This window comes from Cnephaeus nilssonii, assembly GCF_951640355.1.
Source record: "Cnephaeus nilssonii genome assembly, chromosome: 6".
Taxonomy (NCBI): Eukaryota; Metazoa; Chordata; class Mammalia; order Chiroptera; family Vespertilionidae; genus Cnephaeus; species Cnephaeus nilssonii.
In genome coordinates this window covers 50073148-50144490 of record NC_137077.1, presented here as the reverse complement: position 1 = coordinate 50144490, position 71343 = coordinate 50073148, and the positions used below count along the sequence as shown (strand labels likewise).

The following is a 71343-nucleotide window of genomic DNA, read 5'->3' as shown; positions in this document are numbered from 1 at the left end:
AGGCAGAGGCCAGAGCTCTGAGAGGCCTCTAGACCGAATTGGCTATATAAATTTGGGGGTTCAGTACAAAATGAAAATGCAGGGCCCTTGTTAAAATATTATTAAGAATTTAAAGATGGTGCCAGCAGAGCATTAAACCGAGTGTGAGCCCAGGGCCCCATGTAGCTGGTCTCGTCTCTGAGTGAGGAGGTTCCACATGAATGCTAGAGATCCTCATCTTTTTTATTTTTTAATTTCTGAAATGCCACTGTCTAAGTGTGTGCCTCTTTCCGTTTCAGGTATGAAGATGAGATCAATAAACGCACTGCGGCCGAGAATGAGTTTGTGGGACTCAAGAAGGTAAGTGAGTTGGGCCAGGCAGGTCGAGGCTCCCTTTCTGGGTACTGCCACCATGGGGAGAGCAGAGCCAGCTCTGGGCATGGCGACCCTACGCCGTGTGTGGGGCTTACATTTTTCCTTACATTTTTGGAAATGAGCTGATTAGTAATGCCAACCAATAATGAACATTTTTTTGGATAGAATTAATCAAGATTTTCAGCCCACAAATGTACTCGGATGTTATTAAAAGTAACAATCCATAAATACTTGTCGCTTATTTAAATCAGTCATCATACAGATGGAATAGTGAGAAGACTACCTTTATTTCAATTCAGGAGGGTGGTTTTTAGTGCTATATTACCAAAGTCAGATATTAGATAAATGTGCTTTTTCTACCCTTATCCCATGCCTGGCTGATGTGGTTTATAGTTTGTTACAGTATTGAGATTTGACTGGTCAAAGCAATTTAAAGGAAGAATACCACTTTTTCTTTTTTTTTTTTTTAAAGAGGGAGGGTGAGAATTCACAATTAGGAGGAGGGGTGGGTGAGGGAAAAGGGGAGAGATGAAGACTTAGGAGAGAGCTATGGGAGGTACGGGAGCAGAGGTCTTCTTTTGCTTTCTGATCACCCTTTCCTCTGCCTCAGGATGTGGATGGGGCCTACATGAACAAGGTGGAGCTGCAGGCCAAGGTCGACAGCCTGACAGATGAGCTCAACTTCTTGAGGACCCTCTATGAGATGGTGATTCCTTGGTTTTCCAAACTCCACAGCCTTCCTGCCTGCATCTTCCCAAACATGCTTCTCAAGTGTAACTTTAGGGAACAGTCAAGTGGCAGAACACACACAAAAGCAGTGTCAGGGCTCAGAACTCAGCTCCGCCCTACCCAGGAAATGCTAACTTAGCTCCCCAGCCTGCATAGACCTGGCCCAAAGGGCCAAGGTTCCTCTCTGTCAGCTTTAGTTTCCCATTTTGCTCTACATCTTCTCTCTGACTCCTATACGAGTATCACAGCTAGCTCCTTCAGAACACTCTTCCCTATTGCAGTCCCATAGAAACCCACACAGAATTCTGCTGACTGATACTTTCAGGCTGACCTAATTATATTTGTGTATTTCCTTTTCCTTTAGCATTGTTGTCTGGCATCCTTTCATCTATAACCAGGCCTAAAATGCAAGCTTAGTATTCTAACTGTCCCACTGCTGGCCCCATTGTTGGGATATCCCTGCTGATCAAAATTCTTGAACTTTTTCATTCCCAACATCCCCTGGGGCCAGGGGATAGTGAAGATGACCATCCATGTTCCCCACAGGAGCTGTCACAGATGCAGAGTCATGTGAGTGACACGTCTGTGGTCCTGTCCATGGACAACAACCGCTGCCTGGACCTGGACAGCATCATCGCTGAGGTCAAGGCCCAGTATGAGGAGATCGCCCAGAGGAGCAAGGCCGAGGCTGAGGCCCTGTACCAGACCAAGGTGGGAGCCTTCCTCCTATTTCCACACTCTAGTTTTAGGTCCTGCTGACCTTCATCAAGAATGCTTCCACACTTTGCAAAAACATGTTGATTGGTTTATCCTCTGTCAGCTTGGGGAGCTGCAGACCACTGCCGGCAGACACGGGGATGACCTGAAGAGCACCAAGAGTGAGATCATGGAGCTCAACAGAATGATCCAGAGGCTGCGGGCCGAGATTGAAAATGTCAAGAAACAGGTGGGTCTGGGATTACTGGAGATCCTGGAGATCTTCTGGGCCCTGAGGAGAAGGAGAGTCAACAGCTGTGCCTCTTCCACATGCTTTCTCTGTCCTTTCATGGTGTCACATGTGGAATAGCACCATCTCTGGGACATTCTGTTTCTCCAGATGTTCCTCCTAAAGGCTGGGCTTCCTGATGGTCGCTAAGAAGAGATGGTTGCCCATTCTGGTTTTTTAAATCTTGCAACTGTAGGGGTGGCCTTAAACACTCAGCTCTCAGTAGGATCTGCTCTCCATGACTATTTGTCACATAACCTTGATGGCTAATTTGTATCACTGAAATGAAATGATTAGGCAAGGGAGTTTTTAAACAGTCTTACCAAAAGAACCACCCACCAGACCACTACAACCTTTGCCAACAAATCAGTGTTCCTTTTCTTGATGAGACATGAGTCAATTTCAATGGGCCAGAGATGAATGAACCACTTGCAAAACTGACTTCTGTTTTCTGAGCATGCTCCATTGAATCTCTAAGAAAGGGAACAAAGGGATGCTGGATGGCAAAGAGACCTCCTCTCAGGAAAGTTCAGGTGTTTGTTTCCTGGTCACTATGCTAATTGATCTACTTTCCTCTGCCTCAGCATGCCAACCTTCAGGCAGCCATTGCTGAAGCTGAGCAGCGTGGGGAAATGGCCCTCAAAGACGCCAGTGCTAAGCTTGAAGGCTTAAAGGCTGCCTTACAGAAGGCCAAAGATGACATGGCCCGTCTGTTGCGTGAGTACCAGGAGTTGATGAATGTCAAGCTGGCCTTGGATGTGGAGATCGCCACCTACCGCAAGTTGCTGGAGGGCGAGGAGTGCAGGTGAGGGGTGGTGGGGTCAGCATTCTCCAGATATAATTTTAGAGTGATGTTTGATAATGAAGAAAGAAGGCAAGATGATAAGGAGAGGACAACCCAGACAAAGGGTAAGGAATCTCCTGAATGACAGCATTTAGCATTCAAGCACCATTATTTTTTTGTTAATCAACATCATCCAACTCTTCAACTTACCGTGGACATCAATATTGTATTACATCCTTTGTTGATCCTTACTATGTGCGATGTGTAAGAAAAAGTGCTTTGAGACTATAAAAAGTTATAGTGGCTGTCTGGTGGGACTTTCTGAGATGATCAAATGCTTTCTATCTGTGCTGTCCAGTACAATAGCTATTTGCCGTTTGAGCACTTGAAATGTGGCTAGTCCAACTGAGGAACTGATTTTCACATCTGATTTAATTTTAATAACTTTAAATATTTTTATGTGGCTAATGGTTAACATATGGACAGCTCAGTATAGACAGTTCTGCAACCACCAACTCCTGAACCTGAGTCCATATAAGGAGGTGGCTGATACATACATACTCTGGAAAACTAACTCAATATCAAGCAGCAGGTTAGGACTTAGTGAGTAGATATCAAATGCCAAAAGTGTGTTAAGAATTGAGAGATCTTTCTGCTGACTAGATGCTCTAGGCAGTCCATGTTCATAGCCTTTGTCCCTGGGCAGCTCCCAATCTGATGGAGTAAAGCAAAATGCAAGTGTGAGAAGAAAACATAAGGATTTCTTATGAGTCCCTATGGAGAGGAGTGTGAGTGAAGATGGAGCGCTGTGTACTGGGAGTTGTGCAATGAGGAGGGAGTGGTCGACACCAGTGGGGCCCACATTGGCAAGGTGTGCGGACATATTCCATGTCTACTCAGACATGTGGACATGCCTGCTCCACAAACAAGAACGAGGCACAGGGAAATGAGCAGTGTGCACAGGATATTTTCAAATTCATATGTTGTGTCAGCTCCTCTCACATTTTACCCATCTTGAACAACCATTATCATCACCACCACCAGCACCAACCCAGGAGGGCTCATTGGGGAAGTTCTCCTGGAAGAGGAAAGTCAGAAATAAGAGAGCCAGGGCTGGGTGGAGAAGGAGGGCAAGGTGGGGAGAAGGTCCAGCAGGGGAGGAGAGGTGAGAATGGGCTAATCAAGTGGGATTTGCCTGGAACAGATAATCTTGAGAACTAAGGGAAAGAAGATGAGATCTGGAGGGTAGCTGGTGGAGTTTCTGGACATCTCAACCCCTGAAGCAGCCCCATTTCCTGGGGAGATCTGGTCATAGACACAAGCTTGGAATAGCCTTTCTACCCCTGTGAACTTGACCCCTGGTTGGGCAAATGGGAGAACATGGCTCCCAAAGTTATGAACCCTCAGCAGTATGGCTAATGGCTCATTGCAGAAATAATCCACCTCTCCTTTCCTTTTTTTAGGATGTCTGGAGAGTGTCAGAGTGCTGTGAGCATTTGTAAGTAGCCCTTCAAAAACCTTCTCCTGGGTTGTAAAAAGAGGAATTAGAAACATCCTCCCTGACCTTCAGGCAGGAGAACCTGACCCATGAAAGGAGGCCAGACCACCAAATGGTACCTCGGGTCTCAGGCCATGGCCACACACACTTAACTTAGTGTAATCTGGCACACCTTTGAGGTCTTGGGGAGTTCCCCAGGTTGGAGAACCAGAAATTTCTGTGGATACTGCTGGCTTTTGTTTTTGGAAAAGGGCACTAAAGGGCCAGTCTCTCTCTCTCTCTCTCTCTCTCTCTCTCTCTCTCTCTCTCTCTCTCTCTTTCTCTCAACTAACTGAGGCCTCAGAGAAGTTGGGTATCTTTCTCTAAGTCACACAACCAAGTAGGGTGGAGCTGGGATATATGCCTAACCCATTACCCTGAATTGAGTGCCTGTTCTCCTATAGCGGTGGTCAGCAATGTCACCAGCACAAGCGGCAGCTCTGGTGGAAGCCATGGAGGCTTTGGAGGGGTCAGCGGCAGCAGCAGTGGTGGCTACAGAGGCAATAGCAGCAGCAGAGGCAGCAGTGGTGGCCACAGAGGAATAAGCGGTGGAAACAGCAGTGGCTATGGTGGCGTTAGCGGTGGCAGCACCGGGGGGTTCCAGAGCACTGGCACTGGGAGCTACCAGAGTGGCAGTGGCACCAGCACTGGAGGCTACCAGAGCGGCACCAGCACCAGAGGCTACCAGAGTGGCAGTGGCACCAGCACTGGAGGTTACCAGAGCGGCAGCGCTGGGAGCAGGCTCAGCGGTGGAGGCAGCAGCTCTGTGAGCCAGAGTGGAATTGGCTCCAGTTCTGGTGGCATCCAGACCACTGGAGGCAGTGGCTACAAGTCTGGCAGTGGAGGCAGCACCAATATCCGCTTTTCTCAGACCCCCAGCTCGAGCCAGCAGAGCTCCAAGTGATCCTCCAGGGCCAAATCTCCATGCACACCTGCTTCCCTCTCAGCCTGCAACAGCACTCCCACTCTCTGGTTAGCATCAACAGATGCCAACCTCAACCTTGCTTTCCCCCAAATTCCCTGGAGAAGGGGCTGAACTTCTTTCTGGCTCCTCCATCCTGAAGACATCTCCCAGGCCAGGGAAGGCCAGATGCTAGTCTGGGATGTTGATGTCCCTAGATGTGACCTTGTGATGGCCCCTGACTTTGGACAGCAACACTTGAGCTAAAACCAGTGTGGACCTTCCCAGCCTGGCCTATTCCCACTCTGGCCCATCTCCCTTTTTCCCTGGGGGTTATTGGTTTAACCCTGGCATGTGTCAGCCTTTCCTGAGGAGGGCTAATGCTAGAGGGTGGATGGTCAAGATCTCTGGACTGTTGGTTCACAGGGTACCTTCCCCACATCTGGGCATCATATCTTGACTTACCTCTGTCTCCTTAATTCCCTTAGCTGTGGGTCCTCTGGTGATGATTATGTCGCATTTTCTTTTCTCAATAAACTGCACTGTAGTTCACATTTTGGTGCTTGACTTTCATTCAAGGAGTCACAGAATAAACAAGAGTGGAGGGAAATCAGGTGTGGATGGTGGTCCTCCAGAAGTTCAGTAGTGTGTAAAAAGGACACTGAATTGTCTTGGCTTCTCCTTTACCCATTTGGTTGGGCTTCTTGTGATAGGTCTGCCCAAGAGTACTTATGTTGTATAAGTGGGGACACCCCCTCCCCACTCCCAAAGAGATCTTCTCATCCTTCTGCCTCTGGGAAGGCCCCTGTGATCCAGCCTTGGAAGAAGAGGGTTTTGCAGATCATTAAGAGAATAAATTCCACTGGGACTTTGGCTCCTTTGCTCCACTCCTATGCCAGCCAGACACAGAGCAAATTTTCTTTCTGCAAATACAGCTCCTGGGATCGGAAGGGGTCAATATATAACACCCTCTTTCCCTGACCAGGTTCTAAGCCAATTTAAAAAGACAAAGGAATGAGCAAATAGAGAGCCAATACTGCCTTTATTATCAACAAAGCAGGTATGATAGAATGTGGCTTATACTTTGGTGAAATCCATTTCCTATCACAGGACCTCAGGATTAGGCCAGATTTCCCCCTGGACAGAGGCAGCATAAAGCCATCATGATCTTTTCTATGGAGTCAGACCCCTCCCGATAGATAAGAGAGCAGAACATAAACTTGCTATGGACAGCCAGACCCTAAGAGATGGAGGGGCAGAGCAATGCATGCGCAGTTCTTTCTTCCAAACTCATTCATCAGGGAAGAGACAGTAGGAGTGCTACCCTAATAAAGCTCATTTTGTTAGCGGCAGAAACATTGCACCAGGTGTTAGACCTCAGTAGTGGGTAAAAAGCAATCTCAGTACTTGAGTTCTGAGTAGGAAAGAATTCAGAGCCAAGACTCAAACCATAAGAGAAAGTTTATTAGGAAGTCACAGAGGTAGAAGAAGTGAGCCATAGAAGAAATGGTCTCAGGAAGTGAGTTACAGAGGCAAAATAAGGGCCCTTGGAGCTTAGGAAAGAGAGAGAGATACTTGCTTTGAGATGAAAGCCAGAGGAAAGGCACGGTGTGCTCTGGAAAAGAGAGAGAAAGCACTCTGGGGAAAGAAGGTGTGTGTGTGTGGGGAAGTATGGGCATGCTCCACAGAGAGTTGTGCAGGGTCCTCAATCTTGAGGTCTTTTATCTGGAGGCCTTAGAGGAGAATATCAATAAATAGACCATTCATCAACTTTCAAGTGTGCCCCTTTGTGGTCTCCACTGATTGTCAGCACCAGGGGTCATTAGTCAATGCAGCTAGTCTTGATGTCAGCCATGGCATCACACCATCTGATTTTGCTGCTTCTCTGAGCCTGGAGCTGAAACACATCTGAAGCCTAGATGTCACCTTCCCAGAGTTAATGCTTAAAGGAGTGGTCATTCAAGGGCTTATAGTTTTGCCCATCGCTAGGCACCCGGAGCTCTACACCCTGGTGACCTTCTGTACCTGGCCTATTGTTCCTACTCTTCTCTTATCTGTCTAAATCCCAGATAGATGTAAAATTAGGAATGGGGAAGATGCATGCATGCCTAACCTTTCACTGGCATTTCCCAGCTCTTCTCAGAAAGCTGAAACCCTAGGGTAATGGAACAGCCACTGAGGGTTTGTAATTCATGGTAGATTATGCATCACTTCCCCCTCCCCAGATGTCATATCAGAGCTGGACTAATGACAGGGCATCTGTATTTGTCTGATGGTCCAAGGAGAGTGCCAGGACCTCACCTCTTGTTCTGGCACCTTATCTAATTTCCTAAACTCATCCAATCTGATCTCCAAAGTATAGCAGCCCTGGTCTTAACCTTTTGCACTCGGATGTCGAGTATGACTCGACACGGTTAGTATTAGAATAAAGGAATCGAGAAAAAAGCAAGTGAGTGCAAAGGGTTAAGACTTGGAGAAGAAGCCATTTTAAAATTCCTAGTCTTGAGAGTTCAATAAATGCTTGCCCATCTTTTCAAGGCCTACAGACAGGAGGTAGCCCTCTCCCCATTTATACTTGGCACAGCTCTGGGTACTTTGGGAGTAGGTCAGGCTGTTCTGGATTGTTGCCCTAACTGGCTTTTTATAGATGTTATAAGAAAAGCTACCAATCCCTAGGAAAATACCCCAGATGCTCCATGTTGAAAAGGAAGCCTAGAGCAGGACTGGGAAGAAGAGAGAGCCCGGGCAACATGGAGGAAGGGCCAGGTTACAGGTAGAGGTACAGACCAGATTGCAGGAGAATTCCAGGACTAGCATCAAGGTCCATATTCTTGACACAGGCTGGGACTAGATTATGTGTCAGTGGATCAGGGAAGCTTCCAGGATGAGGGCATCATGTCTAAGCCAGACTAGGGGCTAGGGAGGAATATTTCTAAGTCTGTGGGAGGCTGGCAATCCTGAGCCTTGAGGAATCCCTCAAATCCATCTTCCATTTGAAGACAGCTGGGGAAGTTCTTTGCCTTTGAAGGCAGCCAGAGTATATAGAATAGGTACTTACTATTAGGGTTTTTGGGCTGGTGACTTGGGCTGTGAAAGAATTCACAACTAAGAGAAGAGGTAGATACAGTGTGAGAGAAAGTTTACTTTCCCACAAGGGAAAGGGCTGGTGCATTGTTATCAATACAAGGGCAAGGAGCAAAAGCTGCCCTCCCACCCCTGCTTTTAAAGCCTTGGACAAGGAAGGGAGGGGGAGGTGATGCATGATCTACCATGATTTACAAACCCTAGGTGAAATTAAGCAGACCTCAGGGGGGTTGTCTTTGTTAGTTCTTCAGGAGACAATCTGGGCAGTTGTCCTGGGGAGTTGTCTGATCAGTATTTTTCTAAAGCCTGGAAGACATTCTTAGAGCAAAAGAGTTCAAAAGAGGCTGGTTAAAAGAGGAGGGGGAAGGGAACTTTCTACTAATTATCCCTGGGTTATAAACCAGCAGGAATGAAGGGTATGCAAGAATGTAGCCTTGAAAGTCACTTAACTTGTTCCACAGTTTGAACAGAGGGACTGTTTGTATCAGAGGAGCTAACAATCTTGGAGTTTGCTTCTCATAAATTGTGGAAGGCTACAGAAAAGAAAAGAAAGGCCTTTTTTCCATCCTAACGTTTATCTTTGTGAAATAGTCAGAGGGGTGACAGGAACCTCCCCAAATTGATACTTGATATCCTACCAGTTATGTCTTTAGAATTAAATAGTCCATCTTCCAGTGGTGACTGCTTCTTTATTCTCCATCCTTTATCTTTTATTCTTTGTCCTTCACTTCTCCCTCTCCCTCTAAATCTCTTCCCCAGATTATAAAAACAACACACACTACAACAAAACTGCATAACATTTAGCAAAGTTGAAGATCATCTATAATTTAACCACCCAGTGACATTTTTTTTCTGCAAACACACACACACACACACACACACACACACACACACACACACACACGTAGATATACTGTATTTCACAGAGTAGGGTCTTACATATTGCTTTGTAAATTGATTTTTTCACTTGATCTATTGTAGGATTTATCCATTTATTCATTCAACAACTAGATTGAGTGCCTACTATTTTCTAGACCATTGTCAGGCTCAGAAATAGAGTGGAGAAGCTATACAGTGTCTGCCCTCATAGATTTTAGTCTAGCTGGGAAGAAATTTATCAAATAATATTTGCTATAACAACAAATATAGATGGAAATAATAATTTTCCTTTTCAGTACAGATTCCTATTATTACTAAAAAAAATCAAAGACACACATTGGGATTTAAACTACTATTTCTTCCCCTTCTTTCTAGAGGTGTGATATACATGTTTTCTGGTCCGAAATGTTCTACCAAACATTTTATTAAACCAAAGCTGGACAGAGGACCATTATAGCTCTTCTCTACCCACTTGTACTCAGGTTGAGTTAGACAAATGGAACACCGTTTTGATAGGAAGATGAACAGAATTGGAAATGCAGAGCTTGTAGAGTTACATTTATATCAAACTCACACTCACCCCAACCACAACCAACCAACTGATTTATACAGAAAGGATTTTAAACAAACCAGCACAAATACACTTCATATGCTATAAAAAGGATATTTTTAGTCTATTTCCAGCATATTATGTATATTTATCGGTGTCCAGCAACATAGTAACCAATGAAGAAAGTATTTTTGCCTTCATAGCAGTAACAACTAAAAAGTGCAACTATTTAATACTTGGATCTTTAAATGGGTAATCATAGAAATCTTAAGACTAAATCTACTAGATTAGCCTGAATAGTCAGCTATAAAATTTATTTTTTCAAAAAATGATACTTAAAAAAAGAGGCTTGTTTCAAAACAGTGGGACTACACCAGGGCTGGAAGACAAATATAAAAGAACTGCAAACTCAAGACCAGGAGTTGATTTTCACATGTAGCTTTTGGGTAAAGGACATCTTTTTGTTTTTTAGTTTATTCCCATAGACAAGACTAGTTCTAATTTTCCCAAATGGTAAGCAGAATATAAGAGTTTCAGAAATCTGAAGACAGGGGCAGCTGTTTAACACCCTAGGTAGGCACTCCCAAATAGTAAAAAACTGCACACAGGTGACCCACTGGATTTGAAGCACTGAACTGTTACTCAAGCGCTGGGAGCACATGGACGATTCAGGCAGAGCCTGCTTGTGGTGTTTGGAGCAGGCAGGGCTTGTCATGGTGTTATTCCACTTTGCTGACACAGGAACCTGTGTGCTGGGGAAGGTCCTTCCAGGTGGAATGCTGCACATAGTTTTGCCCCAGGCAGTCTGACTTGCAAAAGCACCTGAGAGAGGTGTCTACTTTGGCAGAAGTACTAGGGGTAACTGAATACGAGAGGTGATTCAGGAAAAGCAGAAGTCCTGGGAGGGTCAGATCATTATCTTGTTGATCCACAGTACCTAACATTAATGAAGAGCTGCAGTCTTTCCAAGACGCACTCTCCTGCCATCAAGAGCAGGAGCCTCTCCCAGACTAATGAGTTCATTATGTCCAGAAGGTTCCCATAGCCTGGGGGCGGGAGCTAGTGTGGCAGACAGTTCTGGGAAGCCGGTTCAGAAGATGATTTGCACGAAGAAATCACCACTAAACCACTGCTTAAGTTCTCAGCCTTCTTTTTCTGCTCCATAGTCCAGAAACATCTCTTTAAATGCCAGAAAGTCCATAAATGTGAGCATGTCAAATATGTCATCAGCCACTTCAACTTTACAGTGCTTAAAGTTGTTGTGAAGGCTGCCATGTTGAATCCAGGAATCCTCTCCAGCAGCTGTTCCTCAATATATTTTTCTTCCAAAGAAAGGTAGTTATTAGCAATTGGCGTGTAGGTGAGTTTATTCTCTTCTGTGTCTTCAAACTCCTGGTAGTCCTTGTCCATGAAATTTCTTTGCAGGACTTGGAACTTGGCATCCATGATAGATCCAACCACAGTGTCAAATTCTGCTTCAGGGGTGGAAGAGGTGGACAGCACCAATCTTTCTTCTTCCAAGACTTCAGTCTCTTCTGCAGTATTTATTCCCCGAGGCCCAGAGACCCAGCTTCCAGTCTGGGGCACCCTGGAACCTCCCATCTGGTCCCCATTACTGACTTCCAGGAGCCACACCCTGCCTCTGGTCCCCATGGCTGAGCTCATCATTCTTAACGACTGTACAATATTCCATTATATGGATGAAGCACATTTTGATATGTGTTATTTCTACTTTTTTCAACTATAGTAAACATTGTTACAATGAACCCACACATCTCTGAACATTTGTCTATTCATTTCCTAGATGTCTAGAATGCTAAGCCATTTAAATTTTTTATTTATACTAGTATTGTTAAACTACTGTACAAAAAGATTGTACCAATGGATACCTTTATAAGTAACGTATAAGACTTTCTGTTTCTCCAGTCTTATGAACACTGAGGTATTCCTTTTAATTTTTGATCATTTTCTAGATTTGATTTTCATTTCTTTGATTGTTACTGAGGTTGAGTATTATAAATGTCTTGATTTGCTATTTAATTTTCATTTTCTGTGAATTGCCTCCTCATTCATTCAGTTCATTTTCTCTTTGGGTGGACATTTTGTTTTTCTCATTAATCTGCTTATCTGAGTCAAGGACTTCAACAGCACCTGAGCCACTCAGAAGTACAAAATCCCTGCAACATTGATAATTGGGCCAGAATTAGTGCCTGTGGGGATGCTGAGAATAGTTGATGTGAAGTAAGGAACATAGAACCTAGCTCAGGGAGAGGGAGGCCAGAGGGGCTAACAGGACTCTAGGGAAGTGGAGCCAAGTTATGGGGAGGGGTCACCTCCAAGATCATGTCTCCAGTGGTAGAGGAGATGGTGGAGTGTGGTGAAGCTAAGAGAGAAATAAACAGGATAAGCCTTGTAAGATTTAGGGTCTGCTTCATTCACTCACTCTCAACATTGACCCTAATATTCCCAACACATTTCCTGCCCACAAATCTCCTTCTTAGAGCCTGTTTCTTGGGAATCTGACCTAAGACAGGGGCAAAGGGAGCAGCCAGCTGGCTGTTAAACTGGCATTTGGATGGGGACGGGGAAGGTGGGGAAGGGAATGCTTCTCTTCTAGTAAGAGCTAGTCCCCTGGGGAGAGTGGAGAAAATCTCCAGAACCCTGAAGACCCTGGAGTTGAAGGACCAGGGGTAGTGGGCAGCACTCCACATATACAAAGACTGTTAGAAAATTCTGCAGGGATTGGCAGTGGAGTGGGCATCTCTGGCTTGCTGCTATCTGATTTAGTGTAAACCTTTGCCCAGGGCATTCAGAAAAGCTGAGCTGTGGCTGGGCAGGGACTGATGTGCTAATTGGGTCTGTTTCCCCAGTCTCTCTTGCCTTCTCTATCCATTCTGGGCATTTTTTCTCCCACTGGTTGAGATCCTGAGGGCCTCACTCTGTCCAAGGTTACTGAAGAAATGACTCTCGTTAGTTATTCTCTGGCTGATAGAGATAAACTGTTTCTCTGTCTCTAGGGTGCTCAGGCTGACCACCCCAACCCACCCAACTGAGGAGAGCAGTTAGCAAAGGCATGCACTAGAGCTCCTTCTTCACTCCCACCTTAAGACTAGTCTCTGGGTTGTTTCAAGCCAGGTGGTCTGCCTTATTAAAGGCGGGGTTACTCACAGTCAAGGCCAGCACAGTTCACATTTGAATGCCCATACATTTACTTCATTCACTTTTTGCCCCGAGGAACTGGTGATTAAGATGCAGGGTCTTAGCTGGCCAACAATAACACTTTGTGATGGAAGTACAAAGAATACCGAGACTTGAGGCATTCCTAACAGGTTTTGTTTTTCCAGCTTTGGATAATTATTGCTGTTCCATTAAAACTAAGTACAATTTTTAATATAAGGGTGAATCAGTCTGTCTAGTTTTTCCATCCACACATGGTTGATGTTTGCCCTGAGTCTTCTGACAACACACACCTAGACACTCATGCACATGTGTATGTGCACACACACACTCACATCCACATGCCTGCCTTTTTGAAACAGAAAAGCACTAAACAGCAATGATGGCAACAACAACATCAACAACACACGAAATCTGGAGAATGAGGACACTGGTGATAAGAGGGTGTGACGTTTGGTTGATGTGCTGATACCACCTGCACAACTGTACATAGTGGCCCTGGTTTTCTGTCATTGTACATACGGATGACACTGTGAGCTAAGAGCTAATGTGTACTTAGTGCTTGTTATGCACCAGGACCTGTTCTAAAATAATAGAACCCTCACGGCAACCTATGAAGTAGATACTGTTGTTATCCTACTTTATTGAAGGAAACCAAGGCACACCAAGTTAAACAACTCACCAAAGGTCATGTAATTAGGAGGTGGGGAGCCATGATTTGAACTCAAACAGTTTTACTACAATATGACTCCACCAACACAAAGGCCAATGATATACAAGGGAAGGGAAGATTTTTTAGCAGTGGTTTCTCCTCACCCTGAGACTCACAATGTCCAGCTCTGGTTTTCTGAAGTCTCATTGGCTTCTCTGGTCTTTTGTGCATTGGAAATACGTGTTCACCCTGTGCATACACAGCTCTATAGGCACATGACTTGGCAAAGGACAACACTTTGTGTAAAGAAAAGGTGACTGTGCTCTGGATGAACACAGCCCATGCAGTGTTTTTCATTTTACTGCATAATATCTTTAAGAGCAACCATGATTTTCAGTTAAGTGCTTTTTCCCCCCACTCCTAATGTCTGGTGTACATTTATGTGATATTAAGAATTTCTGAATTGATTGCAATCCTATTCCCCCTTTTTATATGTATATGTTTGAGGTTTACAGATAATCTCTCCCTACTTGTTCCCTCACTTCCAGGTTGAGGACTTGCTGACCACAGTCAGCAGACATGGCAATAACCTGAGGAACACCAGGAATGAGATTGCACCACTCAACAGGATGGTCCAGAGGCTGGAGGCCAGGATTGAAAATGTCAAGAAATAGGCAGTTGTAGCTCCTCAAAGCCTGAGATTGTAACTCTGATGATAGTGGTGCCTTGGGATGCCAACAGGGCACTTGGACCTAGCAGGATGGGCAGCTTTTCAGGTCCTCATTGAAACCTCCAGTAATGTGGCATCCCAGGTGATATAATACAGAGCAAAGGCTTCATGTTACCTCTACCCCTATCCATCACCTTCAAGATAGAATTATCTTCTCTCATTTCAGTGAGTGAGGCTCTAAGACTACATAAAATAAGTGGGGCTGGATTTCTGAGGTCTCAGATCATGGATTATCCTTGTGACCATTATATCTGGGTAAGGATGACCACTGGAATTTCTCAGCTACATGGATATGAATGATATGGGAAAAATAAGTTGGCATGATCAGTTACACAGTACACAGGTTAGATATTTTTCATTAAGGAGACAGATAGAGGCCTGTGCTCACCTGCCATATGTGCAGATGGGTTTAGAGATTCAGTCCTCTTCTTCTCCCCTCTCCCACTTCAGAATGCCAACCTGCAGGTAGCAGTTGTTGCTTCTGAGCAGCATGGTGAACTGACCCCCAGAGATGGCCAGATCAATTTGGCAGAGCTCAGGGAGGCCCTGCAGCAGGCTGAGGAGGACTTGACCCATCTCTTGCAAGACTATTAGGAGCTGATGAACATCAAATTGGCCTTGGATGTGAAGATTGCCACCCATAGAAGATGCTGGATGGTGATAAGTGCAGGTGGATGAGGACTCTGGCCAAGGCAAGGACTCAACTTGAGAACCAAGTTTCATAGGACTGTATGGTCATTGGTTAGATGCAGTGGCAAAGAAGGGCCTCAACAAATCTTGATGAACTGCACTACACTACACTCTCCCTTTGGGCTCAGGGATACAAATTTTATATATTTGCTAGAGCAGAACACTTAGAGTTTCCTAACAGGCATACAGCACATTCCAAAGGCTAGTGTCAGCCAGTCTTGGTATGGTGGAGAACAGAAACTCTGCTTTGTCTACTATCAGCTCTCTATTTCCTTTTCTTTATAAAACTGTAATACATTATGGTACGATTGGCTTTATAAGTTTTTCAGATTAATAATGACCCAAGGTATTTTCTGAAACAGAGGACAACACACTGAAAATATGGCCTGCAGAATGTTATGTTAGCAGTGATGTGTGGAGTGAGTGAAAGATGAGAAGATAATGAGGGTGCTAAGGGAATCCTTGGGGTTAAGCCAACTGGGTCAGACTGTACAATCTTCACGACTGCCATGATATGCTTCACTTTTTCTGGACCCATCCCAGGGCAAGCCACACCCTGGGCTGGCATACTTCTCATACTGGCTTCGTGGCCTATGTCAAGAGCCCCAAATGGCTCAGGGACAGTTAACTTACTAACGGCAGTGCCCAGTCTGGGTCACCTCTGGGGCAGCCTTTCCTTATCTTCCCCCTTGGGATCTTTAGGTAAGGATGGTCTAAAGCATGTGATCAAAAGCTGCCCTATGTTTTCACTCCTTATGATTCAATGGCAGCCACCCTCTCCCTCAGCAACACTTTTCTACAGCACTCTGTCTTACTTCCCCTTCTATATCCTGAGATCTCAAGGTTCTAGAAAATCAATACAGGAAGAAAATTCTTGTTTACTAATTACCACCTGTCCAGACATTGTTCTGAGAATTTCACATGTAACTCATTTAATTTTCAGATGGACTCTATGGGGTAGGTATAATTATCCTTATTTTACAGATGAGGAAAAGATGAAGAACATAAAGGTTACACTGTGCCAAAGATCATAGCAAGTGGTAGGGTTTGAGTCAGGGTTTGAACATTAGGTAGTTGGACCCCAGAATCCATGCTTGTAACCTCCATACCACAGCAATAACATGTGTAGTTTCCCCCCAAGTCCCCGGTAAATTTGCGGGGAGGGCCGTGGTGGAGTGTCCTTGGTCCCAGAGGCTCACTTTATTTAGAGCCTTGCTCTGTCCTTGGTGCTGAAATCGGGTCCAGATGCCTGAGGGAATTTTCTATTTCTGGAGGCTGATACTGCTCCTGAGCCATGCTCTCTCCCAACAAGACTTCTTCCAGCCCTAGCTGGTTTGGCTCTGTGGGTAGAGCGTTGGCCTGTGAACTGAAAGGTCCCAGGTTCGATTCCGGTCAAGGGCACATGCCTAGGTTGTAGGCTCAATCCCCAGTGGGGGACATGCGAGGGGCAGCCGATCCATGATTCTCTCTCATCATGGATGTTTCTATCTCTCGCTCCCTCTTCCTTCCTCTCTGAAATCAATAAAAATATATTAAAAAAAGACTTCTTCCAGTCCCTACTTTAGCTCTAATTATTTGCATTTTCTCACAGATTTTCTGCTTTAAGATCAAGTAAACATTTGGTCTAAAGCTCAACTTTAAAATAGACTTCGTTCATTTTGTTGTGTTCCCTTTAAAACCAAGACCAAAATATATTTCTTTTTTATTTCTCTGACAAAATCTTATGGATAATAGAACTGAACTACATTTGTATGTTTCTATTTTTACCCCAGATGCTGGGGAGTATTTGTCATTGGGTGATTAGAATACTTTCTTCCTCTTTATTATTTTTAATTTAACTCCTATATTGGAATGAGAGGGATATAAAAATAAAGAAAATAAAAAGCTAGTATTTTTTTTTATTGAAACTAAGCTCATGCTGGGCAGCATTGGAAACTGGGCACTGACAAAGAAAGAGAGTGATTTAAAATATTAGCTGTTAGTATTTATTAACATGGTAACAAAATAATATCTGGATGTTTCAAGGAATACATAAAATAATATACTATGTAAAAAGCCCCCCCCCCCAGACCAGTCTCACTTCTCTTACCCCTCCAGATTATATTGAAGCAAATCCCAGATATCATGGCATTTTATTTATAAATATTTTTTGTAAGTTTTTCTAAAAGATAAGGACTCTTTCAATAATAAAAACATTATCATCCTTAACAGGCCAAACATTAATTCTTTAATATGATCAGATATCCAATCCCAGTTCACCTTTCCCATAATGTCTCATGAATGTTTTCATTAAAATCACTTGTTTGGATCAGGGTCTCCCCTGCAAGACTGTGACTCCTTGAGAGCAGGCATTGATTCTTTGTCTTTGTGATCCCAGCACCTGGCAGTTCTGGGCCCAGAGCAGATACTAAATCAATATAGAATGAGTGAGGGCTGAGGACAGAGCAGTCCTTCAGGGGTCACTGTCCAGCTCAGAGCATGGGATTCAGCCAGACACAGGTGTGTCTAAAGGTGCTCTGCTCCTTCCAGATATTTCTCCATCTCCTTCATGAGCAACCCAGTTGGCATCTTGCTGGGACCCTGTTTCCCTACATCTATAGTATCCTCTGACGTACCAGGCAAGCTGCCCCCAATAATAACGAGATAGTTAGTCTGTCATAATGTGCCCTTAGTAAAGCCTTGCTGGCCCCTGAGGTCTCATGGTGAGTGGGTGTGGAGGAAGATCTCTCCAAAGTTATCTTGAACGCATGCCCTGAAGCTCCTGTCTCTCTATGATTTTCAATGTCCTGGGTGTGCCTCCCACTGTCCTCCTCAGATTGGGAGTTCTCTGTGAACAAGGAATCTTCTCCATGTTCTCACCTCATCCCTCCATTCAATACTGTATAGGTAATTGGGAAGGATGTGGATTGGAAATCTCTATTTGGTCACAATGCAATATGCTCATCCCTAGGAAATGCGACACTATTACTGAGTAGTGTCTGCACACAAAGTCAATGCCAAATCCCGGTGGCTGGTGCAGAGTGAGAAGGCAGAGTCTATCTGGTTATGATAAATTCCTGATGACGACAAATCAGGCCACTTCTCCAGTATTCTTACTAATTCCCACCAGAGCCGAACATTCGTTTGGTGATCTGGGTGGTTTTGGCTCTGTTAAATCATGCAGGGAGCTGGCTGGGGGGTAAAGCCCCATGGACCAGGGTAGAGAATCCTGCCATTGTGGCAGTGTGCTCACTGTCCAGAGATAAGGAGGGTTTGATTCAGCAGATGGCTCCAGGGTCTCCTTTCCTGAAACTCTTCACTTCCTCTGGGGAGGAGCAAGAAGATGCCAAGTTTTCCCAGCACATCTCCTTCACCTTGTGCTCTCCCACTAGGATCTCGCTCTGCCCACCCACTGACTCTGTACCCTAAGGTCTCCAGGGACTGCATCAAGCTCCACACTGTTTTTTTTATTTTTTATTTTCTTAACCATTTGAAGCTCTGCCACTGTTGTTCACCCCTTTCCTTCTTGTGCCTCTCTTGCCTTGCCTGCTCAGGTACTTCTGTGGTCTTCTCTTCCTCTGTCTACCATTAAACGTTCGAGTTATGCAACATTGAAAAAAATGTCCAAAAAACTCATTGTTTTTGGACTATAATATACTAGTACATACAGAAAAGAGCACAGACCTCATGTGTTCAGCTTGATAACTCTTCACAAACTGAACCCACCCATGTAACCAGCACCCTGAGCAAGAAGCAAATATTCTCATGACCCAGGCTCCCCCCCGCTGTCCCCTGGCTCCCTTCCAACCACTCCCCAAACCCATCTCACCCCAGGAAACTGCCATTCCAACAGCAGAGGTAAGTTTTAAATGGTTTTGTACTTTATATACTCAAGATCATACAGTTTGTATTTGTACTATTTTTTCTTAATACAATATAGCAAGCTTCATCCAAAACCAGTTGTGCAGGTGTACACCATTCATTCTCATTAGTCTGCTATCGTGTGACTAAGCCCCAGTTTATTTACATATTCTATTACTGATGGACAGACATGGTTGATTGCTGTTTTCAGCTATTATGAACAATGCTGCATTGAATAATCTAGCACATGGCTGGTGAACACGGGCATGCACTCATTGCTTTGTGTCTACCTAGGAGTGGGATTGCTGGGTCCATAGCCTTTGGGTATGTTCAGCTATAGTAGATGTTCCAAGGCAGTCATCCTACAGTGTAGGAATGTTCTGATTGCTCCACATTCTTGTCAACACTTGGTATTTTCTTTTTTTGCATTTTAGCCTTTTTGGAGTGGGTACTATTATATATCTTTGTGGTTTTAATTTGCATGTTCCATAGTGGCTAATGATGTTGAGCTCCTTTCATATATTTATTGACCATTTAAATATCCTCTTTGGTGCCTGTCTTATGCCCATATTTTTTAATTGGGTGGGTTTTATATCTTTTTCTTGCTATTTTACAGATTTTAAAAAATATTTTTATTGATTTCAGAGAGGAAGGGAGAGGGAGAGAGATATAGAAGAACATCAATGATGAGAAAGAATCATAGATCTGCTGCCTCCCACATGCACCCCCCCTCCCCCCAGCCCCACTGGGGATCGAGCCTGCAAACCAGGCGTGTGTCCTTGACCAGAATAGAACCTGGGACCCTTCAGTCCCCAGGCCAACACTCTACTCACTGAGCCAAACCAGCCAGGGGTTTTTGTGTGTTTTATAGATATGAGTTCTTTGTCGATATATGAATATTTTCTCACACTCTGTGGGTTACCTTTTCACTCTTTTTGTTGTTGTTTGTTAATCCTCACTCAAGGATATTTTTTCCACTGATTTTTAGAGAGGGTGGAAAGGAGGGGGAGAGACACACAGAGAGAAACATCGATGGGAGAGAATCAAATCGATTGGTTGCCTCCCACACACGCCCCGACCAGGTTTGAGCCTGCAACCAAGGTAGGCGCCCTTGACCAGAATCGAACCTGAGACCCTTCAGTCTGTGAGCTAATGCTCTATCCATTGAGTCAAACTGGCTAGGGTGCTTTTTTACTCTCTAGTGGAGCTTTTTGATAAATAGAGTTACTTAATTTTACTTAGTCCAATTAATCAGTTCTTTTTCTTTTGTTTGGTACTTTTTGTGTCCTGTACTCTGCTCTATACCCTAAGGTTATGAAGACATTCTCTGATGTCTGCTAAAGGGTTTACTGTTTATCTTTCACATTTAGATCTGCAGTTGACTTATGTATATGGTGTTTTCCCATATGGATCTCAAATTGGGGGTTCTATAACACTGTGATTATTAAAGGAGAGATGGCCAGCTGGTTTCTTAATCTTGGTTGTGAGCACATAGGTGTTTGTTATATTATTTTCTCTATGGATGAAATATTCTATAATGAAAAATAACATAAAAACTATTTAAGCACTGATGTTCCCTTGGGTTCCTTCTTTGACCTATTGTTCTTTTCATGCTACGTGTTCTTCCTTGGTGAGTTTGCCTACTTCCATTCTATTCATCCATTTATTTAAATTTCATTTAGTACCAATTCAGTCCATGTACCATTAGCCTGCTGACTACAGAGATGGCTGTCCCCTTAAGGGACTTATGGTCTGGTATATATAGGAACAAATAAATATAGCAAAGTTCCTAGGAATAGCTATTCCAAAGAACAGCTTAGAGCTTGTATTATCTTCAATGTGAATATTCTGTCCTTGCTGTCTCCTCTTCCTGTTCTCTTCCTTTTTTGCTTTCTTTTTTTCTGTCCCTTTAAAAAAATCAACCTAATTGAGGTATAATTTGCATACAATACCAATGCACCCATTTTCAGAGTACATTTCAATGAATTCTGACAAATGTATGCATTTTATAATTGCAACCACTTTCAAATTACAGGCTATCTTTCAGAATGCTCTCCCACACTCCTTTGCAGTCAATCACCTACCAGCCCTGAGGCCTTGCTTCCTGTCACTTTCACCTTTTGTAGAATTTCATATAGATGGAATTTCACACAGAATACGTTCTTTTTGTGTCAAGCTTCTTTCACTCATCATGCTGTTTCTGAGATCCACCAGTTATATGCATTGCAAATACTTTGCCTCTGGGACTAGATAAAACTCTATATCTGGTTTGAAGACAGGACTGGTGACTGTCTTATTGTTCCCCCCAGCCTTTCACAAAAATGTGGAATTTTACTCTTTAAATTAAGTTACTTACATTATAGGAATTAGTTTGTCTGAATTAAAGCAAAATATAGCTTTAAAAAAATACACATACCTGGGCTACATTCCCTAACATTCTGATTCACAAGGTCAGGAGTGGGGCTTGAGGATATGAAGTTTCCTCAAAAAATTAAAAATGAATTTCCTTTAAAAAAACAAAAACAACAACAAAAAAATGAACTGCCTTTTGACACAGTGATCCCTCTTCTGGGAATATATCCTAAGAATCCCAACGTATCAATCAGAAAGAATATATGTACCCCTATGTTCATACTGGCGTTGTTTACAATAACCAAGATCTGGAAACAGCCCAAGTGCCCATTGGTAGATGAGTAGATAAAAAAAGCTGTGGTACATTTACACAATGGAATACTACATGGCTGTAAAAAAGAAAGAACTCCTACCTTTTGCAACAGCATGGATGGACCTGGAGATTATTATGCTAAGCAAAATAAGCCAGTCAGAGAAAGACAAATACCATGTTATCTCACTTTTATGTGAAATCTAATGAATAAAATAAAATGAACAAAATAGAACCAGAGGCATGGATACATGAAACAGAGGTCAGAAGGGAGGGGGATGGGGGACTGGATGAAAGAAGGTGAATAGATTAGCCAAAAAATATATATGCATAACTCATGGACACGGATAACAGTGTGGTGAAGGCCAGAAGGAGAGGAGCAGGGCCTGGGTGGCGGTGGATAAAGGGAAGGGGAATGGGGGATGTCTGCAAGTGTAAACAATAAAAAAAGAAAATACTACAATAATTAACAAATAGTAATACAAGAATTAAAAATAGCTGCCCAGTGGTCCTGATGTGCAGCTAGCATAGAGTCCCAATTCTGCAGTATAGCACAGAGAGAACATCATAATCACTTTCAACCTACACCTTCAGTTCCTTTCCCATCACCTGTTCTCCTCTCCCTTGCCCTCTCGGCTGCAAGCATGTGGGATCTCTCACAAACACTCCCCCGTCATCCATATTTGAAGTGTCTTCCTCTCCACCCAGTGGGCCCACTCCAACTCATCTCTCAATACCCCACTCAAAATTACTTCATTTATGATGCTTTCCATAGCTGTTCTTCCTCTTATGACCATAGTACTTTGACCTGCTATCAAAAACACTGACTTGAATGTGATGTAAGAAGTTGTTTACATGACTGACTCCTCCCAACAACTGTGAGCTTCTCCAGACCATGGACTCTGTCCTGCGTATCATTGTGTTTCTATTGGGTAGCCTGGTGCCTGAGACAAGTTAGTGCTTACCAAATGATTGCATGGATGTTTGGAGAGATGACTGAATAAATTGTGGTCCATGCTGTGTCCCTTGGAGGGAATGAAGTCATAGAAGAAACAAGGGCTGGACACTCCTACCTGAGTTCTCTGAACATTGTGCTTGACCCTCACTCCCTACTCTAGTTTTCATGCCTCTTGGCAAAAAGCAGAGTCATTGGGTAGGCTGGGACAGCATCTACCTTCTGGCTGCATTAGATCTTAAACCCAGTTCATGCGTAATGCTTTTGTCATTTTCATTTGAGGTCACAGGCTGTGTGAAGTATTTTGTCTATGAGTCACAAGAGGGTGTGTGTCTGTGTGTGGAGTGTTTCCCCATTTGTCTGTTGGCTTAGATAATTGAAAGGGTTTTAAAAAGTTGACACTCCACTAATGTCAGATATGATTAAATGTCAGCACCTATGCTTGTGAGGCTGTGGCTTTTTTGAGGAACCAAGAATTTCCCAAGTTTACATGGCAGGTTGGGTGCTGGTGCATGGGGGGCTGTCCCATGCCTGAGGCCTGCCCTCCAAGGGCTTCCACACTGGTTGAAGGGAAGAAAGACATTCCCATTTGACTAATGAACATGGTAGGGGCAATGGGTGTCCCAGAAGTTGTAGGACAGGAGAGCTCAAAGGACCAGGATGGTCACATAAGCATCATGGTAGGGGTGGGCTACTTGCTGGTTTCTAAATGATGGGTTGGTTTGGGGTGTAAGGGAAAGGGGGAGAAGGGTTTTAAGTCAGAGGACTCTTCCTTATTGTTAGGACAGAGGGAGAGCCAGTCAGAGAGGTCAGTGCAATGCCCAGCACAAAGAGGTGCTCAGGAAGCAGTGGCTGGGGGATGGGGGAGGGGGAGGAAGGAGTAGCTTCGCAGTAGCGTCTCATTTATAGGCTGGGAGGAGGCAAAGGTCACGAGCAATGAACTGCTAGTGTCATGGTTGTTCGTGGCTCTGTGGTTCCTCGGCTTGCAAAATCAGACCCACGACCCTGACAGGAAAGGAGTGAGATGGTGCAGCACAAATTCTCCTGTCTGCTCTAGAAATAGTACAAAGTACCCTCCTGGGGACCATGCTTGGACAGGTTGGGGTCCTATTTGTGCCTCTTTCTCCTATTCAGCATTCTGTTTTCAACTGCCATTTCCCAAACATGATTCAATTGGAATCAATTGTTCCGAGTCAGGGCCTGTTCCGTGAGCTGAGCTCTGGGCAGGAACAAGCATGGGATGCTCTGTGGGGCCACACAGGTGGCCCTTTCCAGAGGCCCGAGTCTTTGCATATCTGCTCCACAAGCGTGTACTCTTGATTGGGGCAGAACTGAGTCAGAGGACCCGGCTCAGCTGCTACACGAGTACTAGGAGCTGATGAATGTCAAGCTGGCCCTGGGCATTGAGCTTGCCACCTACCAAAACCTACTAGAGGATGAGGAGTGCAAGTTAGTGGGAGACCCTCTGGTTCCCAGGAGGCCCAGATGCCTGATGGCTTTCCTGCCTGAGCCTGCTGCCAGGCACTGTGTGCGTGCTTGTGAGTGCCGCTGGAGGTGGTGGTAGCCCTTGGCAGGCCCAGCTCCTCACTTTAAGGGCTTCAAGATGCTGCTAGACATCCAGGAAAGTTGTTTTCTGTGCAATAGTGACCCCTTCAGAGTCTTATCTATATATAGACTTCCCTACCCTTCATGCCTTATGTTTTAGCTATAAAACATATGTCTATAAAGAGAAGTCATAGGCATAAATATTATTCCCAGGCCACTTCTTTATTATTGGTTTGATTGTAAGGTTCTGAAGAGTGGGTTCCTGTAGGCTGGCACTTGGGTACAGGCTCTGGCACATGTGGGTTTTAGTAATATTTGTTGAATGAAGAGGATCCTGATGAGTGGGGAGAGGTTGGGTTGACCCAGAAATAATCTTCTGGGAGAGTGTTAAGGGAAAAATATAATCATGTAAGTCCAACCTTATCCAATAGAAAGAGGGATATGTGTCATGATTGTTTGAACACCTATCTAGTGTTTTTCTTTTTAAAAATTATTATTATTATTTTGTTAGCCCTCACCTGAGGATATGTTTTTATTGACTTTTATCGATGTGATAAACATCCATTCATTGCCTCCCCTACATGCCCTGATGTGGGATGGAACCTGCAACCTAGGTATGTTCCCTGACCGGAATTGAACCTGCAGCCTTTTGGTGTAGGCGGAAGCTCCAACCAACTGAGTCACCTGTCTAGGGCCCAGGTAAAGTAGGAAAGAGTTGGGGGACCAAGGCTTTCACTGCTGTTGACCTAATCAAGGTGATTTAGGGGAAGGGAGGACCTGGTGCAGATTGCTAACACTGAGGTCTGGTTTTCCACCAGGATGTCTGGGAATGCCAGAGTTCTGTGAGTATCCGTGAGTACCGGGTTCTTTCTCTGGGAAGGAATTGCTCGTCTTGGAATAATGTGGGTCACTGCTGGTGTTAGATTATACACCTGCAAGCTGGGAGGAGCTGTTGAGTAGTGTCCAGAGTGTAACTCAGTGGCTCTAGGTCCAAAGGGACCAACCTCCCTCCCCCTCTACCCACCTTCTGTGGAATCTCAGTGGGCAATGCCCAGGGATGGCAGGGAGCAGAAAAAGGAGGCTCCCTGGAAGTGGGTGGGGATGGGGCCTGCTGGGCAGACCTCCCACGGGTTCCCTGACCTCAAATACTTTTGGCATCCCTTCTTCTCTGTAAAATCAATAAAATATATTAAAAAACAAAACAAAACTCTTTGCAGAGGTGGTACGCAACACCAAGGCAGCGGAGGCAGCCGCACTCTGCGAGGAGGAGCTGAGGGCCGAGGAGGCCTGGGCAGCAGGGTCACAGTGGCTGGGTCAGCTGCAGGGGCCTGGGCTCGGGTGGAAGCTCCGTGGGGCACGGTGGCTCCTCCAGTTCCAGGGGCTCGTGCACTGTCAGCAGGGATGGCAGCAGCAGCAACTAGGTCAGGGTCTGGTCAGGGTCTCACAAAACTCCTCCCAGGTCAGGGTCTCACAAAACTCCTCCCAGAGTGATCCCACACAAATTCTGAATGTGGCACCCACGGTGTCTCTAGGCCTCCAGTCCCCTTCCCCGCCTGCACACCCAGTTCTGTGCGCTTTTCCACAGACCCGAGGGACCCTTTCCCAACCCTTCTGACCCGGGACCTGAACCCTACCTTCAAAGAAGGCTCGGCACAGCCCAAAGGCTGAAATCCACTTACCCCCACACAGTCAGGAGCTTGGCCCTGTCACCACCCCAACCACATGCCCCACTGATTTATGAGAAAACCCCATTCCCCACCTTTGTATGCAGGGTCACCCACAGGTCTCCCTGGCTCCCACCTTCTGCTGGTGCTTTGATTTCCCACCAGCACTACTTGCCCCTTCTTGGCTTCAAGAGAAGAATTCTCTGTTCTATATCTTCAATAAATGGCATTGTGTTTTAGACACAGTGATAGAATTTTCATTCTGGATCTCAAGGTCATTGGGCCTGACTCCACCACCAGTCCCTGTCACACACAGCTCTGGCCTGGGGCTGGATGGCACCTGAGGAAGGAGGTTATGAGTTCCCAGGTAGGAGGGGCAGGGCCTTTTCATTCCCTGGACATTGTGGATGGCGTAGCTCAACTTCCTTAAGAGGTAAGATTTTCAATTCATAAACATTTCATTATAGTTGAAAAAAGTTGGAGGTTAGTTATTTTGCTTTTCAGTAATTCTAAATATTTCTGAAATTGTCCATTAATTGCAGCTAATCATAATAAAATGAGTTGCTGCTAGGCAAATATTTTGAAAAGAAATGATAAAAATTCAAATGTTTTATAGCAAAAATGATTTTTGCCGAGGGTACATTTGAACATGTTTGATATGATGTGAGATAGTGCCTTCAAATACGAAGAGTTATGAGAGATGACAAGGAACTTAGAATGGCCCATGACAGGTCACTGCCACCCCTACCTGGGACACAGCACAGAATCAAGGCAGAGCCAGGAGGACTGGATAGAGCATGGGTTCAGAGCAGGGCCAGGAGGCCCCTCTCAAACAAGGGACACACAGGTTGGGGAAGCAAAATAAAAGGTGGAGGGACATATGAGTACGTGCATGAGTACCTTATTTACCTAGCATGGCCCTCATTAGCATCAAAGACTGACAAAAGATGTCAGATAAACAGAGAGGACACACCTGGTGATCACATAAACACATAGCTGCGAGATAGCCAAATGCTCACCCCCTAGAAAAACATGACATATAATTGCAGCTTCCACAGAGAATGTTCTAGTTCTAGAGCAGGGGTGGGGAAACTTTGTGGCTTTTTGTGTACTTACAACATCATTCTCGGGCCATACAAAATTATCATCTTGAAAATTTGCCTGCTATATTTGGTCAAACATTTAATTAACTCACCCCTAATGCCTTGTGGGCCCAGACCAAGTGATTCCTTGGGCCTTATATGGCCCGTGTGCTGGATGTTCCCCACCCCTGCTCTAGAGTGAAAAGCTTACCTGGAATAGTCTAATTCAGAGAGAGGGGAGCCTGGGGCTGTACACTGTAGCCTGTACTGCAAGGGGCTACAGCTTCACCTCTCAGAAGCAAACCCACTGTTGTCCACACATCCCCCTTGGGCAGTGGAGGGTGCCTTTAGTCTAGTGAGATGCTTTTGATTTGTTTCAAACTTATCAAGATACTAGAGGCCCAGTGCATGATTGAATCATGCACGTGTAGGGTCCCCTACATGCTTTCGCTTTCGATCGCGGTGGAGCTGGGTGCCTGTCCACTGGTGCACCAGGCCTTTCAGAAGCCTCTTGCTTGGTGGAGGCTTCCGAAAGGCCCGGTGATGGAGCGGACAGGCACCCAGCTCCCCCGCTTTTGATGGTCTGGGGCGAGACGTGAGCTCGCTGCCCCAGAGGCCCCTTCTGTTCTGCAGCACAGCCATGGCGCAGACGCTGAGCTCGCGCCACCACTGGCAATGCGAGCTCAGCATCCTGCTGGCCCAATCGGCTACCCTGGCCACCCCAAGTCCCACCCCCTGAGCCTCCCTCTGGCCCAATCATGGGCGTAGCGGAGTGATGGTAATTTACATATTACCATTTTATTAGGTAGGATTGCTGTGTTCCTTTGAGTAGAAGATTATGGAAAAGCTTTTCTGCATCTTTTGTGTGACTTACAGTATCGTACAGGGCCATGCTTTCCTGCTCACAATGACTTACTGATTTGTTAAGGGAAGTTGGATGGAAAATACAGTTTGGTTAATGGAAACTGGCATATATTATGCAGCAATATAATAGTCACTAAAACTGATGCTCTCTTGTGATTTGCCTGGCACTGTGCTAGCAGCTTTTTATTCATCAGCTCTTTTAATCTTAACATAGGTAGGCAGTGTTGTGACCTCCGCTTTACAAATGAGGTACAGAGAGATCCATGACCTTTAGGGTCACACGACTAGTGAGTGGTAGAGCCAGGATTCAAACTCCAGCAGCCTAACTCCAAAGCCTCCCTAAACTGCCTCAGAAAGCAGAAAGTGACACAGTATACAAATGGCTTTGGAGCTAGGCTGCCTGGGTATGATCCGGGCCTGCCACTTACAAGCTGTGCAACTGTCAGCAAACTGCTCGACAGCCCCACCTGTCTTACCTCCCCACTCCCCAAATCTCATCAGTAAAATGAGCTTGTGTGAGTTGAATGATGTCAGCTGTTTAACTTCTGGCACATTGTAAGAGCTCAGTAAGGGTCATTACTATTTATAGCCAACATTTCAGGAAACCACCTATTCTTTAATGGAGGGTATTTACACTAATAAAAGAGAAACATGCAAATTGACCATCCCTCCGCTACACCCACCAGCCAATCAGGAGCAAGTATGCAAATTAACCAGCAAAGATGTTGGTTAATTTGCATACACAGGCACAGAGCGAAGAAGCAAAGACTGAAGACAGCAAGAAGCGAAGACTGAAGACAGTGTAGAAGGAAGCCAAGCGCTGCAGAAGGGAGCGAAGCAGTGGAGAAGGGAGGGAGCGAGGCAGCAGAGATGGGAGTGAAGCCTGCACTCCCTTCTCTGCTTCACTCCAGCTGGCCACAGGAAGCCCTATTCTTGCAGGAATAGGCCCAAGGAAGCCCTATTCTTGCAGAAATATTCCTGCAATGGGCCTCTAGTAATAATAAATTGTTAATGCCTCATTTGAAAGTGGAGGTATAGCATTTGAATATCTCCCACCATGGGCAAGGTGAGACTTGATCTGAAAATTTTTCACAGGTCTTATTCTTCCTGCACACCACCCCCTCCCCCCCATTAATTTCCAATTCTGGTCCCCACCCCACCACATATAGCCTTGTAACCTTGAGTCTGTCCTGTCTCCCTTTTTGATCCAACATAAAAGATGACCCCTGTCTCCTGCTGGGGCCTTGCATTTTCTCTTGGAATTCAATCCAAGTCTTCCTTTGGACCCTTACCTGCACAGCTGCTCCCCTTGCCTCAGAGACAAGAGCGAGCTATAAGTTTTGTAAGTGGTTGTATAAATAGTCATGACTTCCAGTATGCTGGATGGAAGAGCTTAATATTCCTGGAACAATATTATTCCTGGACCTTGGCCATGAGAACATGCAGGGCTGCTCTGACACCTTGCGAGGCCTTCTGGCCCAAGAGCACCTATTAGATTTAATGTCTGATCCTTAGTTTCCAGATGGATACTAGGATTCTAGTCAAAAGGATATCCGAGGTTGGGGTCTGGCTGGTTTGGGGCCTGAGGAGGAGCTCAAAGGCTTAGTTGTTGCATCAAAAACCCACCCTACCCCAGAAATGAGAAGGATTTCCCAGGGGTGTTCCTGTGTGCCCAGCACCTTCCTACCCTGCAGGCAGGACATGTTAGAAATTGGAGGGAGTGCTCCCCTTACACTGTCTCTCCCAAGCTGCAGGAGCACAGAGGCTGTGCATTGTGAGGGCTCAATAAGGGCCATTACTATTTATGGCCAACATTTCATAGGCCCCACTCTGTTTTGGATTAGGAGGGAGGATAACTAACTAGTCCTAGCTGCTCCACCAAGTTTTTCTATAACCTTGGCCAAGTCCTTTCCTCTCTTTTATTTATTGCATTTTCATAAATTGAAGGTGCCAGGCAGATGGTCTCTGTCATTTGTCCAGGTCTGACACTCTTCTGTGGGGAGAACAGTGGTCTAAAGGTGTGGGAAACAGGGCTAGGAGCTTCCATTCAATTCCAGGAGGCTGCTCTCCCTGATCCCTGTCACATTACTGCCTTCCTCTGATGCCCAGGGGTCCACAAGCTCCCATTTCAAGGAGATTAAAGCCCCCATACCTACACCAGGGCTGCAGGTCTTCCCTCCTCCCCAGGCAGGGGCTGGTGAGTGAAATTCTCCCTCCCTCTTGTTCTCTGCCCGAGGGGCCCTGCCTCAGTCCCACACCCCTGCCACACACTGATATCCTCCTCCAGACCTGGGTGATGTAGGGTGAGATGGGGAGCAGGGGCTGACCCTGCCAGTCACACCAGCAACTCCTCCAACCCTGCCTCCCACCACTGTGATCTGGTGGCTGATAAATGCCCTGGGCCTCACCCTCTTGGCAGCTCTGGTTTCAGGAGCTGGGAGACAAGCAGGGCAAGCTGGAGCCCTCAACTGACCTCCCCTTTTCTTTTAAAGGAGAGCAAGCGGGGAGAGATGTGGAGAGGAGAAAAGGGGCACCTCTCTCTCCATAGACCCACCTCTTCTGTAATACACGTGGGTTCTGGAGGAGGGGAGCCTTGGCTCAGATCTCATTCCACCACTTTCATCTGTGTGTTCTTTTTTTTTTTTTTTTTAAATAATATATTTTTATTGATTTCAGAGAGGAAGGGAGAGGGATGAGAGAGATCATTGATTAGCTGCCTCCTGCACGCCCCCCACTGGGGATTGCCCCACAACTCGGACATGTGACCTGACTGGGAATCGAACCGTGACCTCTTGGTTCATAGGTCGATGATCAACCACTGAGCCATGCCGGCCGGGCATCTGTGTGTTCTTGAGCAAATTACTTTATTTTTCCAAGTCTCTTTTCCATCATCTGTAAGATGAGGATAATAACAAGATTACCTTCCTTATAATTCTCTTTTTTAGATTGAATGAGACTGTTTGCGTAGACCTAGCACGGTGCACAGCCCACTGAAAGCACTCAGAAGAGGCTAGCTTTTATTATTATGATAATTATTATTCTTTTGTCCTCAGACCCAATAGAATCTTAAGAGGCCATTTCATTCATCCTTCTACTTCCTCCAGGCCACTAGTGTTCAAACTTGTCTGCCCATTAAAACCACCTGCGACCTTTCAAAAATCCCACAGCTCAGACTATGCCCCAGACCTGTGGTCGGCAAACTGCGGCTCGCAAGCCACATGTGGCTCTTTGGCCTCTTGAGTGTGGCTCTTTCACAAAATACCATGGCCTGGGTGAGTCTATTTTGAAGAAGTGGCGTTAGAAGAAGTTTAAGTTAAAAAAAATTGGCTCTCAAAAGAAATTTCAATTGTTGTACTGTTGATATTTGGCTCTGTTGACTAATGAGTTTGCCGACCACTGCCCCAGACCAGTGAAACCCAGTCTCTAGGGGTAGGCCTTGCAGCTGTGGTTTTGAAGCTCGCTAGGTGATTCCAACGAGTTGCAAGTTAGAAACCATTGCTCTGAGCAATCCAATCAGTGGAAGGGTTTCCTTTAGGGATAGAAATTTGTCCTAGAAACCTCATCTGCCATCTAATATTGACCTGGGTTAAGTATCTCTTTTGGGGACAAGTAAAATCTCTCATGCTTCACTTTAAACCAATTTCCTCTTGTTATGAGGGAATAGAGAATAGTTATCACCCTATACCAAAGGCTCAGTTAGTAGGATTTGCTTGGCACCCCTCAACCCTTAAGGGAGTGACAGCAGCCCCCCTCTCCCCCCCACCCAGGGGCCACCCAGATGACAGGAGTGTTGGCATTGGATGGTGGCAGCTGATCACAGCCAGAGACCAAAGAGATTTTCTAAATTCTGCTGCCTGGGGCTTCTTCTTTTATTTTATCACAATTTAATAATTCCCCACATTTAGCCTGAGGGTAAATAGAAAACTGGGTGAGCTTCCTATCTATTTAGTTGGCGGTAGAGACATATGTGAAGGGGTTGATTATTTGTATTCTTCATGACAGGGGCTGAGAGTGAGTGATACAAAAAGTGTTGCAGCAGATGGGAGGGAGGTGGGCTCACATGGTCTAGAGTCATCAGGGAGAGCTGCGGGAGGTGGACAGGGAAGGAACCTCACTTGTCTGACCCTTTGGATGTGCTCTTTCATATTTGATCTCAGCTACTCATTCTAGTCACCATGTGAAGCTGGTATTATTATCCTTATTTTATAGGCCAGGCAACTCAGGCTCAGGGAGTTAAGCATCTGTCTAAGCCAATGGGTCAGGAAGGGGCAGAGCCAGGATTCAAACCAGGTTTCCAAAGCTGAACCAAGGATCTTTCACCACCCTGTTTTCTCTGCCTCTTCTATCAACTCTGCCTGACTCAGAATCCTTGACTTTAGGCAACTCTCTTACACGGGCCCATCCCAATCCCCAGCTCTACTTCCCTTCCCTTCCTCTCTTTTTACTGGTTTTCTCCTATTGTCTCCTGTACTGGGAGTTTCCCTCTCCTACTAGAAGCTCCCTGAAGAGGTTAGGGTCAGGACCAGGGATGTGCAGACCTGAGGTGCCAGGACTGGGTAGCAACTGTCTTGACTTTCCTGGCTTACGTACTGAAAGTTCAGGCAAAGTGAGACAGTTGGTCATCCTACCAGGATCTGAAAGTAGCTGTATTTATGGTTGTTTAGTGTTCTGTGCTTTTTCACATGCTTTACAGCATTAACTCCTTGAGAAATAGATGCTCTAGTTTCTTTAACTATCTGAGGCTCTGGAGTAGGCGACTTGCCCAAGATCACATGTGGGTAGAAGTAGGGCTGGGAGCTGAAACCAGCTCTCGTGACAGTAAATTTCAGGTTCACTCTCCTGGAGATGGTCCACTAAACAGTTACTGAGCAGATAGGAAGGCGCGGAGGCTTGAGGCTGCCCACAGAGCCCCTCCCAGCCCTCGGATGCCTTCTCCTCACCGCTGCTCCCCCACACCTCTCTTGTTCTTTCTCCCCACCCATCTTTTCCCACCTCTACAGTTGTTGGCAGCTGTGATTTCAGCCCCAACTTTTGCAAAAATATTTAGTCATTGCTCAAATATAAAGGCAAAGGACATTTAAAATATTAGGAAAAAATCTTTCTATAATCTTTAATAAATCAATTTACTTTCTTTTCTACTTTTGAAGCCTGGCTTCCCTGCATTATTAATTTTTATGAGTTCATTGTATATTTAGTTTTATTTAACATTGTATCACAAGCATTTCCAATGCTGCTACATGGTTTCCATGGTGATAATTTTATTTTATTTACATATTTACTTTTCAATATACTTTATTTTTTTATTTTTTAGTGAATTTATTTGGGTGACATTGATTAACAAAATTATATAGGTTTCACGTGTACAATTTATATTGTGTGTTCACCATCCCAAGTTCCAGGATGATAATTTAAAATAACTGTATCCAAGTGAGAAAGCCATCATTTTTCTGAGTGTGGACATTTAGGGCTTCCCCCCCCCTAGGTTATTTGTTATTTATCATCATCATGATTAAGTTTCTGATGATAGTTACCATCTGTTTGAGTTCAAAGGGCAAGCACACATTTTCACTGGCTGAAACTGATGGTTCTTGAATGAACTTCACTCTCTGCTTGATGTCTGGGTTAGTGCTTCCAAGAACATGGGACACACAACAGCACTGGTCCAGGGAACTTCGTTACTGGTTTGAGAGGAGATAGAGAATTTGAGAATAAGTATTTAGGAATTTAATATTTTTTCCTTTTTACAGTAGAATAACTTTATGTCTGTTGAATCTAAAATAAAAAATTGGGGCTTGTATTTTGTATACTTAAAAAAATCTCTTTTGAAAGATACTTTGCTTTTATTCTGTTTTACAAAAGCATTGGAAATGAAAAGAAAAAGAGATTTTGGGATAGTTTGTCTTTTGGTCTAGAAGACACTATTAGATCCTGGTAGATGTTTAGTAAATCTACAATCACAGGCCTTTAGTGCTACAGGACCTCATCTATTTGTATTCTGAGGTGTAGAGAGAAGTAGTAATGCATCCAGCACAATGTGGGCAGTCCTAGACAGGGTCCCCTGGCTTTTACTTGCACTTAGTGACCACAATACCATGTTTTCATATAATTAAAATGTGAGGTGTGCATGGTGATGATAACAATGGGAGCAAAAGCAGGGGGTAGGGACAAAAATTTTGTCCCATCATAACTCCACCCTTGTCCCAGCTGTGGTTCCTAGGCAGCTAGATAACCCCTAGCTTTGCCCCAGATCTCTCTGGCACACCCCCCCAAACAAACATCTCAGTGGTGGAATTTCTTAGGAAGATATGAACCAATAATTTTGGGGAAACTTGTAGAGGAGTTTCCAGCAACTTGATCCTGAGAGATTACTGCAGTCCAATTTCAAATGGCAAGAGATGAATGATAAATGATCAAGTTGGGGAAGTTTGTCTACAGTGCAATTTCTGCAACTCATAGGTATGAGGTTTGAAACAGATGGTGCTGGCAGGCAAACTGAACATAAATACTCTCCTCCCAGGATTTGGAAAGTGCCCCACCCAGTCCATGCCTGTGTGTATATATAGAGACTGAGCCAGATCTCTTGCAAAGGAGTTACACTCCTTTCCACCCTGGTCTCTGCCTCCTTCCAGCTGGGCCTTTGCTCTTGTCTGCTTGCCTGGATGCTCCAGCAACCATGAGTCGCCAGTTTAGCTCTCAATCGGCGTTTAGCTCAAGGAGCAAGCGGGTTTACAGCCTTGGCTCTTCCGCAGGCTCTGGTGGTGGCAGGTTGGCCGTGGGCTCTGTGTGTCAGGCCCGAGGGAGGTGTGGCGGTGGTGGCGGGTATGGAAGCCATGCAAGGGGGTTTGGCTCTCAGAGCCTCTACAATCTGGGTGGCAGTAAAAGCATCTCAGTTAACCTAGTGGACAGAAGCTCCAGTAGTTTCCGCCAGGGTGGGGGAGTGGGAAGAGGATTTGGAGGGGCTAGGAGCTTTGGCGGTGGTGGCTCTGGAGGTGGTGGTTTGGGAAGTGGCGCTTTTGGTGGTTTTGGGGGTCGTGGCTCTGGAGGTGGTGGCTTTGGGGGTGGTGCCTTTGGGGGTGGTGGCTTTGGAGGTGGTGGCTATGGAGGTGGTTTTGGGGGTAGCAATTTTGGGCTTGGGGGCTTTGGTGCCGCTTGTCCTCTGGGGGGCATCCAACAGGTGAGCATTAACCAGAGCCTCCTACAGCCTCTTGACCTGGAGGTGGACCCTGAAATTCAGAGGGTCAAGACCCAGGAGCGGGAGCAGATCAAGGTTCTCAACAACAAGTTTGCCTCCTTCATTGACAAGGTGAGTGCCTCAGGGGCAGGCAGAGCCTCTGGGCCCTGGCCATATGACTGAGAGGGCCTTGTGCCCTGCTGTCCCTCACCACATTGTGCTGTCTTGGTTTGGTGGTGACAACTGCTTCCAGATGTGTATGTCCTGGGACCTTAAGAAAGCAGTTACCTCATTTAGGCCTCAGTTTGACTTAATGAGGGAATTTGTCTTGATCTTTCTTTTTGGCAGAAAAGCAGATAAGAGGTGCGAAAATTCCCAATAGACAAAATACATGGTATAGTAATCGCATTCTCATTCATGATTATTCACTTTCCATCCATCCATCTATCCATCCAACCATCCATCCATCTATTCATCCATCCTTCCATTCATCCATCCCATAAACATTTACTAAGCATCTATTATATCCCAGACAATGTGCCACAGGGTGACTCCTTGTCCTCAGGGAGCCATGACAGAGCCTAGGTGAATGCCCTGGCAGGTATCACTGGGGGCTGAAGTCAGCAGCATACTAAGTAGAATTCTGTCTGAGTTCCTCATTTTAGGTCATTAAGGGCCAAGAATGAGCCAGATGAAGCTTTTGAAGACCTCCCCTCCCCCCGTTTCCTGATTAAACTCATGGTGAACACCTTGCTCCAGCATTTCTTTTTGTCTAGAGGTGGAGGCACAGTGGCTACTATAGGATCCCCCAGAAGGTTTTTTGCCCTTGTGGATGTAGTGGAAAGCACCCTGGAGTACAAAAGATTCTGAATTCTCAGGGACTTTCCTTCAGTCCCCACAGGAGTTCTGTGTTGAGTCCAGAGCTTGACCTGTGATCTGACAGCAGAGGTCCAGCTGTCCATGGCCAACGTCCAGCTTTGGGTTGCATACCTGTCCTCTGATATCTGGGTAAATGCTGGGGGTGGGACAGAGTGTGTGAGCCAGGGGAGGTGGGGTAAGAGTGTTGAGGCCCAGAGATAGCCTCAACAGAGTGCTATCAAAGTGCTTCTGGCTACTTCTGATCACCTTGGATGGGAAATTTGGTTGAATATCAACACACCTCAGGCATAGGCAGGGACTGCGAGGACTTGACTGGAGCAAGGAGGTGACAAGTGAAGGAGACATTACTGGGAGGTCAAGGCTAGTCCAAGGGAGGGGCAGGAACAAGAGCAGGTTGGGGAAGAGGGTCGGTGAAATGACCATGGGCTGCTGGCAGCTGATTTCCTGAGACTCATTTAATTGTGGTTCCTGCCATTAATAGGACATCTGTTCAGTTTTGCAGTGTGGGGCTGTGCACAGAGGCCAAGATTCAGGAAAGTATGGCTTCTTGTCCTTCCCCAAGGGCATGGCCTATGATGACCATGAAGAGAGAGTTCTCATCCAGGAAGGCTCTGACCTGGCAGGAAGGGAGAAGGCTTCTACTGCAGTGACTTCGGACACTAGTTTCCTGCTTTCACCCTTAACCCTTCCCAGCTTATTCTTAAAAAAATACATTTTTATTGATTTCAGAGAGTAAGGGAGAGGGAGAAAGAGAGAGAGAGAGAAACATGAATGATGAGAGAGTATCATTGATTGGCTGCTTTCTGCACCCTGCCCACTGGGGATCGAGCCCTCAACTCAGGCATGTGCCCTGACAGAGAATTAAATGGTGACCTCCTGGTTCATGGGTTAACTCTCAACCACTGAGCCATGCTAGCTGGGCGATCCAGTCTATTCTTAGCACCACAGGAGAACTATTCTTAAAAATATCACATCACTCCTCCACTTAAACCCTCTATTGGCTTCTTGCCTCATTTAGAATAAAAGCCCAAAGCCTATAAGATCCTATATAATCTGGCCCTCCAACCCACAGCTTCTGCTAGCCTCTGGCTTACATTTGTGAGAATTAGGCAACTTTGCCACCACCAAATGGGATAGCTCTCAAGCTGCAAGGTTTAGTAACAGAGTGAGGCCTGGAATTTAGCTCCCCAGGGTACAAACTCACTGTCTGCAGTGGCCCTGCACTCCTTCCCTGCCTCTTCTCCAGCTCTCCTCTTGCTTACCAGCACACTATTGCATTCTCCAGTGTCCCAAGCATGGTCCTACCTCCGGGCCTTTGCACTTGCCATTTTCTCTGCTTGGAACTCTTTCCACCAAAGAGTGGGCTGGCCTCCCCCCTCACTTCCTTCAGGTTTTAGCTCAGATGCCACTGTTTCAGTGAGGCCTTCCCTGATCTCCCTATTTAAAGTAGCACCCTCATCCCAGCATCCCTATCCACCATCCCTGTACACCTTTTCTCCATAGTTCCTGTAGTCATTTGACACACTGTATGTTTTGCATTTCTTTACACTTGTCTCTCTGTATAGAATGTAAACTCCTGGAAAACAGGGTTTTTTTTTTGGTGTTGTTTATTATTGAATCTCCAGAATCCAGACTAGTGCCTGGTACATGGTAATTGCTCAATAAATCTGTGCTGAATGAAAAATTGAGTCATCCCTTCATGTGTCAGGCTTGACTATTAGAGAGTATGAATAGAGACAAATGTGTTTTTTTTTAAAAAAAAATTATTTATTTATTTATTTATTTATTTATTTATTTATTTATTTATAACCAATGACTGAAAGGGGCCTCAGGAAGAAAAGGGGGGCAGTCTAGTTCTCTTTGTTCAGCTGACCTTGAATCCTCTATGCGAGGCAGTTCCAAAGCCCTTAGCATTTCATTAGCCTGTGATGCTTATAAACCGTCTTCTCTGTGTTGGGCACTGTGTGTCCATGGTCTCAGCACCTGTGTCCACTGGAGAACAAAGCAAACCCGGGCCCACCTTCCTGGGACTCACGCCTAGCAGAGAGGGCCATGCTAACCCAACATCCAAAGACTGCAAATCATGATAGATGTCATGGGGGGGAGAAACAGGCTGATGAGGGAAAAGCAGAGAGAGACCACTTTAGTTGGGATCTAATGGGTGAATAGGAGTCAGCCAGGCAAAGAGTTGGGGAGATCTGGGCTGCTGAGGCACGAGGAGGTCTCTGTGTCTGGGGTGTATTGAACAGGAGGGAGAGGGGCACAAAAGGTCGAGTGGGATGTGCTTTTTCCAATAAGAAGGTTAGCTCAGCATGATGCTAAATTTTATCTGTGTTAGCTACGTTTTCCCTCGGTATTGCTGATGGGGGACACAGCCAGGAGTGTTTTGGGGAGCCTGGGAAAAAATTTACAATGGCTTTCATTGATTTTTCCAGTTAAATCCCATTAAAATTGGCTGGCACTTCCTGAAGTCAGCCTCTGCCTTTGCAGTTTGTGTGGCCTAACCAGAACCACAGTTTCTTTGACCCAGGGAGACTCAGGCTAATCCCAAAGCACTCAGAGTTGTCTGACTGCACCCTCATAGTTTGATGTGGAGATTCCCTGTGGGACCATGGGATTCTTTCTTTTGGTCCCCACAATACAACACGGGGCTATGAACAAGTGTTCAGTAGATTTCTCCACCCCCTGGGAGTGCCGCCCGACTGAACATAGAGCCGCCCAGGTGGCAGAAATTTCTCACGTGTTTCGAGCTGTGCTGACAAACCTGTGAGAGCTGGTTTGCCTTATCTCTTGCTTTCATAAGTCAAAAATAAACAAGCCACGAGAAACAGTGTTCTCTGTGCACATTTTCCGGCCTAGAGTCAGAACCCAATGGGAGTTAACAAGGGCTGGACCCTCCGATGGGCAGTCTCAGGGCGGGGGATGCTGGGCACCCTCCTTAGTGCACTATTGTTGTAGGGGGGTGTCTTCAGGGTTCTGACAGCACAAGCAATGGGACCCGGGAGAGTGTGTGTGTGTGCTCACTGAGCAAAGCATAGTGGCATCCATGGTCTTTACCTAAGACATGGGAGAGTAGGCTCCATTGTGGGCAGCAGGCAGCGGTAAGGTGAAGGTGGATTATTACCATGCAAAGGACGGTCCACGCACTTGGTCTGTACAGCCAGCCAGCTCTCTGGACCCTGTACCTGACCTTAGTGTCCACAGTTTTGGGGAAGAGGTGCTGAGAATATAGGACGATGTTCACTTTTGATTCTCTGTGTGAATGAAGGAAATAGCAATCTGGGTGGTTCCCAAACACTAGACAGCCCCCAAGTCCTAACTTTGGGGCACTGGAATGCATTTCAGAACATGAAAAAAAAAATAGAACATTTACTTTAAAATTTTGTCCGGGTTATGAAAGCATTTAAATGAGGTGACCTTCCTGAAAAGCATACTGGCAGACACCGGAGGTGGTGGGGACACCTAGGCAAGTTGGCTCAGGAATCAGGTAATACTCTAAACCAAATTTTTCCTTCCCTCCTCTTATTTCCCTTTCTCTTAGTCACTTAAAGCTTCAACTACAAAGACTAATGTGCCTGGGATGTGCCACTGTTTCAGGGGACACATCACTGTTTCCTCGTGTTGGTACAGATGAACTGAGTGGGACAGTGACAGCTGTGGTGTAAATGGAGGTAGTTAAAGGAAATAAGGGCTCGGTTGGAGGGATTTACCTTCAACACCAGAGTTAGCTTAGCGTTCATTGTAGGCTTGTTGATTTTACAGCCATGGGCCAACCGTCAGCAACCACACTGTGCTCCTGTGTCCTGGACCCCAAGGAAGGGATGCTCTCTGTCCCTGGAGGGGCCATCCTGATTCTCTGAGTTCTGGGCATGCTGTGAGACTGCCCAGCCTCCTCTCCATGGGGGTGTTTCTCACACCCACGACCTGGGATGAACTTGGAGCTCTCTTGTTTTAGGTGCGATTCCTGGAGCAGCAGAATCAGGTGCTACAAACAAAATGGGAGCTGCTGCAGCAGTTAAACACGTCGACTCAGCCCTTCAGCCTGGAGCCTGCCTTGGAGAACTACATCAGCGAGCTGCGGAGGCAGGTGGACTTCCTCAGTGCAGAGCAGATGCGCCAGAACTCGGAGGTCATGAGCATGCAGGATGTGGTGGAGGACTACAAGAACAAGTGAGGCGCTAGGCGGCCGGAGCGCTCAGGGGGAAGCATGGGAGGGAACTGATTCATGGGGCAAGACATTCTGCTTCAGTGTTACTGTGTAAGGGATGGGAGCACAGCCACACAGGCTCTGCACTGCACAGCTGCTGGGCACCGTTTGCACATGGTAGTCCTGGCACTGCCAGTCAGCCCTCAATTGCATTGCGTGGGGACGGGGAAGGTTAGCTCCATGGATGTTGGAGCCAGATAAGCCTTAGTTCTGGTGTGGGCTTTGCCACTTCCTGGCTGCCTGCAAGCTCATCTATCCATACCTGTAGTTTTCACATTAGTAAAGTGGGGATAGTAAGTACCCTTCTTGTTAGATTGTTGTGAGGGGTAGATCATGACTCTCAAACTTCACTGTGCACCAGCTTGTTAAAATTAGATCCATCAGGTAGGTCTGGGATGGGGCTGAAATGTTTGTATTCCTATTTCCAAGGGATGATGATGCTGGGAGACTGGGGGCCACACTTTAAGATCCACTGGTTTGGATGAAGTTATTCTTAACAAGTTCGTAGGCTGTGTTTGCATCTACTGAGCATGCAGTTAGCATTTGTTATTATTAATAATAATGGTAGGGGTGACAGGACTTGTCTAATTCTATATCAGCTGCTCCTGCACCCTGCAGACAACTGAGAGGCCTTACCCTCCCATGCTGGAGGTGCAGGGTGCTGCTCTTAGCATCACCTTGACATGCTTACTGCATGGGGCCAATAGAGCGTCAGGTGTGTGTGAATTGAAAAGGGAGAAATGAAATTCCCACTGAAGGGGGCCTGGGGTGTGGGTGGGGGTCAGGATCATAGGTGAAAAATTTTTTTTCTTTAAAAATTTTAGTAAAATTGGTTACTTTAAGTTCTAAATTAAAAAATGATTGAGCTTGACAGGCTTACAAATAAAATGTAGACACTCTGGGAGTGTTCTGTGTGGCTCTGGGTTTTCCACCTTTGGTCATTGTCCCCTTTGTTAACCCGGAGAACCAGGAGCCGGCTCCAGCTGCTTGCCAGTGAGAGTTGCAGGCCCTGGAGGGGAAAGTCAGAATCCAGGACAGTACAAAATTAAGGAATTCTGAGCCTCCCCCTGCAAGGAGAACCCTCAAGGAGCCGTCACCCCTTGCAGCCTGTCTGTTTTTTTACCTTTCCCCCCCGCAGATATGAGGAAGAAATCAACCGAAGGACCAACAATGAGAATGACTTTGTCATCCTAAAGAAGGTGAGGGTTGGGAGTTCCCAGAGGGGGACTGAGAGTCCAGGAAGCTGAGCAGAGGGAAGAATTTCTGTGGATGCTGTGTGACTGAGGGATGGACAGGGTGACCTTGGGGTTTAGCTTGTTGCCCAAATGCTGGGGCCATTACACTGAAGGGCCAAGTCTGAAAGTGACGATAATATGGGTCTTTAGGAATCCTTGGGATTTTATTCTCTCCAGGGTCCAGAAAGTGAAATTAAATTAACTGACAGCTTTTGAGTGTTAGTTATGTATGGGTCTGGGACCTGTGGAGGGACCTAGGGTGTTGTATGTGACTGACCAAGATGAACAGCTTGGTGTCACACTTCCTTCTGGGCAGGAAAGCCAGAGTTTGCAGGTCCCTTATTTGAGTGGGGTGAGGACATTTGTAGGCAAGGAAATATATACCCAGAGAAACTTTGCCACTTGCCCAGGCCACCCAACCAGGTAGTGGCAGGCAACATCTGGGCAAAAATTCAGACTGTCTTTGCTTGCTGTTCAGGACGTGGATGCTGCTTATGTAAACAAAGTAGACCTACAGTCCAAGGTGGACCTTCTGCTTGGGGAGGCCAATTTCCTGAAACATATATTTGAGATGGTGAGTTCATAAGAAATCCTTGTCTTTTCTCACATCTTACAAGACGTATGGGCTGTAAAGTGGGGAGGCCTGAAATCAAACATTGTCCACTAGGAAATCCTCTCCCCAGTCACTTCAACCCCCTTAAATCTAGTGCTCAGGATTCCTGGGTGGGTGCCCTGGAGATGGGAAGCAGGGAGAGTCCTGAGGGAGGAAAAGGTGAAGTTGGCACTTCTTCTGTCTGGGAAATAAGGTTAACACCTGGGATGGTCAGGGGAAAAACCCACCAGAAATCTTTATCAGTACTGGAAGTCAATGGGGCTGTTAAGGAGCTCCATAGGAGAGGACATGTGGATCTTAAAGGAAATGAAGATGAAGACAGCACTGGTGAGGGATAATATGCTCTCACCACCCTTGGTCCCACGGTTACCCATGTCTAACTTGGGGGCACTGCTCTGGGTCCAATGCTGGCATATTTCCATTATACAAATGAGACAACTGAGGCACTGAGAGAGTAAATCACCTGCTCAGTTACCCAGCTAGTCATGGTAGAGTCCAGATTCAAAAGTTAGTGTGAGTGGCTGCACAAGTGGAGTTCTTTGTACTGCCTCTGAGAGACCCAGTGCTTTCATGGAGCAAGTCTGCCTGTCAGAGGGCCCGGCTCAAGGTGGCAGCCAAGCCAGAGTAAGGCAGAGATACAGGGCACAGGAGCAGCATGATGGGCAGGTGGCAACTGCAAGCCTCTGCGTGCAGGCTCTTTCTTCTCCCTGGTCTGGGTGCCTTTTCCTTTAGTAAGGTACTTTTCAGTGCACAACAACAGTTTAAAGAACTTTCCTCCTGAATGTCCCATCGGGCCCAGGCTTCTGGCTTTCCCAGAAAGCCTTGAGGGGGTAGAAAAGGGAAACGGAAGACAATAGAAGGAGTCATCCTGTGGTCCATGCCTTCAGGAGCTGTCCCAGATGCAGACCTTCATCAGTGACACCAATGTCATTGTGTCCATGGACAATAACCGCTCCCTGGATCTGGACAGCATCATCCAAGCCGTGCAGATCCAGTACGAGATGATCGCACAGAAGAGCAAGGAGGAGGCTGAGGCGCTGTACCAGACCAAGGTGAGCCCTGCTGCCCCACCACTGGGCTCGGGACTAAAAACTAAACATACCTCCCGGAACCTGTATTATCTTTCTCTTATTTCTAACGTCAAACATTCCTGTTATAGAAAACTTAAAAATTACAGATAAAGATTACTCATCTCCCTCTACCACTATTAATAAGTCAGTATATTTTCTACCAGTTCTTTGTAGCTAATATTTATTGAAAACTCATGTGTGCCAGACACTGCACTATGTACTTTATATATGTGATTTCATTTACTCCTTACAACAACCCCATAAAGTGCGGGTTTTATTATCCCTATTTTACATATAATAGAATAGGAGATTTACCTAATTTCTCTAAAGTCTTGTGGCTGGTAAGTGTCAGAGGCAGGACTTAATTAAACTCAGGTATGCCATATAGAAGCCCATGCTCTCAATCATTATAATGTTTTATTTTTTTCATAATGAGGTCTTTTAAAATATAGTTTTGTGCTTTTCTCTCTTGCTTATCATTTTGAATGCCTTTCGGTGATATTAAACATTCTACATCATCTTTAATAGCAGTGTGGTATCCATGTTAAGAATAGACCTTTGCTTTCAGATAAACATCTCTGGAGTTAAGTCTTTGGGCATATCTTTGGTTACTTCTTTAACATAAACATGACCTGGGCCTTTCTTGAGGGTGAAGACTCTGTAGGTAAGGGTCAAAGGCTAGTCACTAAGTTCTAAACAACTGGCACTTGAGATCTGCTTTGTGGATTGATTACCTGTGGCCAACTCCAACCTCACTGACCTCTGTCCCACCGTCCTGCAGACAGATGTTCTGACTGGCATGAATTTCAGCAACAGACTGGGGAGACAGATAGCCAACAGTGAAAACATCAGAATGTAGAGATTCCCTTGAGTCAATCCTCCTCATTGCTTCCTTCAGAGTCATGGCCTGTGGTAGTCCAGGATAGAGTTCCTATTGTTGGGACCGTGTAGACATGGAAAAGGAGATAGAGAGGAACATGGAAATAAACATGGAGCACGCTGAGGGCCCCTGAGGAAATGAGGGCCTGGATGCTAGGGAAATCATTCTGGAAAAGGGTAGGAAGAAATATGGAAGGGTAGAAAAAGTGAGGTAGGCTCCAGTGTGGGTAAGGACCAGTGCAAAGGCTTACATGTGGGGAAAAGGAGGTAAAAAGGGTATCAGGAAGTATCTTTGCCTGTCTGGGATGTAGACACTGGTGGAAATGAGGGAGGCTTGGTGTGTGTGTGTGTGTGTGTGTGTTGGAAACTTTCCCAGGGGAGAGCGTATTTGGGTAGGGGCTAGGAAGGCAGATCCACTCTCTCCTGGAGGGACTCATGGTAAGCAGCAGGCTGAGTGTGATGCCGCCTTTGACCCTCAGTACCAGGAGCTCCAGATAACAGCGGGAAGACATGGAGATGATCTGAAGAACAGCAGGATGGAGATTGCAGACCTCAACCGCACCATCCAGCGGCTGCAAGCTGAGATCAGCAGCCTCAAGAAGCAGGTGAGATGGGAGTTCAGGGTGGGCTGACCAGAAACGCCACTTCCCATGATGCCCTGCTGATGAGACTTCTGAAATTCAACCTTTGCATGCTTCATCTCTGTGACCATCTCCCGAGCAGAATGATCAGATGCGCTCGGTCATTTCGGATGCAGAGGAGAAAGGAGATCAGGCCCTCCAGGACGCAGGGCAGAAGCTGCAGGGCATGGAGGAGGCCCTGCAGCAGTCCAAGGAGCATATGGCCCGGCTGCTACGTGACTACCAGGCACTGCTAGGAGCCAAGCTGTCCCTGGATGTGGAGATAGCCACCTACCGCAGGCTGCTGGAGTGCGAGGAGAGCAGGTGGGCCATCTTTTGGGGCCAATGCGTAGGTAGCACTGCTGGAGTAGTGGGACTGACTATTTGGAGAGAAGACCATCCCAGCTTTTCTGGGAAGGTTGGTAACCCAGGGTGAACAGAAACATTCAAGGCAGAAACAGAGGGTGTGTGATTTGGCCGGTCATTGTCATCATTCTCCTGCCTCTAAGCAGAATGTTCCTGTATCCCAAGCCAAGCCATGGCAGCCAGGTGGTGACCCCCTAATGCTAAAAGCCTTCAAGAAAATGTTTAAAATCCTTCTGGCCTCACTGGCCCTCTGACCCCACTGTCTATGCACACACCTTTCCTATAACAAGGCTTGGGGACAGCTCTTTCTTCCCATGGGCCATCTCTGCTCCTGTTGTATCTAGGCTGCTATATGCCTTCCTTTGGGCTTTGCAGGTCCGACTAATGTGTGCTTTGGTTTTATAGGATGTCAGGAGAGCTGCAGAGCCACGTGAGCATCTGTAAGTAGCAGAGCCCCGGGCCTGGGCTGGTTGTTGCTAAGGGGAGGAGGGCTCAGCAGGTTGCCCAGCAGGGAACTGGCAGTGGGCATTTTAGTTCAGTCCCACACAAATGAGCTAACAACTGCAAAGCCTGGAGAAATTATTGGAAATAAATTATGATTTTAGCTCTTCTTTATCTTAATTTTTATGACCCCCAATCATCAACACGGTTTAGAACTCTTGAGTATATCAATAGTGAGAAGGTGCCCTCACATCCCTTTGTGGCATGAATAATACTTTGAAAATGAGAATACTTTTATCCAGCAAGTCAGATGCTGCCAGTGATGAAGGATGTGGGAGGCTGCCCTGGGGTGGCTGCAGCGGGGGGGCACCCCACCAGTCCTTCTGACCCCCGTCTGGCTGTTCTCTCCCCACAGCTGTGCAGAGCAGCCAGGTGTCTCTCAGCGGCGCAGGAGGCGGCGGTGGTCGAGGCTCTGGAGGTTACAGCAGCGGTGGAGGCGGCGGTGGCAGCAGCAGCTGGGGCTACAGCTCCCGTGGGGGTGGTAGTGGAGGCTATGGAGGGGGCTCCCGAGGGGCCAGCGGTGGAGGAAACTACGGAGGGAGCAGCAAAAGTGGCAGCAAGTTTGGGGGCAGAAGCGGTGGCTCCTCCAGACTGCAGATCATCCAAACCTCTACCAACACCTCCCACAAGCACATTGTGGAGTAGGAACAAAGGTTTCTGTGACCCTTCGCTCCTATCTCCTCCTCACACCCTTCTGATCCCCTCTTACTTATCTTTTCCTGATGGGTCTCAGCAGTTTTGCCAATAAAATCCTCTCTAGATGGGGAAGCAGGTGGGTAACTCCAAAACAGCAGATCTTTCTATGGAGGGCACTGGCTGGCAGTCAGAACACAGCCAGTCAAATTCTCAACCCAGACTCTACCTAGAGGGCCCTCTTCCTGTCCCCATATGCCCAGCGCCCAGGCTAGCCATGGAGTAAAGAGCAGGGACAAGGCTGACAATGGAGAGTCCACCTCAAGCACACTGAGTTCCCTTTCCTGCACCTGGGCTGCTCTGAGGGCAAAAATCCACCCCTCAGGGACCCACAAAATGAGGCCTTTGGATGAGTGGCTGAGGGCAAGGCAAAGCTTGGTAAGAGGCTCCTCTGGCCAGGGACCATTTCTACTTCTTGGTCTGTAGCCTCACACTACCGTGTTGATGGAGAATGTGGATTGGCTGCCTGCATCAGACACCCATGCCATGTCTGGGTCTGATTCTGAATCTCTGTCTTAAGAAGCACTGTCCCCTGGACCAACAGTGCCAGGTGGGAGTGTATCAGAGGGCCCGAGTTTTTGTCCACAAGGATGACTGTTGTGAGTAATGAATGGAGGAGTTGATGGACAAGCAATCAAGTTCTGTTCTGTCCTGTCCCTCCCGACAGCTCCATTCTTTGGAAGCCTGGCCCTTTCTGAAATCTGGTCCATAGCAGCCCTCCTGAGAATTGTCCAAAGGTTGGGCATATGCAGCCCAGTTCTGCTATGACCAGGTGTCCAGGCTTCGAGCAGTTTGAGGATAAGACTTGAGTCTTGGGAAGTTCAGTCTGAACTAGGCTGCAAGCTGCCCTTTATTTGCAAGGTAGCTTAATGCTCTTTCTCAGATAGCAAAGTCCTTTCTGCTTCCTGTTCTCTGTGCTTGAGCACTATGTAAGAATTTGACTCTTCATTTTGGTCCTTAATGTAAGATGCTTGAGATGTGTTGAAGGGGACAAGAAAGCGAAAGTATTGACCAACTAAGGGGCCTTGAGAGAGAGAAGGTGGCTTTACTTCTAAGATCTGAAGTCACCTTCACTTGCTCGCTGAGTCCTAACACAATGTCCAAGCTCATGATTCTCTTGGAGCATCTGATGTGCTCAGTGTGGGTCACTTGGGAAGTGCTGTGACATCATCATTTTTCTGGTTGAAGGTTGTACCTTGAAGGGTTTGACATTTCTGGTGTTTCTACAATAAACTTTTCTCTAATCTCAAACTACTCTTTGTTCAGAAGATGAGTTATTTCTTCTTTAATTTCTGCAGGCGTCTAAAATTATTCATATTTGGGAAATAAAGTTTATTATTTTTATTATTTTTAATTGCATGAGTAATACATGATCTTGCAAAACCATACAGACATAATCTTTTTAATCCTTAAAGTGATCATTCAAAAGTCGGCTACACATTTGCTCAATAGGCATTTATTTAGCTCTTACTGTGTGGTAGCCAGTGGCCTAGGCACTGAGAATGCAATGTTGAATGAACACATTTCTGAATCTGAAGGCTGCTTACAACCAGAGGAGGGGAAGGTTCAGAGAGAGGAGAAATCAGAGTATGTGTCCAGCACAGCAGGAGCAGTGGGACCTGCAGCAGGTGTCAATGCTGAAGAAGGGAAGTCTCAACAGGTTCCTGGAGGGCTAGAAAGTGGAACAGGGCTGGGAAACAGAGACAGTAAGGGTGTGGGCAGGAGGTCAGGGAAGGGCCCTCCACATAGCCTGCTCAGAGACTCAAAGATAAGAGAAGGTGAATGTGTGTGAGTCAGAGGAGGCAGCCTCACAGGAGAAACTGAGCTGGGGAGACAAGAGGCTGAGCCCAGTGAGGGTCATGGGCATGAGGGTCTTTCACTAATGCTCCCGAGGAAAGCATAGATGCAGAAATTCAATAATGGAGCAAGTTAAGCTGTCATCTCATCCTACATGATATTTCTGAGTCCATAGAAAGAAGTCACATAAAAGATGTGACCTACTTTCTCATTCCCCAAAGGATTACAGATGGAACTTGGATATGAGATTCACTCAAATATGACTGCAACTCATATTGATAAGACATTGTGTTCTCAGACACACCTCTAATTCTCTCAGAAAAGTTTCTCCATATCTCATCTGTCTTGGTAGCAGGCCTGTGGGGGGAGGGGTTGGGAGAAGGAAAGGTGGACAGGTGGCTGCCTGAAAGGAAGGAGAGGTCACAGACCCATGCAATTCCTATACTTGAAGTCAAAGACCAAGGGCATGAGGACAAGGACAGGAAGACAGGGATAAACACCAGTGGGTATAAACATGATTTAGAGTATTCAACTGACAGTGGCAACACATGAGCCAACAGGTGTGATGGCTGTTGGGAACAGACATGGGGACCAAGAAGAGAGCATTGTGCAGAGCCTACTTGTTCTCTTCTGTAGTCAGATCACTCTAAGAACACTGCTAAATAAGAGCCACTCAGAGAACAGTGGCCAGACGGTGCTGATAGGGAATCAGAAGCCTGGCCACATGAGGACCATGCAGGGTCCTGGAGAAGAGAAGTGTTTTTGGGGAGATATGATGGCTAATTGCAAAGATATGAAGAGCTTCCATAGCAAAGAGGGGTTGACCCTAGCTGCTGACCCAGATGGACAAGGTGGGAACTGCAGCAGATTTGGCTCAACATAAAAGTGCTGTTGTATTGATCCTGAGATGGAAGAGGGAGAGGCCACATTTCAAGCACAGGTTGGTTAACCATTTGGCAGGAGGTTGAGGGAGGAGTGCAGGATGGGTGGGGATATGTGTATGACAGTATTTTACATCTTTGCTGCCTTAAGAATTCATGTGATGAAGTTTAGGAAAAAAGGAATTCTACTCTCTAGTTTATATTTGGGAAAATTAAGATCAGATACCAGAGGAGGATCAAGTCATGGAGAGGCCAAGGGCTCTAGCCAGGATTGTAAAGTGAACCCAAGTTTTCTGGCACCACCAGAACTATTTCAGGGTGTGGACTTGATTATCCCTGGATCATACTTATGTGTATGATATTATTAGGGAATCCACATTGGCTCTGGGGAAAACCCAAGGGCAAGGCCAAACCAAGGTCACCGTTCCCATCCTTCTTCTTCTGTGCAGAAATTGGGTTGTCCCAGAAAACATGGACATGTTTTTTCTCTTCAAAAGCCTTGCCCATCTTAGTCCTGGTCAAGGAGGGAACCATGTGACTGAATTCTAGGAATATTGGAATGGAAATTCCACAGAGCAGGAGCATGAGAAATGAATGCCAAGGAAAGAACAGTTAATCAAGGAGGACCTCAGAGTCTAAATGAGAAGTCTTTTTTTTAATTAATATTTTATTGATTTTTTTTACAGAGAGGAATGGAGAAGGATAGAGAGTTAGAAACATCGATGAGAGAGAAACATCAATCAGCTGCCTCCTGCACACCTCCTACTGGGGATGTGCCATAACCAAGGTACATGCCCTTGACCGGAATCGAACCTGTGACCCTTCAGTCTGCAGGCCAACACTCTATCCACTGAGCCAAACCAGTTAGGGTTAAATGAGAAGCCTTGATGTGATATTCTGAGCCTGAGCAATGGAATCTAGCACTGAAGACACCAGAAGAGGTTTCCTGAGATCGACATTATTCCTGTTACAGACAAAGAGCAACCCCATTGGGAGCAATGAGCAATTTCCTAGTTCTTTACTATACACAAAATGCTCCCACATGCATGATCTCCTATGATTCTCCCTAGCCCTGGGAAAGGGCTGGGGAGACCACATGTGGGGGCTCTGTGGTCCTTCTAGAAACCAGAGAGCACTCAACCCCTGTTTCTGGTCAATGCTATTCCCATGAGGCAGATACTCAGAGGGAGAAGCAAGAGGGGCAGCAACAGAGAGCACAGCATTCAGGGCAACAAGACTCCCAGGGAAAGTTTGCCAGCTGCTCCTCCCTCTGAGAGGCTGTGGCCGGGCTGGGCGCTCTGGGAATCTAAATTTAATTCCACCAGCTACTCATTTACATAGATTTCAATCTGGGGACATGCTGAACAGGAGGAGCAACCATTGGCTTAATACAATTCCAACTCTGTTTGACCTAGGACAAGGTGTGCATTTCTGGGCTGGGAAAATCCTTGGTCTAAGGAAGTCTCTCAAGAATGTCACCTCACCCTCAATTACCGACAAGTTGGCCCAGGATGTGTCTTCAAATTATGAGCCATGTGCTTCAACAGTCCCATTTCAAGCACAGTGTAACCCCCATGGTTTTGAGGGACCTGCTGCCCTGGTTTTGTCAGCTTTCTGATCAGGACAGGAAACTGTATGCCTTTGGGTTGATCAACACTGTTACAAGGCTGAGTTGGGAACGTGGGATGTTGGGAAGTTCTTGAGCATGGAGGGTTGGTTCTGAATGTCTCAGTGCCAGGCCTGAAGGGTGGGTGGGGGGGCTCTGAGTGTGTGGCCCGGCTGCCACACCTGTCCCAATGTGCTTAACCTCAGGGATCATCCTCACTGCAGAGCAAGCATTCCACAGTGGAAGTAATCTCCAGTCTAGCCTCACTTCCATCCACTTCAGGTGTGCTCAGCATTCCTCCTGTATGTGATGGACCCCTAGCTTCCCTGGTACAGAATTATGGGCTCCCCTAAGGATTTTTCCCATAAGATGGCTTCCTTTCAAGGACCCAGACTTCCTTTCTGGGTCTTTCCACTGTTTCTAGTGAAGCAGGGGCTTGTTCTAAAGCTTTTCCTGATTGTTATGTAATCGTCTGGGTCCTCCAAATGAAAGGGTGAGAGAGAATTTCCCCTCTTCTCTATCATTAACCACACTTCAGTTTCCCTGTAAGTCCTTATTTTACAGATGAGGAAACTTAGGAGGCTCAGAGAGGGCAAATGATCTACCTAGAGTTGCACAGCTACCGATTTGTAGTCCAGAGTGGTGCCTGGTGTGGCTGACCCCATGCCTCAATTTAGATAACCTGCACCATCTTTTCCTACATACTCACCTGTGCCTTCCTCCTTTCAGGCCCCTACTCTGCTCCGGCACAGCTGGTGGGTAACTCCTGGTGACCTCCTTCTTTGCTCTCTGTCCTGAACAGGCTGCCCCTAGTTCTGCGCCTCTCCCTCCTGTATAAGAAGCCTCAGCCCCTCCTCTGCTGGCTGACAGCTTTCAACATCTCACCCCGCCTCCCCATTGTTTGTGATTCTCCTTTCTGCCTTCCAGGCTTCACTTTCCCCCTCCCCTGAAATTTCTCTCTCCCACGTTCCTGGTGGAGTCCCGCAGGGCTGGGTGGCTTGTTATTGCATGTTTCCCATCAATTCTTTTTCTCAGTCCCATCCCTCAGAAAGCTCTCAAAACATCACCACACCTGCCCCTGCCATGGCCTGCCTGTGGCATCCTCATCTCTGTGATCAGTTCTGGGGTGTGTGTGTGTGTGTCCTTGGGGTTGGAGGTGCTCTGGCACTCTGTTATTCAGAACTGATGGTGGTACCCTTCAGGTGCAGGGGACCAAGTGGGAGGCTATGAGGAGAGGGGTGCTGGAAGGGCACCCAAAGACATGGAGGATTTAGTCTTGCTTTTATAAGGTTTATAGAACAATCAAAGGATCAGCAAACACACACACACACACACACACACACACACACACACACACACACACGAAAATGAGCCAGTCTATATATCAATATGCACTTGAATATGGCAGCAACTGAGATTAAATAAAGAAACCAATGGAGCAGTTGAGTGGTGTTAATCAAGGAAAACTCCCTGGAGGAGCCAGCCTGTCTGCTGCCTGTTGGAGCAGAGGAGATGTAGGCATTTGTCCTCAAGGCCTGATGGACCCAACATAGATTCAGGCCCAAATGCTCATGAATAGAAAGCTTAGGTACTCCAGAGATAGACTGTGGTAGGAGTGTGAAGGGAATTGCCAAGGCAACTGGAAGACCTTTCAGAGAAGAGAAAAGTAGAAGTAGGCTTGGAAGATGGAGAGGAATAGAGAAAAAGGGAAGAAGAGGACTGAATAGTCTGAGCAAAGCATGGGAGTGGAAAATGCAAGTGAGTGGGTGATCAGCAAATCTGTAGGTGATGCTGGTGGTGCAACAGGCCAATGACAAGAAGAGGCCCATGGGCTGAACCCAGACATGTACTCAGAGTTGAACAAACTTGGTTTATGAGTTGCCACCTGGGGAAACTTGGGCAAGTATTTAAGAACCCAAGTTGTCTTTTCTTTAACATGGGGCTAATGGCTACCACCTCATGGACTTTGTATGATGTTTAACTGAGATATAGCTCTTTGCACATAGTTGGTGCTTATGGATATTAGTGCCTCTTTTCTCTTTCATTTTGCCTTTATTTTATAAATTTGGAGTACACAAATAAGCCAGGAATGAGAGTGTGTAGTTAGATTTAATGTCCCACTTTTAAAAAATATGTATTTTTATTGATTCCAGAGAAGAAGAGAGAGGGAGAGAGAGATAAAAACATCAATGAGGAGAGGGAATCATTGATCGACTGCCTCCTGCATGCCCCACACTGAGGATCGAGCTCACAACTGGGGCATGTGCCCTTGACTGGAATTGAACCTGGGGCTTTTCAATCTGCAGGTCGACACTCTATCCATTGAGCCAAAACAGCTGGGGCTAATGTCCCACTTTAATATCACCACACAGCAGCCACAGTCCTGGGGACATCACAGGGATTGATGAAGTTGGTTAGCTACCAGTAGGGCAGTTTCCACCTTACTGGGTTGCATCAAAAGTAAGCAGTGGAAAGAGAGTAGGAGTCCAATTCAGAAACTGGAGGGTGCCCAGGCACTGATTGTATGACTTGGAGACATTTTTGACTTCTTGGGTCTGCCTTCTCACATCTTTGATAGGCAGGTTAGATGGTGGGAGGTCTTTGAGTTCCAGCAGTTGGGAATATTCTGTGATTCTCTGTGCACTCATTTAGGGGAACCAGTTCCATTTGCCTGTCCTTGAGCCTCTTCTCCAGTTTAGCAGGAAGAACACTTGAATTGAAACCAGAAAACTTGGGTGCTAGTCCCAGATGTGTCTTTTCCTATCTGGAGTGCCTAAGCAAGTCATTTAATTTCTCTGATCCTCAGTTTTCTGTTTTGTGAAAACAGCTTGACTGCCTGGTTCTCAAGGCTCTTATCAGAATAGTGTTTGTGTATGTTTTTGTTGAGATGAACTATGAAAATGTAAGCTGATGGTGATTTTTACGTCTTCTTGTTCCTTCTAGTCCTTGTCTCTCTCCCTCCTCATGGTGGCAGCTAGAGTAAGTTTTTCAGCTCTGTAGATTGTATATCAATTACCTGACCATCAACCTCTAATTTCTCTCTCTGTTAGTTTCTTAGTTTGTGGAATCACTGCAAAGATCTGTTGTTGGCTGGCATAGGTGAAAGAATGAATACACACATGCATGCAAACACATATGCACATCCCTCCAAAGTGCTAAAAGGAATCAGTTGCACAGGGTGATATGGCTCATGAGGGAGTATGCTGAACTAAAAGGATTTTGATTGCCTGTCAGAAGATTGTTAGGCAACAGTCATTACCACACCAAGATCATCTTATGTCTCATTGTTTCTAGTCAAGAACAAGATCTGGATTACTCATTCTCTATCGAGAGGGTTGGTTTAGCAGCCCAAGGATGTTAGTGTTAAGGAAGTTTCAGACAACAGTGCCATGGAGATGGCAGGGAAGGAGGGGGAGCAGTGGAGTAGTGAGGGGCACTTTCTGGAGGAGGGTACAGGACAAAAACTGTGGGAGAAGAGAAGGGACAAGGCTCAGTGGCTGGAGGGGTCTGACACTCAGCTTTCCTGGTTCAGAACCACAGGGTGACAGGGCCAGATGGTCTTCACAAACTCCTCTTCCCCTGCATATCTTGTATTACACAGTGGAGGCCCCATCTAGGTCTGCAATGGACCACTTAGAGTTGCTCAGAGCCAGCTGAGGTTAGCAGTGGCTTCTCCTCACTGAGTCTCCAATTCTGTGTTTACATGCAAGTGTGAGAAGCATGCCAGGCATCTAAGAAGTCTGAGAATGAAAGTCTGTGTGGGGTTTGGGTCTTTCCAGATCTCAATGCCACTACTACCTATTAAGGTTGATCAAATGCTGCTCTCCAGGAAGGATCCTGGGGTTTCTTGGCCCATCCATTGTAATGCATGCTGGGTACCCTTGCACCTGGACAGAAGCAAAATCTCCCCATGAACTCAGTGCTTCCAATCTCTTCTTCTCAGAGTGAATTGAGGAACATTTTTCAAGCACATGCATGTATCTGGAGCCAAGGACTCAAAGGGATAAAATGGGCTTCCTGCTGCTGGAGGTCTCTGCAGTGAGACAGCCTCCCAAGCTATCTGGCTTTACACAAAGTGAGGAGCACAGCCCCAATTCAGTGCTGTGCTGTCATACAACACGCTGGTTAGGATCCTGCACATGGTAGCTCAGTATCCTTTGCTCACATTCCATCTGGGTAAACTTGGGGCAAATTATTCAACCTCTGTTTCCTCATTTAAAAAATGGATAGCATAACAGCATTTATCTCAAAGTTGTGAAAATTAAGTTAATATATATATGTAGAACAGTGCCTGGCCTGAGGTCAGTTTTCAATGCATGTTAACTATTATTATTATTATTATTATTATTATTATTATTATTGCCATTACTGTTGTCCAGAAACAATTTTGCCTTCTAAGATCAGGCTTTCCAGACTCCTTTCAGACCTACATTCATCTCTCCATATAGTCTAGTGTGAGACTTGAACCACCTGTCAAGTCCTCCTTCCACCCCTTTGCTTTACAAAATGTATGAAATAGCTTCTATCTGCTACCTCACTGCTGTATATGTTTTTCAATGGCCATGTGCATGCCATCTGTTTGCATCTGTTTTTTGTTGCTGGTGTCTCTGTCTCCTGCCATGGCCTATCTTTGAGGAAAAGGAACAACTGGAAAACTTAGAACGAACATGTCTTTCCCTTCTGGTCCTTCCAGATCACCTACCCACCCTCCCCCCATCCTTTTCAATGAAAGCTTCTCTTCCTCTAATATTAATGCAGTGCATTTATAAAGCCAATATTTAATAAAAATAGCTCTTTTTTTTTGATTGCTCACTTATTCAAGTCTGGCTTTGTGTCATGAGATAAAATTTGGTGAGCTCTGGAGTTTGGAGGGCAGATCTCAGAACCCAGCTGGAGAGTTCCTTCTGAGATCAAGAATGGAGAATTGCACCTGCCACGCCTGAGGAGAGTGCCTTAGTAGCTTACAAGGGCAAGGCAAGAATGGGAACTTGCATATTTTTGTGACAGGAGGTTATGAAATCCTATCAAGAAGCACCAGGTAACAGATGTAGGGTCCTTTTTTCACAAAGTCGCAAGCACCTGAAGAAAGATTTTGTCCGATAAAATAATTGCCACATGAGCAATCTTGCTTGCACAGCAATTTTGAGAGCCATTCTGGGAGTGAGCGGTGTAGTGTTTATTGTATTGTTGAGGCTCGTAAAAATCTTGTATGGCTGCAGGCAAGCCAAACCCTTGAGTAGCACTGCATCCCGCTGACTCGAGGACCAAGCCCAATCACTCCCTTGTATATAAGGGGAAGTCTCTGTGCTTGGAGTAGAGGAGTGTTAGCTCCTTCCCTTTCTCTACTTTGCTCCTACTCTCTTTAAGTCAACATGAGTCGCCACTTTAGTTCCAGGTCTGGGTACCGGAGTGGAGGAGGCTTCAGCTGTGGCTCTGCTGGGGTAGTCAGCTTACAACGTAGGACCACTAGCAGCTCTGTGCGTCGGAGTGGAGGAGGTGGTGGGAGATTTTCAGGTGGAGGATGTGGTGGAGGAGGTGCCGGTGGTGGCTTTGGAAGTCGAAGTCTTGTTAACCTTGGTGGCAGTAAAAGTATCTCCATTAGTGTGGCTAGAGGAGGTGGACGTAGTGGTTTTGGTGGTGGCTATGGCAGTGGTGGCTTTGGGGGTGGTGGTTTTGGGGGTGGTGGGTTTGGTAGTGGTGGATTTGGGGGTGGTTTCGGCAGTGGTGGTTTGGGTGGTGGCTATGGCAGTGGTTTTGGTGGAGGTAGTTTTGGGGGTGGTTTTGGGCCCGTCTGCCCCCCTGGTGGCATACAGCAAGTCACCATCAACCAGAGCCTTCTGCAACCCCTCCATGTGGAGATTGACCCTGAGATCCAAAAAGTAAAGTCTCAAGAAAGGGAGCAAATCAAGTCACTCAACAACCAATTTGCCTCCTTCATTGACAAGGTGAGTTTACCTGCTCTGTGCACTGGAAGAGCTGCTCCTGGTCCATTTGAGAGTGGCGCAGCCAAGACATGTTTGGGTTTGAGCCTCAATTTTCTGTGTTTAGATGACTAAAACGGTGTTTTATAGAATTGTTTTCTACAAGATGAGTTAGAAGTATGCCTGTGAATGATGCTAATAACTAAACTCTCTTGGACAAAGGGGTCTAGGGTCTACATAACGTGGGTCAATTTGACATCACCTTGAAGTGTTTTTTAATTCAGCTCTTGAGCTGAATTGGGATTCACATATGTTGAATGAAGATAACAAAGTGGGGCTAACTCAACGTTTTAGGGTGCAAATGAGAACCCTGGAAAAGTCTTCCAAACCATAAAAAGAGAGTTGAGTGTAAACAGAGGCATTGGATATTGTAGCAGAAGGTATGTAGTCAGTGCCAAACATGTTTTGCTGCCAGAAGGGGAGGTCCGCCTTCTGAAAATTTTACATTGGTACCATATCAGGGTGGAGATTTTTTTGTACTTATATTTCCAAGTATCTGCTCTGAAAAAGAATGTAAACCATTTTTTTAAACATTTTGCTCATTCATCAATAATAATGTCAACTCAAGTTATCCACAATAAATTTGGAATTCAATTTTTGATTTTTCCAATACATATTTGAACTGTGTGTATGTTCAGGAAATGCAAACCAATTTTTATGGTAATTGGCCTAAAAAATTGGAAGGCAAATCTCTTAAGTGTCATGTATCTATTTCAAAGTGCAGTTGCAGTGATTTTACATGTGCTTTGCTATTTGGTTTTTGTGTAGCTACTCTCCTAAAGTTCCAACTGAAATAGTACTATGATTACCATCCTCAGGGAAATTAAAGCTTCACTGAATTAACAGTTAGGTGGGTTTTGTTTTGAAGATGATGCTAACTTGATCATCTTTTTTTTTCAATTTTTCTGTTCATCATGGCCAGGAAAACAAGAATCACAGTAAGGTTTGGGCCTTGCTATGTGGTAGCCCTTGGTGCTCAGTGGCCAGAGGCCTCCACTTCTGTATCAGTGGGTAATGGGGTTTTGTCTTCTTAGGTGCGGTTCCTGGAGCAGCAGAACCAGGTGCTGCAAACAAAATGGGAGCTGCTGCAGCAGATAAATACCTCCACCAGGACCCACGACTTAACCCCCTACTTTGAGTCATACATCAACAGTCTTAGAAACAGAATGGACCAACTGAAGGGCGATCAATCTCGAATGGATTCAGAACTGAAGAACATGCAAGATCTGGTGGAAGATTACCGGAACAAGTAAGGAAACCTGGCTGGGCAATTTTTGACTTTTGCTCTAAATATTTCCAGAAAGTGGCAAGCTAAGACTATGAAGAGAATGTAACAATGTATTTTCTTAGGTGAGAGGTAAATCAATTTGGCATTTTTTGAAATCTTCATTTTCTTAGAATCTGGAAATTCTTTAATGGTTTTATTGCTCAGAAGAAAGGGGTGGCCAGAATGTCCCAGGCTAGTAACAGAAAAGCAGTGAGAAGCAGTGCTAGCTTTAGTCTAGAAAGCGAAACTTCAGGCCTCTCCTTCTCTGAATCTCCTATTCACTTCTGATTTCCTTGCAGATACGAGGAAGAGATCAACAAACGGACAAATGCAGAGAATGAATTTGTGACCATCAAGAAGGTCAGCAAATTCCGTAGGGTGGACCTTACATCTAAAATAAACAATAGAACAGGGTCTTTAATTACTAGGCAGAAAGGAGCCATGATGTGGAGAAGCAGGTAGTGGGCCTGATGACTATCTGAAGTAGAGTTTTCCTTCCACATTGTCATGGACCTGGACTTATTCAGGTTCCCCGCTTCTCCAGAGCCCTCACTACTTCATGTAGCAAGTGGGGAGGCAAGTTCTCAGCAAATCAGGCAAGCTCCTTTGTGATTGTGATCCCAGGGGTGGGGCAATGTAGGGATTCCGATCCACCTGTGATATAAAGGTGTGGAACAGATCCCAAACACCTTTTCTACTTGGAAAATCCCCTCACAGTTAGTGAGAGTGATTTGCCCTGGAAAGACTATGACTTCATACTGCTATTGCTCCTCTAGGATGTAGATGCTGCTTATATGGCCAAGGTGGAACTCCAGGCCAAAGTTGACAACTTGCGCCAGGAAATTGATTTCTTCACAGCACTCTACCAAATGGTAAGCCCTCTAATTTCAACCACGTTTACCAAGCGGAGAACTTTAAGCCTGAACCCGCCACTATCCAGAAGGATAGAGATGTATCTTCCATCTCTTGAAACATCCCTCTAAGTTGTTCTCTGTTTTAACACTGTAAGACTCACTGAACTATTTTGTCTTGCAGGAGCTGTCTCAGATGCAGACTCATATCAGTGACACCAATGTCATCCTCTCCATGGACAATAACCGCAGCCTGGACTTGGACAGCATCATCGCTGAGGTCAAGAACCAGTATGAGGAGATTGCCCAGAGGAGCAAGGCCGAGGCTGAGGCCCTGTACCAGACCAAGGTGAATGGGTTGGATGTCTGGCCAGTTTTCCTGAAAAGTCTTGTTTTGCTATCCCGTGTTTTCTCTTATATTTGTGTGCATGAGCCAGGGTATATGCTCTGTCACATTAATTGACTTTGCCCATCATCTTTAGTATGAAGAGCTCCAGATCACTGCTGGCCAACATGGGGACAATTTGAAAACCTCAAAGATGGAGATTTCTGAGCTGAATCGGATAATCCAGAGACTTAGAGCTGAAATCAACAGTGTAAAGAAGCAGGTACTTGCTTCTTCTTTTTACTTAAGAGGTGGTGAGTGAGAGAAAAGGCAGCCAAGAGGTTTCAGGTGAGGCATTTAGAAGAATACCCAGGGGCAGAGAAGCCTCGACTCAGGGCCAGGAGAGGCTGCTGCATCACCTTTAAGAGCTTTTAAGAAAAGCAACACGGTGATGTGCTAGCCAGAGGCAAGGGAATGCAGGAGGTGACTTAAGTTCTTGTGGTTCTGTTGGATCCAGAGTACTGGCCTCTCAGGGGTGGGGAGTCCATTTGTGACAAGAAGGCCAAGGTGGGATTAGGTATTAAGGGAGTGTGTAATGTGCTGGGTTCTCCTTCCTCAGATCTCTGGGCTGCAGCAGTCCATCAGCGATGCTGAGCAGCGTGGTGAGAATGCCCTCAAAGACGCCCAGAACAAGCTGAATGAGCTGGAGGACGCCCTGCACCAGGCCAAGGAGGACATGGCCCGGCTGCTGCGTGACTACCAGGAGCTGATGAACACCAAGCTGGCCCTGGATGTGGAGATTGCCACTTACAGGGCCCTCTTGGAGGGAGAGGAGAGCAGGTGAGAAAGGGACCCTGGGCAGTGTGGCTTCTTATGTGCTTCCTCCCTCGCAAGTTGACTGCTGCTGAAAGATGCCGCCACGTGACAGCAGCTTGTCCTGGGCATGGGGACAGGAAAGACACACCATGAGAAAGGAAAGACTTGGTTTCACTTTGGGAGCCAGAGTTCACACTGAGGGCTATAGTGTGGCAAGAAATGCTTTGAGATGGAGCAATTTATTCTTCATCTGGGCGGGCTCAGCTGTCATCCGGCCAAAGTCAATGCCTTTAGAATAACCTGCATTAGCTAATTAGCTCTTGTCTAATTTATTCGGAGATTTCTTCCTGTTTGTGAGAAAAATGAGAGTTGTGGGAGGCCAGCGGGGACTGGATTGGTTTCAGATCAAAGAGGAGCCCCCGTGGGGAGCTTTGGGTCAGCTGAGAGGGCCTGGGGAGGGTAATGAGGACCTCGCTTTTCTTTCTCCTCCAGGATGTCTGGAGAGTGCGCCCCGAACGTGAGCGTGTGTAAGTACAACCCAGGGGCCTGTGCAAGTTTGGCTGGGTGGGAACGCGAGATGGGATTGAAGGTAACTGAGTGTCCCCTTGCAGCGGTGAGCACCAGCCACACCAGCATCAGTGGAGGCGGTGGCCGAGGAGGAGGGGGTTTCAGCTCCGGAGGCGGTAGCTATGGTTCCGGAGGCGGCCATGGCTCCGGCGGTGGTGGTGGAGGTAGCTACGGAGGCGGCTACGGTTCTGGAGGTGGCAGCGGCGGCGGCGGCGGCAGCTACGGAGGAGGCAGCAGCGGCGGACACAGAGGCGGTTCTGGAGGGGGCGGCGGCAGCTCTGGCGGCAGGGGTTCCACCGGTGGTGGCGGAGGCGGGAGCTCCGGAGGCTGGGGATCCAGCTCTGGGGGCACGAAGACCTCTGGGGGCACGAAGACCTCCGGCGGCAGTTCCAGCGTGAAGTTTATTTCTACCAGCTATTCCCGAGGGACCCGATAAAGCGGTGTTGTCTATCCTGTTAGCTCTCCCTCTCCATCACTACCAAATATGCCTGCAAGACCAAGGCCAGCCTTACTGAGAAAAACACTGCTGGTTAGCTTGGTCCAGCCTGTTTCCCTTTCTGCTCTTTCCTTTCTGCTCTGCTTCCCAAAGAAGTTTTAAAATCAGTGACAAGCTCAGTCCCTGCTATGACCCTGCTTTGGGCTTTATCTCAGAAACAGTTCAGCCGTCACCACTGCACACATTACATTTCAATGCACCTCCTAAGTCAGCCAGAGGTGGGCAGGCTGGTTAGACCCAGGGCTTCTCCGTCCTGCAATGAATGCACATGCTCTGGACAGCTCATTTCTGTGCTATCTCTTGCAGCAAGCTCTGTGCTGCTTTGTTTTTTTTTAATGTATGGTGTCAGCCAGTTGATTGACTTTTGTGGAGAGGTCTTAAAAACTCCCGTTTCCTTGTGTTGCTGCAATAAACTGCATTTGAAATTCTCTGCGTCTCCAACTCCTTTGTTCCTGGCACTGACTATCCTGGATGGGAGGGTACTTCGTGGGAGGAAAAGAAGGCCCTAGATCCACAGGGCATATGGGGAAATTGGGACACATGAGGGGAGGCTGGTCAGGCAACCTGCAACTTTAAACATTTAACATTTTACTGGACATGTTCTTTTCCAGAGTGTAGATATGTCACGGAGAAATAGAGAGACCGGGGTAGCAGGTTTTGTGCATCTGAGAAGGTTTTCTTTAAAAGGGCAGTGAACAAGCAGGTTGGGCAGGAGGGGTCTGGCACTGAGAAGAGGGGAAAGTACTGCATGGAAAAGTAATTGTTCATGTGGGACAGTCAGTGATAAGAAGGGTGTGGGTAACGCAGGGTCAACAGCTACTACAGCCAGAATACGTACAGACTTTGGCCTGGGGAGTGCAGGAACCAAGAGTGGTAGTGGAGAGCTGGATATCTAGTCTCCTTCTCTTTCAGGCCACTACCACTCTCCAAAGCTCTCCTTAATCTAAGACCATTTGTGGACATATACACGGGACTTGCGAAGTAGTACAAAGGGAGAGCGTGGTTAGAAGCATGGACGTTGGGATTCACATATGCGTGGGTTTGGGTCTTACCATCATTTACTAGGTCAGTGAAAATGTACAAGTAATAGACCTCTTGCACCCAGCTTTATTATCTCTAAAATAGGGATAATACGCCTTCTTTGTGGGAATTATTGTGCAAATTGATTATGATGATTAGCACATAGTAAGCGCTCAGTGAGTCACAATTTCAACCATAATGGTGATGATGATGATGATGATGATCTGTCAATTGCAACATTGCTGTTTGGTGTCCAGGCCATTTAGTAGATGTTGCTCTAAGGAAAAAATGAACATCAGCTTCCCAGTACTTTTATGACCATGCAAAAGTCAGCTTCTTGAGGATCAGTTTTCTTGTTTCCAATTAGAAAAAATATTCTTAGCTCCAGTGTCAACTCAAGGGGAAAAGAGGATATAGATAACAAGGGTATCATGTAAGTACAACTTGGTGAACTCTCTCCCTCTCCAGTCACCCCTTCATCAGAGCTGCTTCCTGTCTGGGCTGACGTGAGAGTCTGGACAGCATGACGGTGGATAGAAAGATGGTGGACAGCAAGATGGCGGATTGATTCAAAGTTTCATTTACTGTGGTATTTAAGGGGCAGGCAAAAGAAAATAATCCACAGCTTACAGGATGTGTGGATTTTTGGACAAGTCACTTGACCATTTTGAGCCTCGGTTTTCTTGTAGGTTAAATGGGGAACAGAATATTTGTCTCTAGACATCAAGAGGATAAAATACATAATGTGAAAATAAACTGTGAATGTGTTATACAGAAGTAGTTAAGTGAAATTTAAAAGGAGTGATAATGAAGTGAAAGGCAGTGGTTGGCTGTCAGGGACCACCAAGAAGGAAAGTAACTTGATCTCGTCACTGTGGCCCAGTGACAGCTCCGTAGGGACATAAAATTAATTTTCTTTTTTAAAAAAATAAAAGCATAGCATTTCTTTAAAAATGTTTTTACTGATTTTCAGAGAGGAAGGGAGAGGGAGAGAGGGATAGAAACATCAATGATGAGAAAGAATCATTGATCAACTGCCTCCTGTACGCCCCCTACTGGGGATCAAGCCTGAAACCCCAGGCATGTGCCCTGAGTGGAAATCGAATCAGTGACATCCTGGTTCCTGGTTTGACACTCAACCGCTGAGCCACACTGGCGTGTCAAAATTGATTTTCTCAATGTACTCAAGCTGAATCTGCTCTGCAGGACAAATATTTGTGAACCAAACACGTAAGAGAGGGATGTGTGAACCATAATGTCCATGTGTTAGCTTGTGGGGGAACTTACAGTTTCAGTGACTGAAATACCAGAGCCTCCCCATCCTGTTATCAATGTACCTGAGAAACTGAATAAGCCACAAAAGGAAGATTTAGAACAGTGGGAATTGGGTGCCTCGAGGGAGAGAGATGGTTTATCTTTTTCATAGGTGAGTAAGCCTTTAGGGCCACCAGATTCAGCACCTGGGACACTGTTGAATGAACAGTGATGTATTCTAGTACTATGACATACACATTTTCTAAATTCTTTCTAAGGTCACAACTTTCTTTAGTCACATTTCAGTATTGGGAATATTCCTGCTCTTCTTGTTTGGACTTGGGTTTTCTTTTCTTTTTTCCTCTTTCTGTTAACCTTCATCTGAGGATATTTTCCCATTGATTTTTAGAGAGAGAGTGGGAAGGGGAGAGACAGATAGAGAGAGAGACATTGATGCGAGAAAGACACATTGATTGGTTGCCTCCTGCACATGCCTTGACCAGGGCCTGCAACCAAGGTATGTGCCCTTGACCGGAATCAAACCCAGGACCCTTCAGTCCATAGGCTGACACTCTATCCACTGAGCCAAACCAGCTGGAGTGGACTTGGGTTTTCTTAATAAGATCATACATGAAACAGAGATCACTATAATTTACAGTGAAACTTATCAAAACTTGTAAGGTCACTAGGACCAAATGAAAACCCTGTATAAGTCAGTATATAATGTAAAACTAAATTAAGATCAAATGACAAAATACATTACTAGAAATACAGTAAATGAAAAATCTTGATTCAATTCAGTTCAACGCATGGTTCCTGCACACATACCATGTGTCAGGGATAAGGCTGAACATTGGGTACTATGATGAGTGTGACATGGTCTTGTTCCTAAAGAGCTTAGAGACTTGGGTGATGGAGACTATGAAAACATGTTATTACAATGCACATGACCCATGCAATGACAGAAACATACACAAGGCATAGAAATGGTACATACTGATGTGAGGGTGATTAAAAGTGATGCCTGGCAGGGTTTTAAAGAATAAATAGGAGTTTGTCAGACAGACAAGGACATTTAAGGCAGAGAAGGACACTTCACACAGAAAGAATAATATGCATAAAGACATGAAAGAACAAAACTACATAAAGTATTTTGTCATCTGAAGGAACCTGAGTAAATGCAAGAAATGAGGATGAAGACTTAGATCTAATAAAAAAGTCCTTGTAGGCCTTCATTGTAGTCTGGACTATAGTGTATGGGTCAGAAGTTCTCAGATGGGATTTTGGGACTTACTGGCTTATTACAACCTATATATACTGGATCAATGAGAGGGAAGGGGGTTGCTTCACTCATATTGGAATAAGAATTGAGCATGAACCACAGTTTGGCTTGTACTGAAGTATTCCCTAAGAAATTTGGACTGCCTATGGGAGATCTGCCCAGGGAAATGTCATTTTTTTTTTCAGGCATTTTAATGGCTGAAACAGCTGTGATAGGTAAGGAAGAGCCAGTAAAGGAATTTAATAGAAGAGTGACTTGGTCAGTTTTGTGTTTTAGGGGAATCACTCAGGTCAGATTGGAGGAGTCCATATTGGAGCTAAAAGACTTGTTAGGAGATTATTGCAAAGGTGCAGGCAAAAGGTGATCAAAATTTGCACTTTAGTTCAACTCCTTAGAGGTGGTAGAGTGGCCAGAAATGAGAATGAGGATATACATTCTAGAGATAGTTAAGAGTCAAGTCATTAAGACTTGGTGATGGATTGAATGCTGACTGGGTGGGGTGAGGCAAAAGGAAGAGTCTAAGGTGGTTCCATGTTCCTGGCTTGAGTAATAACAGAGAATATAGCAAGAGGGCTTGTGGGGAGAAACGATGAGTTAGTTCTTTTGAGGTGTCTCTTCTCTATTCATACAATTATTGGGGTTAAACATGTACACTGAAGAATCACCAAAAATTAAAATTTAGAGAAAACCATCAGATAACTCAGGAAGTAGGCTAGGGGAAGAATTGGATGGAGAGAACTCAAGCAATAAACCAATGGTAATTTTTCTGGGGCTAGCCAGCCTAGATACTGAGGTCCCTCAGATTTGGTGATGACTTCTCAAAAGCTTAAACTCCAATATGTCATCTTTGGCTTTCCAGTATAGATTTGAAGCTTGGTGCTTATCTAACTAATAATATTCTGAAGGAGGGAAATCCACAAGCACAAGTATGATAAAATTCTCCTATTTCCCAACACCGAGTTCCATTTCTCTGTGACAACCATTGTTTCTTGGGTACCCTTCCAAAGGTATCTATACACACGCAAGCAATAAAGTACATATGTATTTATTATCCTTTCTCAGTTGTCCTTCCACCCTGGCCTTTCCACCCCACCAGACATGACTGTCTCCACTCAATTGGGATTTGAATTGCACATTCTTCAGCAGATAAGCCTTTGGAATCTGGCTGTGGCTTCTGCCAACATGGCACAGCCTATGACCCAACCTCAGCATTTTTCCCTAACTTTAAGATATCTGCACACATCTCTTCTCCTTGGGTCTAGACCCATGTGTCTCTCTCCTAGAGTCTCAGCTATAAGGATAGAATCCTTCCCTCCGCCCATTGGCCTTGGGGCTCCCTTTGGGCTGCTCTTCCCCCTTGAATGGCCACAATGCTGCAGCCATCAGTTTGGTGGCCAGTCTTTCTTCTACATCTAGCCAAAATTTCTTTCCATAACTGAGAGATCTTGGATCCGTCTAACTTTAGAGAAGAACAAACTTTCTGCCTTCTTCCCTCTCTACACACTAACTGTCTCCTCTCCCCAAATTCCAGGCCCAAGACAACCATCTAGTGCCCCTAGGAAAACAGTAGAATCCAACAACTCCTGTAACCTTTGCTTCTCAGAGCCTAGTTCAGTTTAGCTCCATTCCACCATCCCACTCTTTCCTTTGGGAGAGGGTCTTCACTAGGCTTAAAGGGCTGTTCACTAGCTCATTGGAGAGAGAATTCCAGGAGATGATCTTGAACCAGAGCCTATGGTTTCATATGGAATTTTAGGAACCAAGTCCACAAGACATATGCCACTGGCATGGGAAACTTCTATTGGTCCCTTGGAGGAACTATGAAGAATTCTCATATGACTGCCCAATTCTATTAAAAACATGTATGAAAATTTTAACAGGGACTTTGATGAATCATTCTTTTAAAAAAGAATATTCTTTCTTTAGGTCTTGGTTCTTTAGGTCTAGGTTAGTAATTATAAAGATATAAGTTTCATTGACCTGTTTTATGACAAAAATTAAAGTAACAACACCCCTTTACTGCCAAGAAAAGAAAAACAGATGGTATACCTTACAATCACATATAATTTAAAAATATCAACACAAAAGGGAAAAATAGTGGTAATAATCTATATATATAAAGAGCCAGGGTCGTAACATCCAAAATGACCAAAGGCTCAACTGAATGCGAGGCTGTGCTCGCAGCAGGCGAGCAGGCTGAACTGCTGACTGTTTGGAGAGAGAGAGAGAGGCGGGGCTGATCAGCAGTGGCAGCGGCTGCTGGCGAGGCTCAGAGAGAGAAGCAAGGTGATCAAACCCTGCTTCTCTCTCTGGGCCTCGCCAGCAATCAAGCTTCTTTCTCTCTCCCAGAGGTCAGCAGTTCAGCCTGCTCACCAGCAGCCTGGGTGACTGCTGATCAGCCCTGCCTCTATGATCAGGCCCAGAGATAGGCCTGGAGATGCTGAATGGCATAGAAACTGACCAATCAGGACCTACTCTGGGTGAACTGCGAAGGCAAAACCTAAGATAGGGGCTGAGGAGGGGCTTTAAGGGCAACAGCTGTTTGGTGTAAGGTGTAAGAAAGTCATTCAATTTTTTAATGACCAGTTTGGCAGTATAGTGCATATGGCTGGCTATCAGTCCAGATATAGGGATTATATGTTTTTGTCTGCCAAGAGCATCTCCTCCTACTGATGGGGCTTCCTCCTCCCCCCCCCCCCCATTTAAGCAATCCTATCTTACATAATAAAGAACTAATATGCTAATTAGACCAGACAGCAGAATGATTGTCCAGACAATCTTCTGGATGAAGCTGGTGCTGCGAGGGCTGGCAAAGGCAGCCAGGGCTGTGAGGGCTGAGTCCTTTGCATGAATTTTGTGCAATAGGCCTCTAGTCCTATATAATCTATCTATACTAATAAAGGGTAATATGCTAATTAGACCAGGTCACCCAGCCATCTTCCAGATGTCCAACTTTCTTCACCAAAACCATGGTGATGGGGGCTGAGGCAGAGGCAGTTAGAGGTGATCAGGCTAGCAGGGGAGGGCAGTTAGGGGTGATCAGGCAGGCAGGCAGGCAGAGTGTTTAAGGGCAATCAGTCAGGCAGGGGCAAAGTAGGGATGCAGGCTGGCAGGGGGTCAATGTAGGGGTTATCAGGCTGGCAGGGGGGCAAGGTAGGGGCAATCAGGCCAGCAGGCAGAGGGGTTAGGGGTAATCAGGAAGGCAGGAAGAGGGGTTAGGGGTGATCAGGCAGGCAGGCAGGCAGGCAAGTGGTTAGGAGCCAGTCATCCCAGATTGTGAGAGGGATGTCCAACTGTCTGATTGTGAGAGGGATGTCCAACTGGCAGTCAGACATCCTCTGAGGGGTCCCAGATTGAAGAGGGTGCAGGCTGGGCTGAGAAACCCCCTCTATGCATGAATTTCGTGCACCAGGCCTCTAGAATCCTACCTAATAAAAGAGTAATATGCAAATTGACCCTAACTTCGCTACACCCACAAGCCACGCCCACCAGCCAATCAGGAGCAAATATACAAATAAACCCCAACCAACATGGCTGCCGCCACATAGAGCAGGAGGGAGGCTTGGGTTTCCCCAGCAATAGAGGAAGCCAAGCTTTCCACACACCCTGGTGGGCCCAGGCCTCCACTCAAGAATACAAAGTTTCAATTATAGAAGATAAATCCCAAGAAAAATGGCAGCAGCCACGGAGCTGGAGAGAGCAGGCTAGGGTTGCCCCCGGCAACCGAGGAAGCCAAGCTTTCAACCTGCCCTGGCCGGCCCAGGCCTCTGTTTAAGGCTACAAAGTTTCAATTATAGAAGGTAAACAAATCCAAACAGAAATGGCGGCAGCCACGGAGCGAGCAGAAGGCTTGGCTTTGCTCTAGGCTACAAAGTTTCAATTGTAGAAGATAAATATATCCTAGATACCAGGGCCTCTGCTTGGGTCGCCATGGGGTGTCGCCAGCCTGAAAACCACCACAGGACCCTCCTCCAGGCTGCCCCATACCCCAAGGGAATCCCCACCCCAATCCAGGACACCCTTCAGGGCAAACCAGCTGGGCCCCACCCATGCACCAGGCCTCTAGCCTATCTAATAAAATAGTAATATGCAAATTGACCATCACTCCAACACACAAGATCAAGATAGCTGCCCCCATGTGGTCAAAGATCCTGCCCCCATGTGGACACAAGATGGCCACCACAAGATGACCAGCAGGAGAGAGCATTTGGGAGGGACCAGGCCTGCAAGGGAGGGCAGTTGGGGCCAATCAAGCCTGCAAGGGAGGGCAGTTAGGGGTGACCAGGTCAGCAGAGGAGGGAAGTTGGGGGCAAACAGGCTGGCAGGGGAGCAGTTAGACATCAATCAGGCTGGCAGGGCAGTGGTTAGGGGGTGATCAGGCTGGCAGGCAAAGTGGTTAGTGGCAATTAAGAAAGCAGGCAGGTGAGCAGTTGGGAGCCAGCAGTCCTGGATTGTGAGAGGGATGTCCCACTGCCCTACATGGAGAGGGTGGAGGCTGGGCTGAGGGACCAACCCCCCCCCCCGTGCACGAATTTCGTGCACCGGGCCTCTAGTATATATATAAAAAGCCAGTGACCAGAACACCACAACGACCCGAACGACAGAACCAGTTGCTATGACATGCACTGTGGCCTGCGAACCAGCCTGATCAGGGGTGGGCTGGCTGGCCAACCTCCCACAGCCCCTCCTCCCAGCCAGCCCTGCCCCTGATAGGCCTTCTCTACCTTGATAGAGGGCAGGGTGGCCAGCCAACCCCCCATACCGGCCTCCCCACTCCAATCAGGGGTGGGGCTGGCTGGCCAACCTCCCATGGCTGGCCTGGCCCTGATGCAGCCTGATTGGGGCTGGGCTGGCTGGACCTTACCTGTGCATGAATTCGTGCATTGGGCCTCTAGTATTATATATATTTCATGTTGTAAGTTCCTTGGCAGGACTGTATTAGAAAACACAATGAAGCATCAGATGTTTGCACTGACAGGTAGAATTACCATGCGTTCAATTAGCTACAAATGCAGGCTGATGCAGGTATGCTGTATTGGCAACTTAAATACAATGAACAACTTTGTCGTTGATGACATAATTTTCCAAAAAGGTGAAAACCTGTAAACTTTCTAATGAAAATAAAATATACTCTTCTCTTGATGTACACAGTAGTTGCATTTCTTAGCAACTCAGCATATATGAAAACTGAAAACTTTGCATGTGTATGTGGTATGGAGTTGGGTTCTGGGCTGAGCCTTATAAATGGTGGGGCTTTCAGAAGTTGTGCAGGGGATCAAGCATAATTTGGATCCAGCTCAACAAATGTCAGTAACAGTCACTACCATCCCCCATATCACAGAGACAAGCAAGGAAGTCTCCATAGAATCCAAAATTCCCTTTGGAAATACTGCTGTTTTGTCACATTTTGTGGCTAGGGACATTTTTAGAACATTGAAGTGAGACTCTGAAGCACATATTTTCAATTATACTCTTCTCTCTCTCTCTCTCTCTCTCTCTCTCTCTGTGTGTGTGTGTGTGTGTGTAAAGGCCATATCTCCATCTGATAGTATAGTATGTGGACCCCTAAATTGTATAATTATTTCCATTAGCCTCTGTTTCATTTGCCATTAAAGAAATGAGAGAGAGAGAGAGAGAGAGAGAGAGAGAGAGAGAGAGAGAGAGAGGAACCAAGAACAGAATCCCAAGTCCACTCTGCCTAGGACAAGACAATGACAGATAAATCAGTAGAGAGTGTAGAGGAGATTTATGGAGGATGGAAGGAGAGAGCATGGCGCCATGGAAACCAAGAAGGAAGCACATTTCAAAAGCAGTCATGAAAAGAAGTCAAATGTGAGTGGAAGTTCCCTGCAGGAGCTACACTTTGAGAAGAGTCTAGAAATATGATCAGGATTCGGGCAGGTGGAAGGGATGAATTGGGCACTACAGGCTTCTTTCCTTGTGAACAGGGCATGGCAAACAGACCGACTATAGTTGGAGGCCAGAGATGTGGTCTAAAAAGTTGCTTCCTGGAGCTGCAGTTGGATGGCACCTTGTGCCACAGGAAAGATGCCCAGGAGACATTTGGGTGGTGCCAGCAAATTTTGGTTGTTTGTTGGAAATATGGATACCCAAGATGTCTTGGGATGCTCTGTGTCACTATGCTTGCCCCTCCCATATCTGCTGGAAGGAATGTGGCATTACTTGCCAATCCATTATCAGAAAAGTAGCACAGTCTTAGTCAACTTGTGACCTTCCCAGGTTCACATAGGGTTATTCCCACCCCTCCCTGGTGCCCACGCCCAGTTTCCAATCTGTCAATGGGCCCAGTTAGGTCTGTCTAGACAGGATGGAGTGTCCTCTGCTGGTACAAAGGCTCCTTTACACATAACATTGGGACTGATGTTGGTCATGGCAAGGCAGCAGCTCCCAGGGACAGTGAGAGTGAAGAAAGTTACTTCTGAAAACATTTTGGGAGTAATTTTTAAATTGATTTTTAGCAAGAGAGGGAGAGAGCGATAGAAACATCAATGTGAGAGTGGAACACCCTCCTGCACACCCCCTACCAGGGATCAAGTGGCAAACTGGGCCGAACCTGTGCCCTTACCAGAAATCAAACTGGCAACCTTTTGGTGCATGGGATGATGCACAACCAGCTGAGCAACACTATCCAGGGCAGGAATAATTAAAAGAAAAAAGACTTTAACTTGGTTTCATTGATAAAGACATAAGGAAGCAGCTAACTCCCTCTTGGTACAAACAGTCTCTTAGTACAGAGAAAGTTCTCTCCCCTGGGTGTTGAACTCACTCCTGAGTATTTGAAAAGTTCCGAGTGACCCATTGAAAAGCTAGTGTGAGCTAAAGGGCAAGAACTGGGGCAGAGAAGAAACTTGGAAGGAGATAAAAAATGATTGAGGGTGGGTGTGACCGTCACGTTCACTGAAGATGGACCATACCATTGTACAAAAGAGGGTCAGGACTGTTTTCACTTGGAAGTGACAGGGGTCACCCTAAAGAAGAGCTTCCACCCAGGTCCAGTGTCTGACAGCTCTGTGAGATGATGAGTGAATTTCCACTGGAGACACACAAGTAGACTGGCTTTTTTTCCAGGAAGGGGTGCTTCAGAAGAGAGTCAAACCCTGGATGAAACCACTTCCAACCAGCAATCCCATGATCACCTTTTCCCCCCATAATCTTCCCAAATACTTCATAATCTTCTCTTTTCCTGCCCCAAGTCTCAGATTCAACTTCCAGAATATTTTGACAATTATTTAAAAAGTATAAATGTTTGGTCTTGGTTTGAGCTGCTCTGATAGGTGATTT

General features: G+C 46.0%; 3 protein-coding genes across 3 annotated transcripts in view; all 3 read left to right on the top strand.

Moving 5' to 3' along the window:
- The window catches only part of LOC307101320 (keratin, type II cytoskeletal 2 oral-like), a gene marked incomplete at both ends in the record, with an annotated part of 8194 nt that extends 2901 nt beyond the window's left edge, over positions 1-5293 (top strand). The window contains 7 exons of the mRNA XM_079774157.1: positions 279-339; positions 965-1060; positions 1630-1794; positions 1904-2029; positions 2653-2873; positions 4316-4350; positions 4794-5293. Of these exons, the coding sequence (XP_079630283.1) occupies positions 279-339; positions 965-1060; positions 1630-1794; positions 1904-2029; positions 2653-2873; positions 4316-4350; positions 4794-5293 (1204 nt within the window). The remainder of the gene's footprint in view (positions 1-278; positions 340-964; positions 1061-1629; positions 1795-1903; positions 2030-2652; positions 2874-4315; positions 4351-4793) is intronic.
- Positions 5294-34337: 29044 nt separating this feature from the next.
- On the top strand, positions 34338-45850 carry KRT77 (keratin 77; the record flags this gene model as incomplete). The annotated part of the gene is made up of 9 exons (XM_079774165.1): positions 34338-34967; positions 39670-39884; positions 41060-41120; positions 41635-41730; positions 42657-42821; positions 44198-44323; positions 44442-44662; positions 45110-45144; positions 45561-45850. The coding sequence occupies 9 exons, from the start codon at positions 34338-34340 to the stop codon at positions 45848-45850; spliced, it is 1839 nt and encodes a 612-aa protein (XP_079630291.1).
- Positions 45851-55554: 9704 nt separating this feature from the next.
- On the top strand, positions 55555-60758 carry KRT1 (keratin 1; the record flags this gene model as incomplete). Its single annotated transcript, XM_079774158.1, has 9 exons — positions 55555-56127; positions 57198-57412; positions 57730-57790; positions 58207-58302; positions 58466-58630; positions 58764-58889; positions 59226-59446; positions 59915-59949; positions 60034-60758. The coding sequence occupies 9 exons, from the start codon at positions 55555-55557 to the stop codon at positions 60423-60425; spliced, it is 1884 nt and encodes a 627-aa protein (XP_079630284.1). The 3' UTR covers positions 60426-60758.
- Positions 60759-71343: the final 10585 nt, after the last annotated feature.